This window comes from Cupressus sempervirens, chromosome 10, assembly GCF_028749045.1.
Source record: "Cupressus sempervirens isolate cs-2001-9-10 chromosome 10, ASM2874904v1, whole genome shotgun sequence".
NCBI lineage: Eukaryota > Viridiplantae > Streptophyta > Pinopsida > Cupressales > Cupressaceae > Cupressus > Cupressus sempervirens.
Genome location: NC_143127.1, coordinates 47,129,927 through 47,202,015, shown reverse-complemented (window position 1 = coordinate 47,202,015; position 72,089 = coordinate 47,129,927).

Sequence of the window (72,089 nt, the reverse complement as noted above, 5' to 3'; positions counted from 1 at the left end):
CTAAACTAACTATCAGCCTTGCAGACAAACATATAGGGTGTTAATGTGTTTGAAGTGACTGATCAAAAAATTTGTAAAACATACACTCGTTGGTGCAAGTATCACATTTTGAGAATCAAAAACTTCTTTCAGGTTGTTGCTATCTATTGCTTGATTTTTTACTTGTTGAATGAATGTTTTCCAAACTTGGTCAATCCTAGCTTAGGGCATACTTAGCATAGTCACTGCCTGTTCTAGAAGTTGAACGAGTTGAACCAAAACAACCAAAATCTCTCTAAGACAAGTAGATTTAGGAATTTATGTTAGAACAACCCAAACCCAAATAGAAGTTTCACAAAGCCAAACTCAAGCCATCTTAGGCATACCAAGAAATTGCAGCTAAGGAAAAGGAAGTAACACCAAGCCCTCGAATTGCCAAACTCCACAAAGCAGAAGACAAAGTTGTTGACGAAGCCCTTCAAGATGCTTGGTTAGATCGCACTATCAAATTTAGCATTCATCCAGGAGTTAACCCTGCTTATGCCTTACCAACTAGGCATGATTTCTATGATTAGGCCCCCTTGTTCCTCCACATCTTCTTGTATAAGCTCCACTTTAGAGTCATCCTTGTAGGTAAGCCAGCCACCCTTAGTCATCCCCTTAAGAATTTTAGCTCACCCATTTCATTTAGATATTTTCCTTAGAACCAAACCAATCCCCTCAAACCTAGCTAGCATCCCAAAAGCCTAAACTTCACATCCAAGCCTTCAAAATTGTTGTCACCTTGCCAAAGTCTGCCAATCCTACCATCTTGCAAATCCACCAATCTCACCAAGGTTATCCCTTTGATAGAGCTCTTTCTAGGATAATCTAGCTTTGTCACGTGTTATCCCTCATCACCTTGAGCTAAAGGTTGGGATCCACAAGTGGTCAATCTCGTGTTTTTCCTAAAGGATCATCAATCTATCCTTAAGTTGACACAATCACCACAAAGCTTGCACATAGGAAAGCAAACCCTTCATGATTTGGCAACATATCTTTGAAGCGAGAATCTCAAACCCAATCCTCCTTAGGTTTTTCATATAACTTTTCCTCAACCTAGGAAATCATTTTCATAGAAAAGCCTTCCCCCTTGTCGTCCATCAACATTGTTGCATCTCATCCCTAGGAACATTTTCATGCCACCCGTCACTCACTTAGCCAAGAAGAAGAAAGAAACAATGGAACCCTATCATTTGGATCAAATAGCATCGTTCACCTTGAGCACTCAACCATCCTTCAGCCTAGAGAACACTATACCATAACCTACTAACATTGAAGATTTCATGAACCAACTAGGAAATGCAATATTGGTGAACACCATTATAGACAAGAACAAAGAAACAATCATGGCTAACTTTCAAAGGGACAATATAGGAGCCTTTGACTTTGGAAGACCTCATCCCTTATTAGATCCATCTCACCCATTGTTCTGACAACTACCACTCCTGATAGGCTCTTATGATTAAGATTATCCTCAATATGTGCCAAAAGAAGAGCCTCAACCCACCCCATATGATCCAACAGACCCAAACATACCATCCTCCACCCAAGTTGAAATATCCATTCCACAAGCCAATCTAGCTACCACCACTCCACCATTGGTCCATACCACTCCATCCCGAACCCCCTTCACCCAAAACACCTCATCATTCACTCCCTTCAGTATTGCTACTGTTGCTCTCCAACCTATCCTTCCAAATCCACCCATCTCCCAAATTAGTGCTAGCATCTTTGACCAACCTTAGCAATATACAATTGGGATTCCACCCATGGGGCCAAGAAATCAACCTTTCATCCCCCCTAGGTTGTTTACCTCAACTCAGAGCACAATTCCATCATTTCCACTAGGTCCTTGGAGCTCAGTGCCATTAACCAAAAATCCACAAGCTACTGCCCTCACTCCATAAAGCTATCAAATCCCATGAGCTACTACTAATGTTTTTCCAAGCTCTTAGGTGACCCAAGCTACTACCACCACTCTACCAAGCTTTCAAATCTAGCCACCAAGCTATCAAACCCCATCAGTTCCATTCCCAAGCTTTCAATTCCCACCACCTCCACCACCAACTAATCCATTACCTCCTATTACTAACTATTTTTCTATGCCACTTCTAGGAGGAAATCCACCACCACCAACTACCAATTACTTTCCCTCCTTTGCCATGATACCCTCCCAAATGGGGGCACAACCCACATATATTGGTCAAACTCCTCAAATCCCAAGTCAAGTTCCACAAGTTCCTCGATCCTTTCTCCAAGCTTCACAACCATCTTATACCTTACCTCCCCAAAGAAATCCATTTATCCCATACCCATCCTACATCCCTCAATCCCTATCCCAAATCCTATATCAGTAGCAAGCCTCACAACACATGCAACAATATGTGCCTCCTCCACCTCAGCAACCCATCATCCACCATTTAGTTGCCCAAACGATGTGCAATCCCTACCAGCCCATACCTCAAAGCCATCCATGTTCCATTGCCCCATCCAACACATACCTACCTTAGGGCACTCTTACATTGGGTGCACCCTAGCCATCACCCATTAATTTAGAATGGGAAGCCATGAAGATAGCTTTGAAGAACATCCAGGAGGGAAATGATCCAAAAACCTTCAAGTTTGAAAATGTGTGTCCTTACCCATTTGACAGAGCCATTACCATGACACCATTTCCCGAACACTTTGAGATACCCAAGTTTGACAAATTCAGAGGAAAAGGAGACCCTGTCAAACATATCAAAGAATTTTAGATACATTGCAAAGAAGTGGCATATGGCGACGTCTTCCTCTTGTGTCTCTTTTCCAAAAGCTTGGCCGAACCAGCTCTTGAATGGTTTTATAGAATCCCATATGGCACAATTAAAATTTTTGCTAAATTGTTTGAGGCATTTGTAGCCCAATATGCCCATCTTGTTGAAATAGAGCTCTCAATAGTTGATCTTGTCCACACTAAGCAAAAAGGTGTAGAAAGCCTTCCCGAATATCTGCAAAGATGGAAAACCCTTACCATCCACATATCTTGCACCTTACCAAAATTCTATTTGGTGAAAATGTTTATTGATAATGCCCATCCCAGCTTGGCTCACCACATGACCATGAATTGTTTGTAGACCTACAAAGATATCAAAGAAAAAGGAATGATCCTTGAGCAAGGACTCATTAAAGATGGTGTGGTCAAGATTTACAAGGAAGCCAACCAAAATCAATCACATTCCAATGACAAGTCTAGGTATTGGAACAAAAACAAGCATGTTGCAATAGACGACATCACTGACTCCAGACATGTGAATATTGTTGGTCCTTCCCAAAATTAGTCCAACCCACCTTATCAACCAAACGGTCAACAAACTATCAACTACCAACACCAGAATCACCAAGGCTATCAAGGCTACAATCCAAGACCCAACTTTCAAGGGTCTAGCAATCAAGCTAATGCCATCAATGTAGTTGTAGGACCAAAGCCCAAGTTCCAACCTGCACCTAGAAATTATACACCCTTTGGTGAGCCATTGGATGTCATTTTTGAGAAATTGACTAAGGAAAACCTCATCAAGTTTCCTCCTACCTAGTAAATTGACCCAGGCCAATCCAAAGTTGCATGGTACAAAGATAATGAGTACTGCAAATTTCATAGGGTAAAAGGTCACACCACCCTCAGATGCATGAAACTGAAATATTATGTGTAGGACCTCATTGATACGAAAGAAATCAATGTTGGTGCCCTAACCTCTCCTAATCCTTGAAAATAATAAAATACCTTGCAACACAACTAAATGACAATCTCTACATAGAAGAAAGAATTGAAGACATTTGCCAAAATAGAAGTTGAAATGAAGAAGATGCAACAATCAAAGAACTACTTGAGAAGAATCTCACTCTATGTGATGAAATCAGAAAACTAAAAAGAGAGCAAAAAATTTAGTCAATAAGAATGTACAAAAACTTAGAGAAAAATTACATTATAGAAGAAGAGAAAAGATTGATAATTGAAAGAATAGTATAGAAGGAAAATGAAATTCAACACCTATTCCTTCAGCAAAAAGATTTGGTGAATCAACTTAATTGTTCCAATCAAGAACTTATCAACTTGAGGACAAATAATGAAAGGTTCTAGAATGGTCTTAGTATGGAAAAACAAACCAATGAGAGGATAAAAAAATCTCAAGAAAACATGAATTAATTGGACAAGAAAACTTAATTTAGACATAAAGGAAAAGCTGAATTAGGATACACAAAGGAAGGTGAATCATCTTAGCAAGGAGCTCAAAAGAATAAAAGACCTACTTGTAATCATTGTAGAAAGACAAGGCATTCATCAAAAAAGTGTTGGAGAAATGGTAAATAAAAATTTAATTGGAAAGTGTTATATTGTAACAAGCATGTACATAGAGCTAGTGGATGTCTAGAGAAAGACAAGTTTGAAGGAAAGTGTTTCAATTGCAACAAACAAGAGCACAAATCTTTACAATATAAGACCAAGAAATGGAACCCAATAGAACAAATTGTCAAAGCTATATTTGGTTGGGATTACAAAACATGGTGCAGATGTCACTATTGTGGTGAGTATGGGAACATTGGAGAAAATTGCATAAAACATCACATGAGGAAGAAAGACCCTACAAAGAGATGTTTTTTATGCACAAAAATTGGACATCTTTCTAAGAACTATATAAACTAAGTTAAAGTTGAAGATGAAATGAAAGAAAAGGCTAAAAACATAAGAAGTCAAATGAGGTAGCCATAGATAAGGAAATCTCTTGAGAATGCAAGTCAAAGTCCTTAAAATGTTGACACCAAAGTCAATGATTTGGGTGACTCAACCATTTCAAACTAGTTATCAATGGAGATTATTGGAACTACGATTCAAAAGAATACATTTATTAGTTCCAATCATCAAACAAGAAGATCCAAATAAACATTTTAGATGCATTGTGACAATCGAGTTAAGATGATAGTTGAAGCAATGTCTTAGACCTTACCAAGCTAGGTCAGGTTGCAAGACCTTATCGAGTTAGGTCAAGTTGCAAGACCATACCAAGCTTGGATGAAAATGATGAATTCTAAGTTCCAACCAAGGGTTGATGGCATTTATTGAGTTCAAAGACTTAACTAAGCTTGAGCTTACCAAGTCAAAGGTGTGTTCCAAGTGTTGAAGACTTAGCCGAGTTGGATAGGATGTCACTGAGCTAACTATTATACAATAATGCATTAATGGTGACTTAAAGGTTGAATTTGGTTAAAAAGAAGAAATCAAAGGTTATTGTTTCACTACAAATTGCAGAGCAAAGAGTGAAGAACATCTTTGAGCCCTTGAGTGATTCATAGTAGATTTATCAAAGTTTATCCTTGCATCATTGAGAGAAATGACATTGTCCTCTAGTAGCAAAGTGAAGAAAGGTTAAAAATGTTGGGCTGAGGTGTTGAACGAGAAGCCCTAGCATTCAAATTATATCCAGCGATTGCAGAAGAACTTCACCTAGTTGGAGCACAATATCAAATTCCTCCAAAGGTACTCCTAATTAATGACATCTGGTCATTTTATCATTGTTTAATTCATGACTTAGGAACCCTAGAGTAAAATTAGTGTAATGTCTATCCCTAGTTGACTTTTTAGATTTTTTTGCTAGATTCTTTTAGGTCTATTCTATGATTATGTTTTATGATTATTGATACTTGGTTATTGAATTTGATTAAATGTTATTTCATGTGTTTAGGATTACTTCGATGATGATATATGTATGTTCATTTAGTGATTTCTATTATCTCATAATGATTAGTTAGAAGAATTATTTATATGTGGTTTCTATGGATACTTACCACATACTTGCATATGTATGGTGTACATGTATGTTTTACTTTATGCATAATGTTTACAATGTGGTTGAGGGAGGGAGTTGTAGTCACCTTCTAGTCAAGATCTACATGATGCACCACTTCTTGTCATTTCCTATTTAGTTTAGAATATATGAGTATGTACATGCATGGATTTTATGCAGATTGTAGGTATTGGGTATTGACTTCCCTAAATTGCCAGGATGAGCATACCCTATCACAGTATCTCAATGGTACAAGTGGGGAGATAATTCTTCAGTCCAAATTCTAACCTAAGCCAATTTTCCTAGAAAGTAGAACAAGTATCTGAGTTGTTTACCCATCTAAATTTGTCAAGTGATGTGAATTCATGATTTTGACCTAGGAGTTTGATTATGTTCTTTGTCTTTAGTTGAGTTGTCATTTATAGTCTTGTGGGCTTGTTGTGATTTCTATTATTATTAAATCAAATTAAAAGATTATTTAATGAAAATTTTATAAAGAAAATTGAATATTTAATTATATTTAATTAATTAAGAAATTAATTAAATAAAAGAATTAAATTTAAAAAAATATTTAAAGTTCTAATTTTGGCGTAACTATATTTATTGAATTTAATAATTATTATTTAGGAGTTTCATTTTAATAATAAACTCTAAATAATATTGTTAGCTAAATTAATAAATATATTATTAAAAGTGTCTCGTGATTTAATTAAAGAAAGAAAGAAATTGATTTAATAAGATTATTTTAATTAAATTGCAAAAGTTGATGCAAGAAAATTAAAACATAATAAAATAATAAAGGAAAAGGGGTTTCGTGTGATTGCACAATGGAAGCCCTAATTTGGGGAAAAACTCTTTTTTAGGGAATTTAGGGTTCATTTTTTGATTACCGAGATTTAGAGGAGCGAATTTCTTAGAAGAGGGTTTTTAATAGAAGATGAATTATTTTGCAAATTCTGTGCATTCGTCTTTTAGAATCAGATCCAGGGAGGACCTTGTGGATTTTGTGTAGTATTTATTTGATTCTTTGATTTCTCTGTCTTCTTTGTGTCTATTGTGTTGCTATTTTTTAGAATTCCTCAAGGTTGAAACCCTTGTTTTCATATTTATAGTTTTTCATTTTGAAAATGATTCTAGACAAAATTGAAATTAGAGGCCCTTGACTATTAATTTGATATTTGTATTTGAAATTGTTAAAATTAGGATGAGGATTTGGAAAAGATTATTAGAAGTTAAATTGACAGATTTGATAACTCATGTTTGTTCTCATATCAAATCCATTACGGAAATGATCAAAAACATATATATTATAGTGGAATTCGCAAAGTTATTGAGAGGGCATCATATTTGGTTATTTTAATATTAAAAAATAAATAAAAAGGAAAAGAAAATATGATTATGGGAATCCATGTTGTTGTCCTGCGATTTTGTATGGACAAGGGGGGTTGTTTGGTTTTAATTTTTTTACCAATAAATATTAAAAATAAATAAATTTGAAAGAGGAGATCAGGAAAGTTAGCTCCCCATCTCCTCCCTTTCTATAAGGCCACGACCACTAGCTAAGAAGGCAACAAAGGTTGCCTAAGTAGCTAGTGTTGTCATTGACAACAAGCTGACAGGCTATAAATTGCACAAGTAAGTTTGATTGTTTTTAGTTTTTAATTAAATTTTGTTATGAATTTTAATTTATGTTATTTAAAAATATTAAATTTAAATAATTAAATATTAAATGTTATTTAATATTAAACCTATTATTATTATTAATTATTATTTTATTATTAGATTAATAATTATGTTATTGATAACTTAATATAAGTTATTTTATTAATAAATAAATAATTATTATCTTTAATAAATTAATTATTAATGATTTAACTTTAATACTATTTAATTAATTTTTTTAATTAATTTATTATTAAAATGTATTTGTATAGTATATTGTGAATTGTGATTTGGGAAAAATTGGTAAATTCAGGTGTTGGTTGATAGTTCATTGTCACATTTGAATTGACTTTTAATAAGATTTTTGAATCTATTATTCTTGTGAATTAGAAAACATTAGAAAATCAACACTAGGGAAATTTTATGATTCAAAATATTTGGTTATTATAATACTTTGAGAAGATGAAAATGTCAACCCTAATTGTAATAAAAAAACTCTATAAACTATAATACTTGGAAACAAGAACTGAAACCTTGTTTGTATACTAAGCTCTTATGTTTGAAGAAAACTTAGCAAAATATGAAAACAAATGTTTAAAAGAATTTGATGAAATGTGTGTGGTTGTACATTTTGGGTTTTATGTTTAAACAACTTTTTATGATTTGTTGATTATTTAGGCTCATGTGGACTCGAGAACTTTAGCAAATCACTAATACCTAAAAACAAAAATAAAAACTTGAAACCATAATGAAAATTGAACTTTTGTGTTCTCAAAACCTAATGAATTATGAAAGTTACATTGTCTTATACTTTATATGATGTGTGGTTTGCTATTGGGGGTTTCGTGTTGACTTAGTACTTTGACTAGTCGGGATGTTCACTAGAGGCTTGGGGGTTTTATTCTATGATGATGTTATGGATTATTTTGGTTACTATCTTTTATACTCAACCATGGTGATGTGTCATGTGTGTTCTATGATGAGTTTGATCAGATGTTTTGTGCTTTCCAGTTTCTTGTGTAGAACTGAGGTGAATAATATGAGTTTTCTGGTATAACCTTTGAGTCTTTGATTAGTTATCTTTGAATTTCTTTTCAGTTGCTTGTATAGGACTAATTTGATTATTTTGTTTTGTTTTTGGTGATGTCATAGGTTGGTATATGTGTAATTTATATTGAACTAATCCTATTACGATGATTATATTGGTGAAATTTATGATTTTGATCAGTGATATTTCAATACTTTCTAGTTTCTTGTTTAAGAACTGGTGTATGGTTTATGGTTGTATGAGACCTTCTACTTTTTCAGAGCTTAGGGTAGGTTATCTATATGTCATATTGGGAAGTGTCTTGCAATGGAGGCTGGAGCCCTAAGTGACTACTTGGGTAACCCATTGTAAGTTGTTTTAATAAGTGATAACATTTCATTAAATGAGTTTAAAATAAATTAATAAGGTACGATGCCACATAAAGTCACTAGGGTGTTGGAGTCTTGTGAGATTGCCAAGGTAACCTTAGAGTTGACTTGTTAGTATGCCTTGTCTGTACGAAAGGATACTGATGCCACATAGAGACACTAGGGAGTTACACATATGGAGATTAAATTTGGTATACATGTAATTATACAAAAAATTTATAGTTCTAGAAAATTGAACAACATTCCATTTGAAGTTGTTGACCTAGCATTTAAAGTGGTTAAGAACATTTTATCATTTGACCTTGCCGAGGTGCAGTTGAACCAACTAAGAAGAAACACAGACAAAATTTGGGCATCAAATACTAATCCTTGTAAGTTTGGATTACTCCTCACCTATCTATTCTTTTATGTTCAAAAATTATTTCCTTCCAAGGGCAGTGTGGTTTGGAATAAGGATATACTTGTAGTATATCAGATTAATGAATTCATAGCTGAAATATGAGAACAAATTGAGAGCATCATGGATGCATATTTTTAAACATTCAAGGCAAGAATGTAGAGAAGATTTGGGATACCCAAATATCTAGTTGATGACTATGAACAAGATATATGCTTTCTTGTGGATTTGCAATAAGGTGTATATACATGTAGTTAGGCCAAGGGTAGCTTGGGTGAAACCACTTGGATATGAGGTGAATATTGATGAAACGGGAGAAATATTTGGAGCTCTTGTCAATGAGCCAGTGGACCCTAAGGTAGCATACTTTGCTACCTATGAAGAAGCTAAGGCTAGTATTTATTTGGAAATCAAGCTTCCTCAATCATTGAAGAGAGGAAGAAAGAAAGTGGAGAAGATTCAAAAAGAAAGCAAGAAATCTAGCTCACCTCTTCTGGTGATAGAAGGAAAGGGAGATGATGTAGAAGAAGAAGAAGGAGAAGAGGAACCTATAGAAGAAGAAGAACCAGAAGAAGAGGAGCTTCCCAAGAAGAAAGGGAAGGTTACAATCACAAGGCATACAAGATACTCTCGTGCAATGTTCACAAGAAGACCTACCAAATCTAGAAAGAAGCTCAAATTATAGGATGAAGAGAAAGAAGATGAAGGAGAGCAGTAAGTTACCTTCAAAAGGTCTGCCCCTACCTAGGAAGAAAAATTGAAAAGACTCTCAGAAGGAGGAGTATGACTTACTTTAAGTCTCTTAAGTATGAAACTAGAACTAAGGAAGAATAGAAGAAGCCTTAGTGGATAAAATGGCTAAGTGGAAGTATTCTCTGAGTGAGTTAACTGCTCAAGTTCTAGATGTCATACTAAATGCCATTGTACACCAATGGGAAAATACAATAAATATGGCTAGAGGTATCAGGGAACAAACCTTGAGATAACTTATGCCAAATCTTTCTAAAAGGGAAGTGAAGGAGTCATTTAAGAAGAATGAACAAAAGCTGACCCCTAAGCTCAATGCATTCCTAATTCTATCAAAATATATTGAATTACTTGTGAAATCAAACATAACTGCATTGAAAAACATATATGGATTACATAAGCCTACTGAGGAGGTTGTGAAAATTGATGATGAAAAGGATGATGAAATTGTTGAAATAGACAATGTAGGAGAATATGATGAAGAGGATGAAGAAGATCAAGCAACAAGTGGTTATCTTCCTTAAATATAGAGCATTCAAGATTCATATCCTTAGAAGATAGTAGAAAAGGTAATGGTCTCCCTCCCTAACTCTTTGAGCAAAGCCTTAGTGTCATCTAGCTTAGAGAAGGCTACTACTAAGTCAATTGAGGTAAACATTGTTCCATCAAGCACCCACTTGACTGTTGGAGCAATTCTACTAAGTTCAATGATGAGTGTTGTTTCCACCATCTCATCTACCAAGAAGAAGTCTCCATTCTTCTTAGCATCAAGCCAGACAAAGTCTCAATAAGAAATAGTAAGTTCTCCTACTATTACTGCCATTTCTCCATTGAGTAATATTATTTCTATACCTAGTGTTTTAGAAATAAGTGCAATGATAGTTGAGGCTAATACTCAACCAAGCACAAAAGATTTAAGAAAGGGAAAGGAAATTATTCCTTCTGCTATTAAGAAAGAAAAGAGTAAAGAGTAAAGAGGTAGAAGACTCAAATAAAGAAATTAATCTAGAGGAAGAAAAAAATTATACTAGATTGAGATCTTTCCAATCTTACTCGTAATCAAATGGACACCCTTGGAGGGCTATGGAAGAAAAGGGGAAAACAAAAAAAGCTCAAGGAAGAAAAGAAGAAGAAAATAAAGTGCTTGAAGACATTAAGGGTATATTTATTGATGCACTAAATATAGAGGTTGAGGAAAATAAACATATTTTGGATCAATTTGTTGACCTAGTTCACAAGTTTAATGAATAATTGAGTGGACAAGAATTTTTTTTGTAGAGGGTAAAAAGGAAATTTGACAATAAGGTTTTGGAAAAGTGGCACAAAATATTGCCATTGATAAAGTGGAGTTGTCCACTATTCTTATAAATTTTGAAAATTCTATAAATAATGTTGTTTCTTTATTTGTAAAGTTAAGTGACACATCCAACTTCACCAAGGAAATAAAGGAAACACTGCCTAAGATAGATATTGACTTGAAGGTAAGTGCACAATAGTTGTCACTTGATCCTAGCACTAGCTCTGCACATTGTGCGAAGATCAGATATTTGATAGACTTGTAGGTAGAGTTGTTAAGGGAAGAAGCTAGGATAAGGGCTACACTAGAAGAGATATAGAATATGATAATTCCCATGATGGATGTAATGCAAAAATATATTGTGCATGAAAAAATATTAATCCATGATAATAACTTTTCAATTGATGATCACATGATGGAACTATCAACTAAGGTGCAGATAGCTTTGCATAGTTCCAAAGTTTTGCTAGAGAGTTGGCAAAAAACCATGTCCATAATTTTTAAGGTACATAATGATTTCCTTTCACATTTTGGTGTTAACTTGTAAATATTTATTTTTGGTCAAAATCAAGGGGTAAATTTATATCGTAAGAAATAAGATCAAGGGGGAAATAAGATATATATATGTGTGTGTGTGTGTGTGTGTGTGTGTGTATGTATGTATGTATGTATGTATGTATATATATATGTATGTATGTATATATATATACATATACATATATATATACATACATACATATATACACGTGTGCACACGCACGCGCGCGCGCACGCACGCACACACACACACACACACACACACACACACACACACACACACACACACACACACTCACACTCACACTCAAACTCACACTCACTCACATACAAGGAGGAAATATATCTATATGTACAATAAACCTACAAAAACTATTTTGAAAAATAAAAAATAGATTCATTGTTTATCAAGTAGTGACACAACAGTCAAAACTGAGTTGTAGACACAAGCATATGGATAGGGGGAGTTTTGACTTATATTTTCAATATTCAGTATTTTGGTATGATAAGTATTTTTGTCACTAATGCCAAAGGTGGAGATTTTTGAGCTTATGGTCAAATAATTTGTCAATTAGTGACTAAGCACTTAATTAGTGTCATGCCCAAAATTTGGGGTAAAAACACACTAACATTTCTTTTTTAAAGTTAATTAATATACTGAGTTAATGCATGCTACACTAATTAGGTTATGGAAAGATGACATAGGATTAAAGTGAGTTTCAAATACATATCATTAAGATGTAGAGTTCACATCTACACATATTGTACAAGTTCAAACCCCTAAGTCCTCACACTATGAGAACACTTAGTTCTGGTTGAATGAGTTGATTGATTATCATTTAGGTTCAATTTACAAAGGTATGGCTTTTAAGTAAAATTACATTTTAGGATTCCTAAGTTCTTAAGTTGACTATGATGCTATCCCTTTTATTACTATACTAGATCAACCCTTAGGAAAATCAAATTATGCATTTAAAGGTTAATATATCATAATATACTAATACTTAATTCTGGATATAATCATAACTCATTTAGAGCTAATTAAAATATTAAAAAATTTATCATTAAACTATTTATGACAACCAGTTTATCTCCTAACAAAACTCAAACCACCCTTCCAAGCTACCTAGGCAACTTCAAATCCATTATACCTTTAAATCCTGATATAACCATTCAAACAAATTAAATCATTTCTATTCATCTTTTAATTTATTTACAACCTTCACATCATTTTAAAACATAACCTAATTCCCTAAACAAGTTATCTAGTAAAGCTTAATATATAACACTATCAAAACATTAGCATCTCCTGATTTCAAATTTATAACATAAATCTCACATCTTTAATTCTTTCTATTTATTAAAGTTTGTTCAAATATCTTTGGAATGTCTAACCTCAAGACATAAAAAATGATTCATTACTAAACAAACTCAAAACCATAATCTTATTGACATACATATTTAAAACCAAAACACTACTAGAAAATATAATTTAAAATAAAAGCTAATAACACTTAAATCTGCCAACCTATTCCAAAAATAAATGTATCTAACATTAATAATATAGTTTGAATAAATAAAAAATAACATTACATTTTAAAATAATGGGCTTATTTAACATTAAATAACATCAATGTAATGTACTCTATTAAAAAGAATACTAAGCTAAATTATAACTAACTAATCATAAAAATACCAACATACATCAACTTTTAACAATAGTCAACAATCCTAATTTTACCTTACTAACTTTAACATTTACTAGCAAATCCTAACTCAACATTTAATAATAACTAAACTATACTAACAAAAATTTACAAAAATCTATTTTTAAAAAAAACACTAACTACCTTTATGACTAAATTTATCTTTCATCTTAACATAATTTCAAAATTACTAATAAAATATTAATTACAAACATAAACATTTAAAATATTCTAATCATAAACTAAATTCCATTACTTTATCCAAATCACATTGTAATCCCATTTTACTTTATCTAAATCTACCCTATACTGCTCTAACCCTATGCTTGGCCACTTGCCAAGTGGCCCACACATCTCCCTATACTTCAATGGGTGTTTCCCAAGTGATTCTAATGCTGCCCAAGGTCTTCCTACACATTTTCAAAGGCTACAAGTCCTTTTTCAAGCATGGTATGTTCACATGTCAAGGCATTAAGGAGTAAGGGGGAAAAGTGAGAAATGAACCTAAAATTTAACTTAAAGTTTCTATACACATAATTATTTTAAAAAATCTCAAATCCCTCCATTTCTAAGTCAATGAACATGCCATTAGCAAGAAGGTACACTTGGTTGGAGGGTGAGAGGAAAAAGGGATTTTTATTTTTATTTTATTTCTGGGATGTGACTAGGTTACTGGGGAAAAGTTATGCTGTAAAGTTTAGTGGTTGAGTTTAAAGGTGAGAGTAAGTATATTATTTTCATTTTCATATTTTCCTTATTGCTATTATGATTTGAAAAGATCTTTATATCATAATTGAATATAACAACTACTATCATGTTTTCTTTTTTAATTAAATCCTTTCCCCATGTATTTTTTAGCATTCTGTTGATGCTTATTTGAGATTTTTATTTTTATTTCTAAGAGAAGATTTACAAATTAAATTTTCATATCAAGGGGGATATTTATATCTTTATTTCTAGTTGGATTATAATGTAGAGTTTAATATTTTGTTGATACAATAAATTAGGATTATTTCCCCTTTCAATTAATTATGAGAATACAAGATGAAATTCCATTCATGTAATTTTAATTTTCTCAACATAATTCAAAATTAAATTGAATAATATTATATATGTGATCATTTCATCTAATTAACATTAATCAAATGAATACAACTTTGAACTATAAGTATGCCACAAGAAAGGTAAAACATTAGTGCATCCATTTTCTGATAAACATATGCGTATAAACTGAATTACAAGAAATATCATATGCAAGGATAATACTCAATTTTTTTTCAATCATATGATTCAAGGACTCCCTCAGGAAAGCACCAAGGAAGAAAATTTGAGATAATAATCATTTCAACAATAAGTTTACTAATAACGTTTTTACAACAGGATCATTATCTCGAGGAGAAATCTCCCAACACATTTGAATTGGAATAACAACTCTACATTTTGTTTCTTGGCTCCATAATAGGGTATCCACTACAAAATCTGCAACACATCAAGATAATCATAGAGGGAATGAAATTGATTGGGAGACAAAAAGATTTAACACGAGGACAAAATCAACCCATTTACTCCCATCCTAAGTTTGCACAATAGGTTCATCATTGAATCAGACTAGGGAGAAGGCAGATTTTTTCAAATAGGAGACATTGGTCAAAACACCATAACAAATGCCCTTTTGAGGCTAATATCATAATAAATTTTGTTCTTTAATAGATGCCCTCTCAAGGTTGATATCACAAGAACTTTCATTCTTTCACTTCTCAATTTCCAAAAATACAAACATGGTTTATACTAATGAGTACGGGCTCATAACACCCTACTCTCTCCCTCTCCTTTTCATGAGGAGAGACTATGCATTGCCAGAGTCCAACTGAAGCCCTCCTCCCATACATGGCCACTTTTGCCCTATCCAAGGGTGAGTAATTCCAACACAACCCTTACAATTCCCTCAAAATTCAAATGTAAAACACGAAGGAAAATATTTAAATAAAATCCATTACAATCCCATCCCAAACATGTTCATCAAACACATGAACACACATATGCAAAAACCTATTTACAAAATAAAAAACAACTTCAACAAAATGAGCTTGAAGGATTCCTACCTTCACAATAAGGTTATGGCAATTGAAATTTGAGAAGAGTTATCATTCCTTCTCCTTCAATCTTGAATTTTCTCCCTAAAACTAGAGGTTAGGTGAATAATCTTCCACCCTCAAATCTGCTACTAAATAGGCTCCTAACTCAACCACCTACAAAAAGAAATAACTCCCCACTTAACCAAGGGTTTCTAGAGTCTTCTAACTCAACCCTGTCATTAAGGAAAACTTCATGGTGGAGTATAACTTCTCAAACTCATGGTGAAAATCCAATTTTTGCAATAAAGGGAAAATGATCGCACAGAATGGACACAACAAGAAAGGGAAAATTTTATTCACTGTGTAAATATGCTAATACATTCAGTACAGAGAAAATAGACTTCAAAACATGCCCTAAGGGCTTACAATATCATAAATCTCAGGATAAATTCTTCTCCCAGTACCTTCTCTCAAACTCCACTCTGAATTGCCTTTTATAATGCCAAAAATGTTCTTAAATAGACCTTGGAGGGCTAAGGATTAGGAATATATTCTAGAAAGTGCTAGTATGCATCCACCAACCAAATAGAAGGCTCTAGAAGTCGCATTAGAAGTTAGCACAAAATTAGAAGAATTCAAAAATGGTAACCGAACTTTTGGGAGGCATAACTTTTGAACTGTAGCTCCGATTGACGAATTGTTTACATTTTCAGAAAGCTCTTGAAGTGCTCTATAGCCATATGGACAAGTTTTTGGCCTTTTTTGAGGTCATTTAATGCCCCTAACCTAAATTTGAAGCATTCTTAAGATGTCTCTAGAAATTGAAAAACTGTGATAACTTTCAAACCGTGGGGCCTTTTGACCCAATTTTTTTTTTGGAATGCTCTAAATTACAATTACATTCATCTGGCCAATTTACACCTTCTTGTTCACCAAAATGATGGCTCAATTACATAATCTTATTTTTTTGACATTTACACATATCCCAAGGTGTTCAAATACTCTATCCTAGAACACTGATAGTGGAACTATGAGAGTTGGAACCTTTATTTGACCCAAATGGGTATCCAAAAATGAAAACACATGAAATAGAAACTAAGTCTAAGTACATTTTTTTGGTTGACACAGGATTTCCCTTATACCTCTGGATGCTTCTGCATCAGAAAATTAGATATTTGGGTAGTCAAAAAAGTCTATGAAAGGGGCTAGACGGGTGGAAAATGCCCCCAACCCATACAACTACCCCCTGGGTAATTATTTTTCATAATTTTTTGCCTCTAGGACTATTTAGGGACCTATTAAATTGCTCAAAATATTTGGACTTCCTAACAATCCTAAGAATGCAAACTTATCACTAAACCCTAATTAGAGTAATTAATCTTGATTACCCATTAATTAGTATTAAGTTACTAACCTAGTCCAACTCAAATTTTTGGGTTACTTAGCTAACCCTAACTGTCATGTTGATATGAATATATGGATCATGAGTGTCTAGTGACACTATCAAGACACTATTACAAAACTTAAGCACTTTATGATTATAGAATGATGCATACATTCAATTTATGATACAAATAAAATACAAAACAATGGGGTCTACATCTTTCATTAGACTCAACCCTAGTTTCCAAAAATTGTACATAGGGTCCAGTTCCAATTCTCTATTAAATTTCTTAGCTAATAATCTTGCACACTTAGTTCACACATTAGTAGTTCAAGAAAAATCACATGCATATATTTAAAACTCATCTGGATAGTCACATAAATCAAAACATAATTTTTTCATATAATTAACTCTTTAGTTCATTTTTGCTCATATATTTAACCATTAGTAATTACATAATCATTATAACATAACTTATTCATTAATTCATATTAGAATACTAGAATAATGATCATTAGGCATGCATATACCTAAACATCATCAACATTGCCAATAACGAATACTGAACTATTTGAATGCGTATAAACTAATCATCAAGGTACCATAATCAACATCAGCATCATTAGGTGAAACATCTCATATCATTGTTAATGCAAATTAACATTTAAATAGTTGAGATAATGTAGTAATTATCGAATGACCTAGTATTTAAAACATGGATACATATCAACTGATCTTAATTTTTATTAGGACATTTACAACATAAAAGATTACTTCAAATTGATTTCAATCTCCTATAATGGATTTAATATAGAAATTTATATTCAATAGGTACATATGAGGAGGGACCTTACAATTAGATTTATGGATTACATTGCTACTGAGATTTACTCTTACTATCAAGCCCCACATACAAATAGCAAAGTATATCAAGATTTGCAGTTATTGCTCATCCCCACACATAGATAGAAGTCTATACTAAGCTTTATAAAGTCTACCAAGCTCCATGAGCATATAATAAAGTCTACCAAGCTTCACAGAGTCTACCAAGGTCATCAATGTTAACAAAGTAGAATGAAGGTAGTGTTGATCAAGCTGCAATGTCAACCAAGCCCTTCAGTGTCTACCATGTTCGCCAATGTTTGCTGAGTCACCAAGTGCCAACTAAGTTCAAACTACTCCTGAATGATCAATGCAAACCATGTACCAGTGTCAATTGAGTGCCAAATATTTTTGAGTTAATAGTGTTACCAAGTGTGAGAACATCACCCAAGTGTTCTTCAGGACCCAAGTTTCAGTAATGGGCCAACTTGGTGAATTATGATGAATTTTGTATTGTAGCCAACTCTAAAAGGTAATGATTTGGATTGGTATATATGTAAATCAACTTTTCATATCCAAATTAGAATGTGTAACAAGTAAGAAGTAGTATGAGTATGAATTAGAAGACAAAGGATACAAGTCGTATAAGGAAAAGATGAGTCTTATCTATCACATCAAGGTGACCAGTTTACATCAAAGGATTCTCATTCAATAAACCTAGTTGCACATCAGAGATTAGCCATTGATTCATCCTAATAGGTGCATCAGTCAAAATCCTTTAACAAGGTGGACTTAATAGTCTTTTCTAAAATCTCCCAATCAAGTGCATACTTAATTGTATTGTATAAATCCTTTCACAAGGTGGACCTAACCATCCTTATTTCTCCTAACATGGTGGATCACTAGAAGTGATCAATTTTAAGTTTTAACAAGATAAATTTATAACATCGTAATAAAGCTTGTGGGTTTAATCCCCACCCTAGTTTCACTTTCTATTTGGAAGGTTTCTAGGTTACCATATTGTGTTTAGTGTTCTAAATATTTTATTACTTTCAGTATTTTATGCATGCAATTAGATCAAAATATTTTATTAGGGATTAATTGTTGAATTGAAGTATAAGTTATATTGGTTCATGATTCCCCACCCCCTCTTAGTCACCTGGTCTATACTACATTTCCAACAGTCATCATGTCGCATAATCACTTTTGTCAAAAATGTTTCACTTTCCTTTACTAACTTTGCAGCTACTATAGATCTAAGTCTCAATTTGGATGAGAAAAGTGCTCATTCTTTAGACTATTCAATGTAATGGACCCACCAAGACATGAGTTGAAGGCTCTCTTTGTTGCTTTTTTAAATACCATGTAGTTTGAAATCGCAACAATGTGATGATCATTGATCTTGTTTCTAATAAATCATTAAACATTTTGCATAGATTTCATCTCCTTTGGGATCCACTGTGACATGTGGTGATTCCTCACATTCTTGCATTTCTTAAAACTTGAATACTTCCAATTTGTGAGAATGCAACAAGCATTGATCTTCGTAGGATCCAAGGGCTCAGATTAAAACTAAGGATTATTGCATTCCTTTGGTCCCATTAGATAGGTGTCAAAATTTTGCATTTTTTCATAAAATAAGTAGACAACAACTTCATAAAATGACAAAGTGAGATCCATAGATATGAGGTAGATTAATGGTTGTTAGGAATATCTCTTCTCTTGAATTAATCAAACACATTTAAATAGAACATGAACTAAGCATGGGTAAAGTAAATCTAGGACTTAAAAGAATAAACCCCATTCTTTGAAAAAAAACCTAGCAAGTAAATAACCCTACCAAAGATTTTAAATAATAAAAGGTTTTTTCAAATATTCACGTTTGCATTTAGGGTTTATTTTAAACTTCCCACTTTAGACAAAGGATACGACCATTAAAAATTAAAAAATATTACAAAACCACTTTGAAATAATGGGGCATAAGAACGAGCTAAACGAAAGATTTCTACTTACTTTAGGAGTGATGTTCCTTTCTTTAGATCCTTGTAGATGCTTTCAACAATTGGATATGAATGTGTGATCTTCATGTCTAGTGACTTTAGCTTCTTATTCTCCTACTAATAATGAAGGGAATTTGGTGCACTTTAGCATGAGTGAGAAATGTCATACAAATTTGATCATAATGGTTGATACCCTATTGATGGTATTTTTTAAATTTTTAGCGTGTCCAATTAAGTTTTGATTTGGTGCTTTATCTTCACTTATCTTATGTTATTTGTTAAACATTTTTCCCTTCCTTTTCTCCAAATAACACCCACAAAGATATGACTTCTTAAACCCTAGATGTTCTACTATAGAGTTCACCCCATTGTACTCTTGTAACAATTTTCAAATGCTCTCATTTAGTTGAGAGCCTAATTTTATGATCAACAATATTTTCTAGCATGCTCGATGTGATTGAATTAAATGCAATTATAGACGTCAATGCATGCTTTGTATTTTCTATCTTGAATGAAGAAACCAAGTGCATACAAATATTGTTTAGTGTGGAGCCTAATTAGTCCCCAAATGAGAGATTATTAGCTTTTTGTGACTGATTAGATAAGTATTGTACACTTCCCATGTTTCTTGTCAAGGTTTTGACATGTTGTAATTATTCTAGCCCTAATTTCCTAAGTGACAATAACTAGTATAAAATGGCTTTGGATTAGGGATTTCATAATGCGTGATGAGATAATAGCTTCTTGCAATGGTATTGAGTTGTAGGGGATTACATATTTTAATCATGTTGTAATACTAGATAATAAGAATATTGGACTCGTTGTTGTTGAATGTAGCCTGGGGATTAGGTGAACCAAGTTAAATTTATGTGTCTTGTGTTCTATTCTATGTGCTTTATTATTTTCTAATATACAATATATTTATGTGTAATTAGTATATTTCTATCTCTTCCAATCCTAACAATAACAAGCATCAATTAGAGTCCAATTAAATATGGACTCAAGTTACTATCTTTTACTAATGGGTTGCCCATCAACCTTATCATGGGAATTTTCTTCCCATTTGACAAGAGATGTTGTTTGATCTCTAAAAAACATTGTGGATTATTGAGATAGAAAAGAAACATAGTATCTTTTGGAATTTTTTAGGTATATTAGATGCCTTTGTCGAGGTATTGTATTTTCTAAAACATTATTTAATGGAGAACTAGTTTTCATTCGTAGAAGTTTTGGATGTTTCATATCTAATAAGAGATGAACTTGATTGTAATTTTTTTTAGAGTTTTCTTTATAATAATTGATGTCATATATGATTACATTATTCAAGGGAAGATAGATGGTTCAACACTTAGTGTAGAAGAATGAACAAATAGAACACACTTTAGAGTTGATTCAAGTGAGAGAATTTTAAAAAGAAAGTTTTCTTCCCCTATTACATCTAGATATTGATGATCTAAATTATCTCTTTTTTGAGCTCCCTTATTTTACTAAAGATGATGAGGTACCCATTCTACATATCTCAAAGATTGCAAAAACTTTTCCAAAAGAGGTGTCAGTGTGAGAAGGTTATGTGTAAGATCATGGTGGGTCAAAAATTGGTGATGTAAGAAAAACAAGCCTAAAAATGCCCAAAAGCATTTTGGAAATCATGTTGAATTCCAAACCCACCCCCCCCCCACCACACACACACACAATCCTATTACCAAAGCAAAAAGAAAACATTACCTATGAAAATCAGATACATGATATATTAGATACCCAATATATTGGGTATCTAAGATATGAGGTATCTAATATATCGGGTACTTGATCATTTACCACTCATACTTAGTGAGAAGAATTCCATGAAAATTGGAGGGTTTGGACTCAAACTTAATAAGAGGTTGATATTCTCTCCTCCTTGATCCATATGATTAAAATTTAATTGGTCAACTTTGTGCATTTTTTGTTATTATAGAATGAGACAAATGAACAAAATTTATCTTTTAAACTCTTTTTAATTACAAATTATTGCACACATATTTAATATTATGACATTATAGGATATATTATATATGAAAGTATATTTTATTATATTAAATAGCATAGTATTATATTATATTATAATGTATTGTATAGTATATAGTATAAATTTAATATACTATATACAATTATTGTTGAAAACAAATTGATACAAGTATGAGAATGTGTTTCAATCATTATTTTGTCACTAATGTCAAACCTGCTACTTGTTAGTAAGATAACTACTTAGATGATTTGAGTACTATCATTTATTTGATTGATGATGAGGTTTTGATCAAATTAGATAACAATAGCACCTAGAGGAAAGGTTGAGTTATGGTATGAAAAAGGAGTACAAAGATCAATTAAGATAGTGATGTTACAATGCCTTGATTATCTACTTAAGGTTGTAAAGGATGGATACACTGACAAAATCTGGAAGAACAAGTAAGAAGAATTGAGTCTACCAAGCTTGACGAGTGATCAGTATGCGCCAAGAAAAGTTAGCACAAGACAAGTAGAAAATTAGTTGGAGCTGAGCAAAGTCAAATTGTAGTGTATGTCGAGTGATACAGTGTAACCCAAGTAGATTTTAGTTGATGCCAAGCACCAATAAATTTGGTGTTTTTTGAGTGATCTAGTTGATGATGAGTGGAAGAATAGTATGGAAGCTGAGTGAAAACATATTGATGTTGAGTGCCAGTATTCATATTAAATTATGGATTTGACAAATCTAAGCTAACTATTTTATTTTTTTGAATTTTGTGAAGCATGAGGAAGATAACTATGATGAGTTGGTAGTATAAAATTCATGCTAAACCATTTTTAGGTGAATTCAAAGAGGATTGAAAGAGAAGTTTCTAAAAGGGAATAAAATAAAAAGGTGGGTAGATTCATTGAATCCTACCTAATCCTACCTAACGCTAAAATAGACGATAGAGAATGAACAAAAAAAAAGCTCATTTTTTAATTTATAAAGATGACTAGTCAAAAGAAAAGGTTATCATGTGTGACAACCTAAGAAAGACAAGGATTCTAAGGTATTGCTTCATCAGTGACCAAATAGAAGAGACTACTATTGGCAAAAAAATAAAGAAGGCTTAAGGGTCTGGATGCTTGAAGGGTGAACAAGCTATCAGAGCTAAAGTGTGTGAAAGCCAAGCAGAATGGAGGACTGAAATAGAGATCTATAATCTACAAAGTGAGTTGTAAGTTGTTATTAGATCAAACCTTACTATTACTTTCTAATCATTGTACTAGTCTAGGGTAAATCCTTTGAATTAAGGTTGATCTAACAATCATTTGTAAATCTTTTAACTGGGTGACATTCCAAGTAAATGATCTAAAGTCCTCTAAAAAGGCTCACTCTTAACTGGGTGGTTGAAATCCTCTAACCAGATCACATTTAATACTATGTATTGTAACCTTTAATAGGGTTGGTCTTTCATAGGACATTACTTTAGAAAAGTGAGAATGAGTAGCATGTTACTGGTTGTTAGAGTAAATAATTAATTATTAATTATTTATTCTATTTACTTAAGCTTACTTAGGTTAATGCATTTATTTAATATTCTGTATTTAATGCATGTAGTGGTTAGTTGTTGACAACACAGGAGTTTGTTCCCTTCTAGCATGTTCCACCTTTTTGTGGATACGTGTTGAGTTGTCATCCTTATCTTCTACCACCTTCCAGCTTCTTCTACAAGCTTCCATGAGCTCTTTATAAGTGGGCTCCCTCATTGTATTATCATCACATATTGTATATTGTAAATACATTTTCTCTTGTGTTTGCATATGTGGTCTCTCATGTCCGTTTAGGGTTTTACCCTTGCTCCATGCTCTTCCTCTTCTTGGCTTCTCTTTGATAGGTTCTCGCATGTAGGTGATCTTGGGCATCTTCAAAGTTGGCTTTCCTCAACTCCAACATGGTATCAGAGCCTTCCTACTGCTGCAGCAAATCTGCTTCTGACACATGGATAGTGTACTCACCCTTGCCACATCATCTGATCCACCACGTGGTGTCCATGTGGCACTCCCACCTAGCAGCCACGTGGCCCTCCTTTTTTGTGTGACGGCTGATGTGGCCATCAAATTTTCATCCTTGCATCATCCATCCTTGCATGCACCTCTCCAAGTTTTATTTTGGACCTACTTGTGGTTTATTGGCCATAACTTTTGCATACGGAGATATTTTTCTGATCTGAAAGAAGTGCCAGAAAGCTAGTTTCAAGACAAAGAATTTGGTGTAGGTATTTTTAGGTTTTGATGTGTTCTTATTGTTCATTTGTTTAGTTTAAGTCCAAAGTCTTATTTTTGACTTTGGCATGCATATCTTTTGCATCCCATGTCAGTTTTTTAAAAATTTTATATTTTTGGAAAGCTGGTTCTGTCCCCTTTTCAAAAATGTAGTCCCTTTTATTATTTTTGGGCCCATGCTCTTTCTATCATAGTTTTGGCATTTTTTCTATATGGTGGATATTTTGAGTGTTTTAGACCCAAGGATCATTTTCCTGGCATGGGTTCTCTTGTTTTTAGCTATACTTAGTTTTGGTTCAGCTTGTTTTTAGTCTTGATCATTGTAGCTATCATTTTGAAGCACTTTTATGTATCGCACTAAGATAAAGTGCCACTTTTGCATTCTGAGGATCATGAATTTTTTTTGAGTTAGTTGTACATGCACTATTTTTTATAAAGCACTATGGGGGGGATTGTTGTTTGCTATTTTAGGCATTCTCCCTTTCTCAAGTGAGTGTCCCTTCCACGACATTAGCCCCATGCAAAGTCAGTTTGATCGTGTCTTTATAGGTGTCTGTACCTCTTTTCCTCTCTCCTTGTTCTTGGTTCATCTACAGGAGACTTTGGCCCACCTTCTTAGTTGCCTGTCATCACACCCCGTCTGCATTAGGGGAGGTTATGTTGTTGTTCTAATGTATTTGTGGTTTGATGGTTCGATAGTGTGAACTATGTATTCAGTGGTTGATCCTATATACAAGGTGATTGTAGTGGTTGGCTACCTATGCATTTCAGTGAGATGGATCATCTACCATATAGACATGCTCAGTTCGTGCCTTTTTCTTCCATGGAGGTTCTTTAGATCAGCATTTTGACAGATTTGTGGCTTCTTCATGCTTCAGTGATGCTCTTCATGATCACTCCTTGTTCCTGTTTTAGGGGACAATTTCCCTAGTTAGAGACTTCTTCAATTCTTCACTAGGTTACCTCTTTTTGGGGGAGGGTTTTTCCCACATGGTTTTCTCTCTTTCCCCATTCACAGAGGTTGTATTTAGTTGCATTGTACTTGGGTACCTAAAATGGCCTCGTTGCATGGACCCATTCTGCATTCATCTTAGTTTTGTGAGCTTAAGACAGTTCCCTAAGTTGCACTTAACGGGGGGTGTTAGAGTAGATAATTAATTATTAATTATTTATTCTATTTACTTAAGCTTACTTAGGTTAATGCATTTATTTAATATTCTGTATTTAATACATGTAGTGGTTAGTTGTTGACAACACAGGAGTTTGTTCCCTTCTAGCATGTTCCACCTTTTTGTGGATGTGTGCTGAGTTGTCATTCTTATCTTCTACCACCTTCCAGCTTGTTCTACAAGCTTCCATGAGCTCTTTATAAGCGGGCTCCCTCATTGTATTATCATCAATATTGTATATTGTAAATACATTTTCTCTTGTGTTTGCATATGTGGTCTCTCATGTCCATTTAGGGCTTTACACTTGCTCCATGCTCTTCCTCTTGTTTGCTTCTCTTTGATTGGTTCTTGCATGCAGGTGATCTTGGGTGTCTTCGAAGTTGGCTTTCCTCAACTCCAACATTTAATACTATGTATTGTAACCTTTAATAGGGTTGGCCTTTCATAGGACATTACTTTAGAAAAGTGAGAATGAGTAGCATGTTACTGGTTGTTTTTTCCAAATTGGGTTTCTACATTAAATCATTATGTCAAATGTGTTATTGAATCTATTATGTTTCATGCTTACATTTTTGCAAAGTTGATTTGACAGTAACCTACAAGTTTAAGTGATTGTATGATCTAATGGATGCATGCACAATGAATATATTTTATGGATATGGGTTCACTAAGCTATGAAAATTTTTATCTATACATTTGGACCTCGGATAACTAATTCACCCCCCGCCCCCCCTCTCAGCTATTTTTATTAGATTATAGTATATATTGAATTATAATATATATTTAATAGTATGTGTGTATATAAATATAAAATTATAGAGTATATATTATAGTAATTATAAATTAGTAATTATATACAATATATTATGATAATTATATAGGGACATATCTCATTTGTTTGAATTTGTCAAAAGGGGTCATAATAAGGTAAACTTTTACCCCTTTTGACCCATTCTATAACAACATACATTTCTAGGGCTCCTAGGAACCCTAGGAACATATGTAATGTGATTTAATGGGTTGAAAGGGGTCATAGCATATCTTATGACCCTTTTCAACTCATTCCATGACAACATATGACCTTAGGGTTTCTAGGAGCCCTAGGAACATATTTCATTTATTGGAATGGGTTGACAACATATGACCTTAGGGGTTATAGGAGCCTTAAGAACATATTTAATTTGTTGGATAACTAATTCACACACCCCCCCCTCCCCCTCTCTCAGCTATTTTTATTAGATTATAGTATATATTGAATTATAATACATATTTAATAGTATGTGTATATATATAAATATAAAATTATATTAGTATATATTATAGTAATTATAAATTAGTAATTATATATGATATATTATGATAATTATATAGGGACATATCTCATTTGTTTGAATTTATCAAAAGGGGTCATAATAAGGTAAAATTTTACCCCTTTTGACCCATTCTATAACAACACACATTTCTAGGGCTCCTAGGAACCCTAAGAACATATGTAGTGTGATTTAATGGGTTGAAAGGGGTCATAGGATATCTTATGACCCTTTTCAACCCATTCCATGACACCATATGACTATAGGGGTTCTAAGAACCCTAAAAACATATTTCATTTGTTGGAATGGGTTGAAAGGGGTCATTGGGTATCTTGTGACCCCTTTCGACCTATTTGATGACAAAATTTGTCTTTAAGGGGTCCTAGGATACTTAGGGACATATCTCATTTGTTTGAATGGATTGAAAAGTGGTATAAGATATCCTATGACCCCTTTCAACCCATTTGATAAAAAAATATGTCTCTAGGGATCCTAGGACCCTTACAGACATATCTCATTTGTTTGAATCGTTGAATAGGGTCATAGGGTACCTATGCTCCCTTTTGACCCCTTTCGACCTATTTCATGATAAAATATGTCCCTAGGAGTCTTAGGACCCCTAGTAACATATCTCATTTGTTTGAATGGGTTGAAAGGGTTCACAAGTGATGCATGAGCATGATAGGTGTAAGAGCAATCTTGCATCAACCAAATTTTTTTATTTCAGTCTTTTCTATTTTAATAAGGACTACTAGATAGGGTGGTTACTATCTATGGTAACTTTATATTTTTATTAAGTTTTTCATACAAGCTCAAAATGTTCTCATTCTTTACATGAAGGTTTATTTTAGAGTTATAAGCCTACCATAAAAATCTCATTGCTATAGCTTATGTATCAGAGAAGTTATTGTGAATTTTTAGTGCAAAATTTTGTAGAAATATCTTTAGGCTCATTGTTGGAGGCCTTAGAGTGCCTGATTGAGATCTAAAAACTTGATGAAGGGGTGCCTCCATCATTTTAACCTGTAGATCAAGAGATGGCATTTCCAAAAAGTGGTTATAATAGCCAATTGGAGTAATTGTTCAAGAGTTATGGCCTTCCAAAGTTGGGCTACTTGAAATATCTAAAATAATTATCAAAGATGTATTTGGCTAAATCTATATGTATTGTTAGGGTTGATCAGCCCTAGGTATTAAGTTTCAATGTGTAGAACCTTCCCTAGTAGCATAAAATTGCCTATTTAAGAAAGGCCCAAACATTGTTCAGAACAGCTCTGAGTGTATTTCACAGCATATTCTTGTAGATTACTATAATGAAGGAACCCATGTGGGTTAGCATATTGTACTTTTGACTTCTATAATTCCACATTTGTGGTGCAAATAAGAAGTCCATATTTTATTGTTGCATTTGTTGTTGTTTCTTTGTTTATTTTATGTGTTTATGGTATTAAGGGGAGCACCCTTCATCAAGTGGTATCAGAGCTAGAGTTCTTGAATGTGTGGACAGATCACTAAATGTGAGGCACTTTGCACTAGGAACATGGTTTGGGCTGAGCCTATAGACAAATCATTGATTGTGAGGTAGTTTTTACTAGGGTTTTAGTGGAAGCACAAAAATACCTACATAAAGAGAGCATGGTAGACAAGCTATAGGTGTTACACCTAAGGGTTTTAGAGCCTTCCATGACAAATACAAGAATTGGAAGAACAAATGTGTAGAGGAATAAATCTATCTGTAAGAGATGAAAGTGAGGATGAGGAAGAAGAAGAAGAAAATGCCAAACTAAAGGAAATTTTGAACCTAAAGGAAGAGAGGCTTTTTAGTGCCATCTCCATGATTGGAAAAAGACCTAAGTTTGAAGTTCCTACATTTTCAAGAAATCTTAACTTAGAGGAGCTGATCAATTAGATCGATGAACAAGAGGGGTACTTTGAGTATGAAGATATTGATGATCCTAATATGATCAAGTTTGCAAAGGTGAAATTGAAGGGACATGGAAGGATTTGGTGGCAATAGGTTTAGTTGGAGTGAAATAGAAATAGAAAGGAAAAAATCACTAGATGGGATCAAATGATAGCTGAACTAAAGTGACAATTCATCTCTATGGATTATGAGCTTGATTTGTTAAAGAAGATGCAAGGGTTGAAGCAAGAAGAAAAATCTGTTCAAGAGTATACCAAAGAGTTCTATCGAGTACTCATTAGAACCGACCATGTAGAAGTTAATAAGGAGAAAGTGGCCCATTATCTTAATGGGTTAAGGCCAAGTATTCATGACAAGTTGGGTCTAGTTTGAATGAAAATATTGAAGAGGCATACCAATTTTCCCTAAGAGTTGAGGAAAAATTGAGCAAAATGTTTGACAACAAATATAGTGGAAGTGGTTGCGGTAGAAGACTTGGAAGACTATCTTATGGAGACCATAATGATGATCAAAAGAACAAGGATGAGGATATAACTAGCAATCAAAACTAGAGGGGAAACAATTCCAATCATTTTCATGATCAAAACAATAGAGATTAGAGAGGAAGAGGTGGAGGACAAGGATCTAGAAAAGGAGGTTTCTATGGGAAATGTTTTCATTACAGAGAAGAAGGTCATGGAGAATTTGAATGTTCCTAGTTCCAAGGAGTGATAGATCAAAGAACAAAAGGCCAGGCTAGATTTGCACATATTGATGAAAATGTGAGATCATCACATTTTGATTATACTGAAAGAGGAGAAGTCCTAGTTAACAAAAGAGTCATGCTAAGTGGTGGGAATGAACCTAATCAAAGAAGGGGCTTTTTTCACACAAGGTAAAAATGTGAAGATAATTTTTGTGATGTAATCGTTGATGGTGGAATTATTGAAAATCTGATGTCAAAATTGATGGTCACAAAGCTGAAGCTAAAGAGACAAAAACACCCATGTCCATACTGTATTGCTTAGGTGTAAGATGACCACAAGGTCATGGTCAATGAGTAGTGGTTAGTGGAGTTCAAGATTGGAAGCTACTAGGATGAGGTACTATGTGATATCATATGTATGAACATATTTCATATGTTATTGGGTAGGCCATGGCAGTTTGATAGGCATGTTGTACATGATGGGCGAGTAAATACCTACACTCTGACCAAGGATGGAGTGAATCATAAGTTGAAGTCATTGAAGGAGAAAGAAGAAAAGGTATGTAGTGCTACTAGAATATGTTTTTTTGATAGAAAAGAGTTCCTCAAAGGTATAAAGTGTGAGCATATGTGTTTTTCTATAATTCCAAAATATAGTAAAGAAGAAGTAGATGAGGTACCTGCAGAAGTTGTAGATATGTTGGGAGAGTTTTTTGATATTGTATCAGATAATGTTCCTAATGGATTGCCCCCAATGAGGAAGATTAGTCACCAAATGGATTTGGTTCTATGAGCCAATTTTCTAAACAAGGCAACACATAGAATGAAACCAATAGAAAGTGAAGAGTTGAATAACCAAGTTCATGAATTGTTGTAGAAAGGGTTGATTTGAGAGAGTTTGAGTCCATGTGTTGTACCAACCATATTAGTAGGAAAAAAGAATGGAGAATGGAGGATGTGCACAGATTATTGCACTATTAACAAGATCACAATCAAGTACAAATTTCCATTGCCAAGGATGGATGATATTATGGACTATTTGAGTGGGGTTGAGTATTTCACAAAGATCTAAAGAGTGGATACCATTAGATTCATATTTTATAAGGTGATGAGTGGAAGACTACTTTAAAGACAAGAGAAATATTGTATGAGTGGTTAGCCTTGCCTTTTGGGCTAATTAATGCACCAAGCACTTTCATGTGGCTCATGAATGAGGTATTGAAGGATTTTTTGGGTAAGTTTTTCATTTTATACCTAGATGATATTTTGATCTTTAGTAAGACTTTGGAGGAGCATTTGATCCATATTCGCAAGGTGTTTGATAAGTTGAGGGAAGAAAAGTTTCTAATAAACCTAAAGAAGTGTAGTTTTGTATAGAAGGAGTTGTTATACCTTGGATTTGTAGTCTCAATAGAAGATCTAAAAATGGACCTCGAGAAAGTGAAGGCTATCCTTCAATGGCCTACTCCAAGGAGTACAATAGAGGTAAGATCTTTTCATAGACTAGCTAGTTTTTACAGAAAGTTCATAGAGAGGTTTTAGCAGTATTTGTGGATCCTTGATTGAAACAATGAGAAGGGATATGAAAGAATTTAAGTGGACTATAGGAGCCGATAAGATTTTAAATCTACTGAAATAGAAAGTAATTGATCAACTTGTTTTAGCACTTCCTAATTTTAACAAGGTGTTTCAAGTAGACCATAATGCTAGAGGTACTACAATATGAGCTATTTTGAGAAAATTTGGTAGACCTATTGGTTATTTTAGTGAGAAGTTGAATGATGAAAAAATAAAATATTCTATTTATGATCAAAAATTTTATGCTATAGTTCAAGCATTGAAGAAGTGGAAACATTATCTTTTTCCTAAGGAGTTTGTTTTGTATATTGATCATCAAGTTTTGTAATATTTGAATAGTCAAGAAAAATTGAACCAAAGGCATTTAAAGTGGGTTAATTTTTTGCAGAATTATACATTTGTTTTGAAACATAGTAGTGGGAAGTCTAACAAAGTTGAAGATGCTCTTAGTAGAAGATAACTTTTGCTAAAAAAAATGTAGATAGAGGTGGTTGGGTTTAAGGAACTTAGTACTTTGTATCCTGATGATCCTGATTTTGGTAAAGCATGGAAGGCTTGTATAGAACTTGTTACATTTCAAATGACAAATTGATTGGATTTTATGATCTAGGATAGTATGTTGTTCAAAGGAAGCCAATTGTGCATTCCAAGAAGTTTGATGCAAGAGAATATGAAGAAGGAGAAGCATAGTGGAGCATTGGCTAGACATTTTGGTAGAGATAAAACCATAACTTTGGTTACTGAGAATCATTATAGGCCATAGTTGTAGTAGGATGTGAAGAAGTTTGTACAGAGTTGCAAAGTACATCAGCTGGAGAAAGGATTCAAGTAGAATATAGGGTTGTATCTATAGACACCTAAAAACCTTTAGAAAATAAAGTATTTTTATTTTTTGAAAAATTCCTGATGACATCATCATTTATTAATTAATTAATTTATTTATTTTTATGCCATTAAATCCTTTTATCTTAATTGAAAATATTTAATTAAGGAATCCCTCCCAAAAATGTTTAAACATTATTTCCTTATTTATTAATTATTTAATTAATAAATTGACCAAAATAACCCAAAATAAATAAAAAATTTATTTTTTTCCCAAAACTTGGCCAATTTCCTTAAGACCACTAACCTCTTCCAAAATCTCCTAATCCTTCTTTAATTTTGATTAAAGGCTAATCCCATCATTTCCTACCCCTAATCCCAACTCAAAATATTTAATTAAGATTAAATATTAATCCTCATGTTTATTAAAAAAGTTTTAATAAATATCTCCTCAACCCAAACCCTTGAAATAAATAAAACTTTATTTATTTCCTAAAAATCTAATTTATCCTCATCCTAAGAAGTTCTAGACTCTTCTAGAAAGTCTTCATCCTCATCCTAAGAAATTCTAGACTATTCTAGAAAGTCTTTATCCTCATCCAAAGTCTAGACTCTTCTAGAAGATGTCTTTAAACCTAATCCTAATCCCCTCCTAACCTTGTCACATTACCTAAACATGGGTTAAGACTTACTAACCCAAGCTAAAGTTAACAAATATCTCCTCCTTCACCCACCCTCATTAAATGCCATCCACTTGCCTATCCCTAAGCTAATCCTAAACCATCCTAATCCATCCTCTAATCATTTGCACAATCCTAAGCAAGCTTAAAACCCTCCTAATCAAGCTCAAGTTGAAATTGCTCTCATCTCCCTCAAAATATCTTAACCATAAAACTTTATGAAGCCCACTAGGCCATAAATGACTCTTCCAAGCCCTTTTATTGCTCTTACAAGCCATTATGATGGTCTTTATGAATATTTTATCCCTTGAGCCTCCTTTGTTGACTAATCCTTCCCCTTTCCTCCGTCCTCTCACCATGTGACATGTGTCACTCCTTTATTGGCTATAAGGAAGCACAATCCATGTGCTCTTCTCTCATGCAATCTGAGCCCTGCATGAGTTTTTTCCCATCCTTGCATCTTAGCCCTCAATCCCTCAAGCCTCTTGCTTATAAATTGGATCCTTACCCTTTGCAAAATAACACAATCCATGAAGTAAAGTCATAATGCCATTTTAAGAAGCCATTTTACATCAAAACCATACACTCACACCTAAATTCTAACTCCATTTGAAGCCATTTTTGAAGCATAAGCTTGAGCATACATCCTATCTATTTAGACAAAGCCACTCAACAAGAGAGCTTCTCATTGAGAGAGTCCATTAATGGCTCATATTCTCAATTGAGAGCTCATCTTAGTCTATCTTGAAGTTTATGAATTTTGTTTAGTTTGTAGAAGCTTTATTTAAATTTTGTTTCTATTAGCATACTAACATTGCTCATATACAATATCAACCATTACCTATTGGTGTTTAAAAACACTGGAGGGTTTTCAATTATCCCCATGAGAATATGACATATCTAGGGGCAGCTAACTCCCATTCTCAACATATCATTTCAGACACAGGGCCAACTATAAGGCTTGACCCTTCTTCTACTTTAGGCTCTGCTAAACCTAAGTGGGTAGACCTTAGATTCAAATGATATCGTACCAATGCAAAAACATATCCCTAAATCTATTAAGTAGATGAAACCCCTTATATATCCTAATTACTCATGAAATGACACAGATCTACAGTAGCTAAATGCAAATCTATGACATTCACAAGTTGAGTGAGGGTTAATTCCTTTTAGCCCACTATAAAACATGAAATACTAAAATAATTTTGATTAAAAATGATTTGTTCAAATAACCTTCATATCAACTTGCATCTGATTTAGTGATCAATGCCTTATCCATTGAGACATAGAATCATTACCAGCAGGATGACCTAACTAGATTGCATTATAATCAAGTTTGTCAACTAAAATCCCCAAATCCCATATTCATTCAATATCTCCTTCATGCACCCAGAAACCCTACCAGAATGATGAAGCATTTACTTGATTGCTTTAGTCAAAAGCAACAAAGATCTGACATACAACTCATCCAGGCTTTCTTAAATCAAATGAACATTATCCATTTGATCCTCAAGTTAATAACACATGAAGAATTAGGAGACAAAATTAGAGAACACAGATAAATCATGTAAATCCCCTTTCGTATTTATCCTTGGAAAGACCAAATACACAAACTGGTAACACAAAATGTAACTCAAGATACTTCACATAATCTAGCATCAATTCTATTAGATTGTGGTGACTGATCAGGAAAGTATTGTACATACTTCATAAATAGTGGGGTGCGGGGCATCACCCCAAAATTTTTTTTTGGGCAGTAGCTAACATGGTAGCCGACATATTATGGCCGACATATGGCCGACATGTTATAACCCTAAAGCGGTTTAATACTTGTATAAAAGGGCTTAGGGTTGGGTATTTTTCATAATGTGGTGATACAAAATTGGTTCTTGCGGCGGTATTGAGCTGTAAGGGATTACGGATTGTAATCAGGTTGTAATCACTGGATTGTAATAAGATCAGACTTGTTGTTTGGTGAACGTAGCCCAGGGATTGGGTGAACCACATTAAATCTTGGTGCCTTGTGTTCATTTTTTTGTGTTCTATTATTTTCTGTTATTGGTTATATTTGCATGTAGTTTTTATTTCTATCTGTGGTTTATCCTAACAAATTTCTCATATCTTAGAATGACAATACATGACATGAAATGAAACTCTACACATAAATAGGTGTCTAGCCTTCATTGCTAGAGCTCAACTCAATAGACAGGAAGTAAAACCATCAACAACCCTGGTTTCAATAGTAGAATTGGAACCTTGTTGGTATTACCCAGAGAAAACTACCAACCCCTCAAATGAAAGAAAGAAAGAATGATATAGGAAAAAGAGAATTCTCAGATCTGATCTTAGAGTGACATGTGTCCACTTAGAATTCCATCTCCTGCAACTGAAAAACCTCTCTCCTCTTTCCACACGTTGATCTAATTTTTTTTTCATCATTTCTTGTAACAAACATGAAAATATCCCCTGTTCAATGATGAAAACTCTTTTTGCATCCAAAATATTTGATTTGCCTTATGAAAATTTGGTGAAAATTTGAGTTTTTACTGACTTGGAAATGCTTAAATTCGCCTCAAACTACATTTTTACTGCCTTTTAACCATATCCACATCATTACCCTACTAAAAATCACAACTAAACTCTGATACCTAAATTTGGTTGCAAGATAGGAACCTGAGGAGAGTCCTCTTGTAGCTTGAACTAATGGCATTCTATGCAAAAGTTGACCTCAGAATCAAAAAGTTCATCTTATCACAATTTTGGTGATATATAACATCACATATTTCGCCTCTTAGAAACCCATTAAATCTCAATTTGAAAAATGTCCCCCTCTGCTAAAAACTCAGGTCTACACTTTTTCAAATTTAAATTTTCAAAAATTTAAAGAATTCTAAAGTCTGTCCTTAAAAAATAAATGCCTTTTTGAAATTTAAAAACTTTGACGTGCATTCATTTTCAAAGAATAATTAAAAAATTATCTTTCAACACATCTGGATTCTCCTTTGCACTTGGACCTCAGGTCAAACTAGGTTGATCGAGCATGCCATGTGGCACTTTCTAATTTTTCCTAGAACTTGCACTGCCATGTCATCACCTAAGCGATACCCACTTGACACATGGCACACACCTGCAATCCTGCTTTATTTAACTTCCTTGCAACTACAAGAAGTGGGCATGCACCAACCATTGGATCTTGACATGTGGCAACATCTAGTGAATCTATTTGAACTTGCATGTCTCTGCCACATCACTGTCAACTAGGACCCTCTAGCCACTTGTCGCAATCCTGTTATCTAGCATTTTTTAACTCGCATGCATCTTGGTTTTATGGGTATGCCCCTACCATCTGATCTTCCACGTGGCACGATCTCATTGCCCGAGTTCCATGTCATTGTTTTTTTCTTATTCATTTAAAATTTAATGTCTGATGTCCTCGAACTTGGCAATGAGCAGGGACCCTGCACATGGGCGAGCAGCTTACAAAAGCCCTTTTTCTTAAGACAACACTCAAGGTATGTGCAATAGTATTTAAAGATATAAAAGTCTCCTAACCCACTCAATGTGGGATTAAAACTCTAACAATATTCCTCTTTTATAAGTTGACTACTCCTGTTGCTTGATGCACAGACCTCTTTATGCTTTCATGCATTTGGCATGGATGGCTTACTCAATTCACGAGTGTTTTCCTTCATAGCATGGGTTTTCTTTGAAGACACCTCCCTTCCTTCTTAGCATGGAGTGTCCTTCATGCTGCTTGGTCTAATGTGCTCCCTTAACATTCTGTGTAGGCTCTTTGTTCATGCATGTGGATCTTCTCTTTATGACCTTCCCTCCAACACTTATGTGGATGCCTGCTTCAATGTCGTGGGTGGTCTTTTTATCAATGTTGAAGTTCTTTTTAATGTTGACTGTGGCTTGGAACTGGTTTTTCTCCTTTCATGTGTTGACTACTACTTCATATTTCCTCAAGCCGTGAGTGTTCACTGGGCCGCTTTTCCTCTTTTTGCATGAGCTCTGTGCTTGGACTGGTGCCTTCAATTGGATTCCTCTTGCATGGATGTGAGCCTCTTGTACTGAAGATTTACTTTACTACTATGGTCTTCTTGCAAAATGTGGATTACCCCTATTCATGCATGGATGTTCTTACTGATGCTATGGCTTCATCCTTCATTATGAGTGCTTGAACTCTTTTTGCGCTAGCTTTCTCTTTATTTTTTGTGTGGGTGCTCCTTTTAAATGGCATGCTTTTATCTATTCTTTTTACATGTTGCTTACCTCTTTTAACGCCACTTCCTATCTTGGACATAGATAGCTTTCCAAGTACTATCTCTACTGCAATGGCTTCCTTCAAAACTCCTCTCAATGCCTTGACTCTGACCATTGCTTTTGGCATGATTCTTCCCACCCTTTTATGTGCTTTGTTCTCTCTTTTTATAGCATGGTTCAGGAGGACTGAGATGGCACTGCCCATTCGACACTAGACTCCATGCATACCCTGATTCTTATGCCCACCAATTTGCGTGATATCTTTGATGCATCTACACACACCAAAGTCCATAATTATTACATGATAAGATATGCTCACTCCAAAGTCTGATCATCTTAACTCTTAGAAAACCAAAGCAACAATATTGTACACATGGAAACTTGCCATGTACATGTAAGGGGTTTTAAATTTGTCTTTTCCTTTTTGATCATTTCAAACCCCAATCTTCCCAAATGCCAATTTTTATTTCAACGACGACTCAAAAATAGAGGGGCAAATGCAAAATTTGTCTAATCTCCACCTATTACACATTAGTCTACTCACAATCATGAAAAAGACATCACTCCCAACATCCCATTTTTAAGCAGTGGCCTTCATTAAGAGTAAGTCACCCTTGCAATGCAATAATGTTTATGGCCCCTAATTGTATGAAAAGCCATATCTTGATCATAAGAGTCAGGTAATGTGGTGGCCTGGCTAATTTTTTTTTCATTTTTAGGTGACTGAATTTTCAAATTGATTCAATAAGAACATTTCATTGATTAAGCTTGAATTTAACCCTTACTACATCACTGAAAAGTCAACTAAACTCATTTTACCATTTATTTGCAAATTGTCAACTTGGTGTCAAGAGGTCCTTTGACTAGCCTTAAAAACTGATCCAAACCTCTGATTAGGCTTTGAAAATTGGGACACTAACTCTTAGATCGGCACTCTTGCACCTCATCAAATTTCTTCTCATGATGAATTCAAGGTTAAAAGGTATTCACTATTAAAGTTTCCCTCTCAAAATTACCTACAAGAAAACATATCAGGAAATAATAAACTAGGTTTGGATTTGGCCTTGAAAACTAGGCAAATGGACACTTGGGCAAACAAAACTCAGGGCATTGGTTCTCTGTCATGAGGATGGTATGAATCTACTATTTAGGCTCATGATGAATAACAGGACACAAATGGCGAGCAGTCAAAGTGAGCTACTCAAAATTGTAGACTTGAGACAATGACAGAAAAGTGATTTTTGCAAATGGAATTGACCTGGAAAAGTGTGCATATGGATTTGTCATGACTTGGAAACTAACACACTTGGAGTATTTTCAGAGGACAACATAGTGGTACCATCCATTTGATCTAGGAAATCATGGATCTCAAGTTACAACATCTCGAATAGGGGTCCTGACAAATCTGCAAATGCTGAGAATAGTAAAAAGATAGAAATTATGTTTGGAATCACATTTGAAGACTGATCAAACAGATTCGTCATAAGCTGAAACTTGAAACATAACAAATCTATGATGTCTAAAATGCAACACAAAATGAATTTCAACATTTTGGTCAACTGGGTCAAAGTTATAGCATGTCAAATAGGGCCTCCTAGAATTCAAAATTAATTTCCAAAGCATGAAAATAGTAACTGACAAACTTTGAGGGATTCAAAACCTAGTCAAACAGACTCAAAATGACTCAAAATTTGAAACATACGCTCTCAGGTATGGAAAATAAACACTCCCAAAGCAATGTGTCCTAAAACATTTTTGGGTGCAAGTTATTTGATGACAAACATAGCCTCCTGTCATTGTTTGACATTTAGGGTAAAATGCAAATTTGAAATTTTCTCAAAATAGGACTTTGCAGAATGGTTTGAAATGATAGTTTAACTTCATAGAACACTTAGATGCACTGAATGCAAGGTGTTATAAGCATTAAAAACCTTAGGGGTCTCAAAGGTACAATAAGGTACAATCTCATTCAAAAGCATTTATAGGGCTCAATTTCTTAAATGGTGCTCAAAATTTGGGCTACAATTTTGAGTGGCAACAATGGCTCTGTCTAGGAATGCATGCCCCTCATAGGCATGGCAAGATTTTAGATCTCTGGGAGAAGTAGACCACTCATTAAAACTTCAAAAACTCTTTAGAATAGCTTTATTGCAAATAGGAAGCAACTATAACTACTATGTACATATGATGACCTCGGGCCACCAAACTTCAGCAAAGTTGTTTACCTCTATCATATACCTAATTTTCATTCCTTTCCTCATGAGGTAAACTAAAATTGCTTCTACCAATTTCACCAATCAGATTAACATCATGAAACGAATCACTTGGCACAATGAAATCAACACCTTCACTTTCATAATGCATGTAAAAACTTAGCATAACTTTAACCTCTTGCTCACTATGAAAAAGAACATTAGCATGCTCATGAATGTAAACATCAAACTGAAATTGATCTTTACTGACTAATTCATGCATGTTGTCTACCAAAAACACAAAGTATTCATATTTAGATTCATGGAAAGAGTTATATATATCATGAATTTTCAACTCACCTTAACTTTGCATTTCCTCAAGTATTGCTGGCTGAATCTCAAATGAGTAGTCAAATTCATATTCACACATAACATCATCATCAAAATTTGACATTTTTTCACCACCACCTGATGTATCTTCATAATTGAAATTTTGATTTTCTTTTACCTCATTTGAATCATCACAGAACTTACCATGAAGTGTCAGTTTCTCTTCAAATTCAACTCCATCAAACACTTCATCTTCAGACTCACAAAATGAAGCATCATTAGAAGATTCAATATCAAAAATGGAAGTACAATAATTTGATTTACTACAGTAGTATGATAGTGTATCACCATTTGTATGTAACCTAGCTAAATCTAAAAGCTCCATGTTCTCATCAAACAATGGGTTAATGATTCCATGTAGTGATCCTTTTTGAACATTAGGACAAAACATGGGTTGCTCATCCTCACAAGCATCATCATATACTTTAAATTCACTACCAACTTTATTCTCATGGAAACTTTCAGTGTATGAAGAAGAGTCAGAATTATATGAAGAATCCCTTTCTATTTCTTCTACCAAACATATAGTGTCCATAATAACACCCTTTTCATTATCTTGTTTAGGATAACCATTACAGATTGACCCTGATTCATTTCTAAACATCTCACTATATGCTGAATCTTTACTGTCTAATGTAAGAACACTTGAGAATTCTTCACTGAAATCTTCATATTCAAACTCATTAGCATCAACTGACTTCACCATCTCTTTATCTTCATACTTTGCAGACAAATCACTTTCAAATTTTTCATTGGCTAACTAATTTGTATAACATAAAAAATGAGATGAACTTTCTTTTTCAAATTCAGAAAAATAATTCATACCTCTACTTTCATAAGAGTAGCAACTTTTGTCATTGCTTTCTTCCTCCCAATCTGCATTTGACTCACATGGAGACAAACACATACTAGCACTTTCCTCTTCTTGACTTGAGCGAACTCTCTTGTCATTATCATCACATGAGGCTTCTTTATAATAAAATGGATCAGCAACTTCATTATCAAGTGAAAGATGACTTTCAACTTCCTCATACTCACACTGAGATGTATATCTTTCCAATTCAGATTTAATAACACTTTCAACATGATGTAATCTATGAATAAGATAAATCATTTCTTTCATATCTGATTGATCCATATTACCATCTACTGCTGAAGCATTAGAAATATATGCACTCTATTCTTCTAACTATGATTGAGATGAATGTGACTCACACTCTTCCTATTGTGTTTTCTCTCCATAGTATGTCAGATAAGCAACACCAAACTCATGATCATAGACATAACTCTCAGCCTCCTCACTTGCACAAAACTAAGATCTAAGTGTAGCAACCTCATTAGCAACATCATTATGTACATAATCACCATGAGAGGAACTTACTATTGTAACCAAACTTTGATTCATAAAACCAACGCAATGCTCAACTCTATCCAAGTTTGAGATACTACTCACTATTGTAGCATCATGAACATGTGTGCTTCTATTTGCAATAAACTCATTCTTCTCTACGCACACATTTTGATTTGAAATTTCAATCTAATTATTCATTAGAGCAGGGGTATTGATAAGCTTATTCAAAACTGAAGAATCAACACCATGTTCAAATTTTCTTTCATGACCATTATACCGGCAATCATTCATAGAAAAATGACCTCTAATCAATCCATACTTTATATTATTCTTAATATCTCTAGTGGTCATAAAAGCCTGATATAATGTCTGTGGTTCTTTATCCTTTAGTAGATAATTCATTTTCTTGTCAAATGCATCAAAGTACACTACAAAACACATTTGATCATCAGGTCTATAATTCTTAGGGATTTCATTCAAAACTTTTTCAAACCTAATGTTAAATTGAGGGACAAGTTCATCAGTCTAAATATGAAACTTCAAGAACTTATCATAAGAATTAGATATTCTTACCCATTCTCCAAATTGCTCCATTAATGTGGAATGCAACTCACCCCAAAATGAAATAGAACATGCTGGTAAAAAAAAAAACCAATCTCTAGCATCGTCTTCTAAGGTTTGAATGAATAACTTCATGTGAATGTCTTCATGAGCAATCTCATAGTCACCCATCAAATCACTAAAAAATTCAACATGATGACTGACTGAAACAAGATGGTCTCATCTAAACCTGGGCAATTTATTTCAGACATCATTAGGAATGACATTCAGGAAACCATGAATACCATCAAAGCATAATGGCATATACCACTTGGTAGCAATAGGTCTCAAAACTTTGCTAACACACTACATACTTGATGAAATGATATTTGACATCTCTCACAAACTTAACTCATTCACCATTAATACTTAGATTCATAACTTGCAGCATATCTGAAAATACTTTCTACCAATTTCAACTCCAAACACACTTCAAAAACTTAAATACAACTGACTAAAACTTGATCTAATGAAGTGTATAAAACCTTAAAACTATTCTCCTTTTCTTAGTGCTGAAACTTCACTTGATGGAGAACACATATGTAAAACTTACTTTCTTTCATGACAAGAAAAACATCATGAAAATGAAATACCTCAAGTGTTGCTGCATGAAACCACTGATCTACTGATTGGCTTGGTGTTGATCTTAATTCCTCACACCACTGATCATATCCTTTGTAGAGTTGCCATCTCCTAGAAGAGAAAAATGAAATCATAATAGTAATTCACATTTATCATTAAAAATTCTTATGATAGCAAATCAAAAACACTCTAAAACTTATTGGTTAGAAATTCTTATACTCTCCTTTTCTATTTAAAATTTGACACAACTTTCAGATATGCTTGATTCAAGTGAAAACTCTTGAAAGAAATTTTATGTAACAGATCTACACTAGTTCAGAGATCCTTTTAGAGAGAGTCATCACTCACAATTGTGAGAAATATTTAACATAAATCATACATGACAGATCTGAATTGCAATTTCACTTTGTAGAATTTTGCAAAACTTTTAAAAACTTAAAAGAGAGAAACCATTGTTAAACAATTCTGACTCTAAAATTACAACACTTTGAAAACAAGATCCGGCTAAACTAATTGAAAATGACACTCAAGAACAACAAAATCTGCATTCAACCTCAAAGCTACTTCTACAAATCGATAAAACTTCACGAGGGTGCATGATTTGGAGTAAGAAAACTGGAAAGAAAATAGGAGAGCTTACTACCAAAACTTTTCAATGCACTTCTCTTGCTGTATTGAATCTCTTATTTTCAAATTCTCAAGGTTTTTCTTAAATTTGATTCAATACAGTCCCCAGCAAAGTTGCCATTTTGTTGGTGTTTGAAAATGCTAAAGGGTTTTCAATTATCCCCATGAGAATATGACATATCTAGGAGCAGCTAACTCCCATTCTCAACATATCATTTTAGACATAGTGCCAACTATAAGGCTTGACCCTTCTTCTACTTTAGGCTCTGCTAAACCTAGGCGGGTAGACCTCAGATTCAAATGATATCATACCAGTGCAAAAACATATTCCTAAATCTATTAAGCATATGAAACCCCTTATATCTCCCAATTACCCATGAAATGAAATAGATCTATAGTAGCTAAATGCAAATCTATGACATTCACAAGTTGAGTGAGGGTTAATTCCTTCCAACCCACTATAAAACATGAAATACTAAAATGATTTTGATTAATAACAATTTGTGCAAATAACCTTCATATCAACTCCATATGATTTAGTGATCAATGCCTTATCCATTGGGACATAGAGTCATTAACAGTAGGATGACCTAACTACATTGCATTACAATCAAGTTTGTCAACTGAAATCCCCAAATCCCATACTTATGCAATATCACCTTCATGCACCCAGAAACCTACCAAAATGATGAAGCATTTACTTGACTGGTTGAGTCAAAAGCAACAAAGATTTGACATACAACTCATCCAAGTTGCCTTAAATCAAATGAACATTATCCATTTGATCCCAAAGTTAATAACACATGAAGAATCAGGAGACAGAATTAGAGAACACGGATAAATCATGTAAATACCCTTTTGTATTTATCCTTGGAAAGACCAAATACACAAACTGGTAACACAAAATGTAACTCAAGATACTTCACATAATCTAGCATCAATTTCCCATATCTCATAATGACAATACATGACATGAAATGAAAATTTGCATAAAAACAAGTGTCTAGCCTTCACTGCTAGAGCTCAGCTCAATAGATAGGAAGCAAAACCATCAACAACCCTAGTTTCAACAGTAGAACTAGAACCCTACTAGTATTACCCAGAGCAAACTATGAACCCCTCAAATGAAAGAAAGAAAGAATGATATAGGAAAAAGAGAATTCTTGGATCTGATCTCAGAGTGACATGTGTCCACTTAGAATTCCATCTCCTACAACTAAAAAACCTCTCTTCTCTTTGCACACATTGATCTGATTTTATTTTCATAATTTCTTGTAACAAACTTGAAAATATCCTCTATTCAATGATGAAAACTCTTTTTGCATCCAAAATATCTAATTTTCCTTATGAAAATTTGAGTTTTTACTAACTTGGAAGTGGTTAAATTTGCCTCAAACTACATTTTTATTGCCTTTTAACCATATCCACATCATTACCCTGCTAAAAATCACAATTGAACTCTTATGCTTGAATTCAGTTGCAAGATAGAAACCTGAGACAAATCCTCCTATAGCTTGAACTAGTGGCATTGTGTGCAAATACTAACCTTAGATTCAAAAAGTTTGTCTTATCATGATTCTGGCGATATATAACATCACATATTTTGCCTCTCAAAAACCCATTAAATCTCAATTTGAAAAATGTCCCCCTTTGCTAAAAACTCAGGTCTGCACTTTTTAAAATTTAAATTTTCAAAAATTTAAAGAATTCTAAGGTCTTTCCTTAAAAAATAAATGAATTTTTGAAATTAAAAAACTTTGACATGCATTCATTTTCAAAGAATAATTAAAAAATTATCTTTCAAGACATCTAGATTATCCTTTGCACTTGGACCTTGGGTCAAACTAGGTTGATCGAGCATGCCACGTGGCACTTTTTGATTTTTTTTGGGAACTTGCACTGCAATGTCATCACCTAAATAGGACCCACTTGACACATGGTGCACGCCCTCAATCCCACTTTATTTAACTTCCTTGCATCTCTAGGAAGCAGGCATGCGCCAGCCATTGGATCTTGACACGTGGTGGCATCTATTTGAACCTTTTGTCTTTGCCATGTCATTGCCAGCTAGGAACCTCTTGCCACTTGTCACAATTGCACTATCTCACATTTTTTAACTCACGCGCATCTTGGTTTTGTGAGTATGCCCCTTGCATCTAATTCGCCACATAGTAGGATCTCGTTGCCTGAGTTCCATGTCATTATTTTTTTGCTTATTCATTTAAAATTTAATTTTTGATGTCCTCCAACTTGGCCACGAGTGGTGCCCCCACGCATGGGCGAGAAGCTTACAAAAGCCCTTTTTCTTAAGACAACACTCAAGGTATGTTTAATAGTATTTAAAGATATAAAAGTCTCCTAACCCACTCGATGTGGGATTAAAACTATGGCAGTATTCCTCTTTTATAGGTTGACTGCCCCTGTTGCTTAATGCACAAACCTCTTTATGCTTTCGTGCATTTTGCATGGATGGCTTACTCAATTCATGAGTTTTTTCCTTCATAGCATGGGTTATTTCTTTGAAGACACCTCTCTTCCTTCTTAGCATGGAGTGTCCTTCATGTTGCTTGGTCTAATGTGCTCCTTTAACATTCTACGTAGGCTCTCTGTTGATGCACGTTGATCTTCTTTTTATGACCTTCCCTCCAACACTTATGTGGATGCTTTTTTCAATTCCGTGGGTGGTCTTTTTATCAATGCTCAAGTTCTTTTTAATGCTAACTATGGCTTGGAACTAGTTTTTCTCCTTTCATGTGTTGACTACTACTTCATAATTCCTCAAGCCGTGAGTGTTCACTGGGCTACTTTTCCTCTTTTTGCATGAGCTCTGTGCTTGGACTAGCACCTTCAATTGGATTCCTCTTGCATGGATATGAGCCTCTTGTACTGAAGATTTCCTCTACTGTTGTGGTCTTCTTGTAAAATGTGGTTTGCCCTTGTTCATGCATGGATGTTCTTGCTAATGTTATGGCTTCATCCTTCATTATGAGTGCCTAAAATCTTTTTTCGGTAACTTTATCTTCTTCTTTTTTGTGTGCACACTCCTTTTAAATGGCATGCTTTTATTTGTTCTTTTTACATGTTCCTTACCTCTTTTAATGTCACTTCCTGTCTTGGACATAGACAGCTTTCCAAGTACTGTCTCTATTGCAATGACTTCCTTTAAAACTCCTCTCAATGCTTGGACTTTGACCATTGCTTTTGGCATGATTCTACCCACCCTTTTATGTGCTTTGTTGTCTCTTTTTATAGCATGGTTCAGGAAGACTGAGATGGCACTGCCCATTCGGTACTAGACTCCATGCATACCCTAATTCTTATGCTCACTAATTTGCTTGATATCTTTGATGTAGCTACACACACCAAAGTCCATAATTTTTACATGATAAGATATGCTCACTCTAAAGTCTGATCATCTTATCTCTCAAAAAACCAAAGCAACAATATTGTACACATGGAAACTTTCCATGTACATGTAAGGGGTTTTAACTTTGTCTTTTCTTTTTTGATCATTTCAAACCCCAATCTTCCCAAATTCCAATTTTTATTTCAACAATGACTCAAAAATAGAGGGGCAAATGCAAAATTTGTCTACTCTCCACCTATTACACATTAGTCTACTCACAATCATGAAAAAGACATCACTCCTAACATCCCATTTTTTAAGAAGTGGCTTTCATTAAGAGTAAGTCACCCTTGCAATGCAACAATGCTTATGGCCTCTAATTTTATGAAAAGTCATATCTTGATCATAAGAGTTGGGTCACATCGTGGCATGGCTAAATTTTTTTTTGTTTTCAGGTGACTAACTTTGCAAATTTATTCAATAAGCATCTTTCATTGATTAAGCTTGAATTTAACCCTTACTACATCACTAAAAATTCAAAGGAACTCATTTTACCATTTATCATCAAATTATCAACTTGGCATCAGGAGGTCCTTTGACTGGCCTTAAAAACTAATCCAAACCTCTGACTGGGCTCTGAAAGTTGGCACACTGATTCTTAGATCTACACTCTTGCACCCTATCAAATTTCATCTCATGAAAAATTTGAGGTTAAAATATATTCATTGTCAAAGTTTCCCTCTTAGAATTACCTACAAGAAAACATATCAGGAAGTCATAAAATAGGTTTGGATTTGGCCTTGAAAATTGTGCAAATGGACACTTGGGCAAATGAAACTTGGGGCATTGGTTCTTTGTCATGAGGATAGTATGAATATGCAATTTAGGCTCATGAAGAATAACAGGACGCAAATGGCGAGTGGTCAAAGTGAGCTACTCAAAATTGTAGATAGGAGACAATGATAGAAAAGTGATTTTTGCAAATGGAATTGACCTGGAAAAGTGTGCATACGAATTCGACATGACTTGCAAACTGACACACTTGGAGTATTTTTAGAGGAAAACATAGTGGTACCATCCATTTGATCTAGGAAATCACAGATCTCAAGTTATAACATCTCGAATAGGGGTCCTGACAAATCTACAAATGCTGACAATAGTAAAAAGATAGAAATAGCATTTGGAATTGCATTTGAAGACTGATCAAATGGATTTTTCATAAGCTAAAACTTGAAACATAACAAGTCTTTGACATCTAAAACGCAACACAAAAGGAATTTCAACCTTTTCGTCAACTCGGTCAAAGTTATAGCATGTCAAATAGGGCCTCCCAAAATTTAGAATTAATTGCAAAAGCATGAAAACAGTAACTGACCAACTTTGAGGGATTCAAAACCTAGCCAAACAGACTTGAAATGACTTGAAATCTGAAATATAGGCTCTCAGGTATAGAAACTAAACACTCCCAAAGAGGTGAGTCCCATAACATTTTTGGGTTCTAGTTATTCGATGACAAACAAAACCTCATGTCATTGTTTGACATTTAGGGTAAAATGCAAATTTGAAATTTGCCCAAAACAGGACTTCGCAGAATGGTTCGAAACAATAGTTTAACTTCATAGAACATTTAGATGCACTGAATGTAGGGTGTTAGAAGCATTAAACACCTTAGGGGTCTCAAAGGTATAATCGGGTATAATCTCATTCAAAAGCATTTATAGGGCTCAATTTCTTCAACAGTGCTCAAAATTTGGGCTACAATTTTGATAGCCAACATTACCTATGCTAAAGAAATTGTGGGAGGATGTTAGCATGGATTTTGTTCTTGGATTACTGAGGATGCATCATGGGCATGATTCTATTTTTGTGGTGGTTGACAGGTTCTCAAAGATGACACATTTTATTCCTTGCAAGAAGACTAGTGATGTTGTTCATGTGGCAAAGTTGGTTTTTCAGAGAAGTGGTGAGACTACATGGTCTACTAAAGAGTATAGTTTCAAATCAAGATGCCAAATTTTGTGGGTATTTCTAGCATACAATATGGAATAAGTTTAAGATAGATTTAAATTTTAGTTCATCACATCATCCACAAATCAATGGATAGACTAAAGTTGTCAATTGTAGTTTGGAAAACTTGCTGAGATGCTTGGTTGGAGATAAGCCAAAAGGATGGGATATGATTTTACCATAGTCATAATTTGCATATAATAATTTTTTCAATAAGAGTATTCATAAATCACCATTCTAGATTGTAGAATGCTTCTAAATTGAGGCAGTTAGATAAATGAGAGAAAAGTAGTGTTGAAGTAGAATAATTTGCTAAACATTTGAAAAAATCCATGACGATGTGAGGAAGCACATCGTAAAGATGAAAACATAGTACAAGGCTAAGGCTAATGAGAAAATGAATTATAAGGTATTTTAGATTTTATATGAAGTCATGGTTCATTTGAGAAAGGAGCATTTTCTAGTGGATACATATAATAAGCTAAAGATGAAGAAGTTTGAACCATGCAAGATAGTGAATAGATATGATTCTAGAAATGATTATGAAGTGGAGCTGCCTGCTGAATTAAATATTTAACCAATATTTAACATTTCAAATTTGATAGAGTATTATGAAGGAGGTGATGGGGATGAAGTTGTAGAATCATAGTGGAGTATTATAGCAGATAGTTCAACTACAAAGGGGATTGAGGAGATACTAGACAGTCATATTGGAAAATGTACAAGGAACAAAACTTACAAAGAATACCTGGTCAGTTGGAAAGGGAAGCTTGTAGATGATTCATCATGGCTAGAAAGGGAGAAGGTTAACCATCTTAATTTTCCTTTGAATACCTAAGGCATGATGGATTCACTTCTTAAATTACTTGGGTGTTTGATGTAGGAGCATCCTAGGTGTAAGATCAATTTTGCATCACCCAATTTTTTTAAAATTTTAGTCTTTTCTATTTTAATAAGGATTAGTAGACAAGGTGGTTACTATTTATGGAAACTTGCTATTTTTAGTAAGTATTGTGATGTGGAGCCTAATCAGACTCAGAGGTTTATTCAACGTGGTTTTCTCCCCACATAATTTCTATGGGGGTTTGGGGGCAATGCCTCTAAGATGGGGACAAACTATTTTTCTTATTGGACAATTTATTCTAGCCCTAATTTTGTAAGTGGTAAAAAGCTTGTATAAAAAGGATTAGGGTTAGGGATTTCATAATGTAATGGTGATATTGTAGCTTCTTGTGGCAGTATTGAGCTATAAGGGATTGCAAATTATAATCACTAGATAATAATAATATTGGACTTGTTGTTGGTGGACATAACCCAAGGATTGGGTGAACCATGTTAAATCTTGGTGTCTTGTGTTCTCTTCTATGCAATCTATTATTTTCTAATATTGGTTATATTTGCATGTAACTATTATTTCTATCTAAGGTTAATCATAATAGTATGTTTTCCATACAAACTTGTAATGTTCTCATTCTTTACATGAAGGTTCATTTTAGAGTTATAAGCCTACCATAAAAATCCCATTGCTCCATCTTATGTATCAATAAATTTATTACAAATTTTTGGTGGAAAAAATTGTAGAAAAATATTTAGACTCACCATTGGAGGCATTATAGTGTCTAAATGAGGCCCAAAAACTCAATGGAATGGCACTTGCACCATTCCAAGTTTGTAGATCAAGAGCTGGCATTTCCAAAAAGTGGTTATATTAGCCAATCAGAGCAATGGTTCAAGAGTTATGGCATTCCATAGTTGAGCTACAAAAAATATCTAAAATAATTGTCAAAGATGCATTGTTAGGGTATTTCAACCCTAGGTATTAAGTCTCAATGTCTAGAACCTTCCCAGGTGACATAAAATTACCTATTTAAGAAAGGTTTGAACATTGTATAGAACAACTCTAGGTATAGTTCATAGCATAGTCTTGTAGATTGTTGTAATGAAGGCACCTATGTGGGTTAGCATATTGTACTTGCGAATTCTATAATTCCATATTTGTGATGCAAATAAGATGTCCATGTTTTGTTCTTGCATTTTTTGTTCTTTCTTTGTTTTTGTTATGTGTTTATGGATTAAGGGGAGCACCCTTCATCAATAGGGTACCCTATGACCCATTTAGTACTATTCAATGATGACATATGTCCCTAAAGGTGCTAGGACTCCTAGAGACATCTTATTTGTTCAAATGGGTTGAAAAGGATCATAGGATATCTCTTTCATCTCATTTCATGAAAATATACATCCCTAAGGGTCCTAAGACCCCTAGGGGCATATCTCATTTGTTTGAGTGGGTCAAAAGTGGTCATAGGATACCCAATTACCCCTTTTGAAGGACCCCAATGGACATATCTCATTCATTCAAATGAGTCAAAAGGGGTCATAAGGTATCATATGATCCCTTTTGACCCATTTTATGACAACATGCATCTCATTCATTCAAATGGGTTGAAAGGGGTCATAGGGTATCCTATGACCCTTTTCTACCCATTATATCTCAAAATAGTACACTTGGGTCCTAGGACCCCTAGGGGCATATTATATTCATTTGAATGGGTTGAAATGGGTCATAGGGTATCCTATGATGCCTTTCAGCCTATTCCATGAGAAAATACCTCCCTAGGGGTCCCAGTACCCCTAGGGACATATCTCATTTATTTAAATGGGTCAAAAGGGGTCATAGTGTATCTTATGACCCATTTTGACCCATTCCATGCAAAATTATTTCACTAGGCGTTCTAGGGCCATGTGGAACATACATTATCAATTAATGGGTCAATGGGGATCACAAGGTACCCAATGACCCCTTCAACCCATTTGAACATTTGACATATGTCCCTAGGGGACCTAAGACCATTAGGAACAAATGGTTTCATCGAATGGGTTGATAGGGGTCATAGGTTAACATTTGAGATATTTCCCTAGGGGACCTAAGACCATTAGGAACAAATTTTTTCATTGAATGGGTTGATAGGGGTCATAGGGTAACATATGACCCCTTTCAACCCATTCAAACATATGATACATATCCCTAGGGGTCCTAGGAAATCTAGGAACATATGTTTTCATCAAATGGATAAAATAGGGTTGTATACTATCCTGTGACCCCTTTTGAATTATTCCAACATATAAGATATGTCTCTATGGTTCCTTGGACCCCTAGGAATACATTTTTTCATTGAATGGGTTGAAAGATGTCATATGGTACCCTATGAACCCTTTCAATCTATTTGAACATATTTGATATATCCCTATGGGTTGTAGGACCTATAAGAACATATGTTGTGGTCATAGGGTGCCTACGACCACTTCATACTAAGTCAATCATATTATATATGTCCCTAGGGGTCTTAGGACCCTTAAGAACACATTTTATCATCAAATAGGTCAAATTGGGTCATATATTACTCTATGCCCCTTTAAACCCATTTGAACATATGAGATATGATCCTAGAACCCCTAGGAACATATGTTATCATTGAATGGGTTGAAAGGGGTCATAAAGTACCCTATGATCCATTTCAACCCATTTGAACATATGAGATATGTCCCTAGGGGTCACATTACCATTAAGATCACATGTTATCATCGAGTGGGTTAAATGGTATCATATAATACCCTATGAATCCTTTCTATCAATCTGAAAAAGTGAGAGGGGGTGTTGGTTCCTAAAATTATTGGCTAGATTCCTATGAGTCTTGCACACTCAATGTTAGGAAATTTGACACAATCTGTCCAATGGTTGGGTTTGATCCTTTGAGAATGAAACTCATGCTCTTTAGCCCTTGCAATACCTAGGAAGGTACACCTTTACAACAACTATTCACAATGACTAAATGTAGGATTTCTGGATGATGCTCTTGAGATGACAATTATTTCTCAAGAAGAAATCATAAGTATGAAATTAAATTATTTTGGAATGATTGGAAATATGAATGAGTGGATAAATGACATACAAATGAATTAGGCAAAGAAATGCACAAATTGTAATTATATTGACTTGAATGAACCAAACATCACTAATCCTTAATACAATTGGAAAAATGGAGTCAATATTGAAAGAAATTATCATCAAAATATTATGGAGATGGGTGCATACACCATCAAATACCAACAAGAGAGCTTAAAACATGGACCCTAGTCTAAATGAGTTTGATCCCAACTTAAGGAGACCAATTTAGACAAACATCATATAGCTTGTAATATTTGATAATCAAGAGTGTACATGAAGTTCAATATATCAAACATTAGTTATAGATTCAAGAGGAAAATATAGTATGCAAGTATTGAAAAATTAATTTCCCAAAATTGAGAAAAAAGGTAGTATCTTTTATTGATTCAAAAATAAGAAGTACAATTGAACTATGTTTAGTTGCATTACCTAGTCAAATACAAAATCGTCTAGCTAGTATCTCATAATCTTTAAAATGTTTTATTTTCTATATATCCATATCTACTATGAATGATCTTAGTATCCTTGACAAAAAATAAAATGATGCATACAAGCTTTGGATTGTCGCAACACTTCCTAACTAAAACCTAAAATACAACTGAACACACATATTTATAATGCAAAGCTTAACAAAATAATTAATTTCGAAGCTTGATGTTGTTATTGCCACTTTATGAGATTTCATGTTCTTTTATTTGGGATGTTTCTTAATAATCAAATTCCACTTTCTCCATATATTTCCATGAATTATTTTCACCCATGTCTGCATAATAGTCATGATACACAAATAATTAATTAGTTTATTATTTTAATCTAAGATAGATATAATATTACCTATAGTGTTTAGAGCTTTGCAAATATCAACCTATACCCTTGTACAAAATAAGTTGCAATAGGGTTTAAGTAAAAACATTAATCTTTTAAGGAAATATCAATTCCCAAGAAACATATAATAATACTTTTGGAGAATAAAACTCCAAATAACATATTTCTTGAGATGTATTTTCAATAAAGCATGTTTGAAGATATAGATATAATGCTCTTATAAAGATAAGATAATACCTTTCAAATTATACATGAGATCAATATAAGACTTGCTTTATGAGAAATTAAAAATTCACATTTTCCCCTAATACTTTGAATGAAATTCAAATTGAAAGTATTTTCCAAAATTTAGGGTAATATAATTAGTTGCAGAATATCATTTCAAATAATGTTAGGAAAAAATATAGTAACACTAAATTCATTTTTTATTATATCAAAATATATTTTTTATGAAATCCTTTCTTTTAAATGGTAATTTAAAACATTTATTCCCTAAAACATCAATATCTTTTTAGAAAATAGTAGCGAATTTGATTTGAAAGTACTTTACTTAACATTCATGAAATGTATTAATGATTAATATATGCTTCTATATTTAAATAATTACATTAATACATTTTCAACAAAATATTTACCTCTATATCAAAATTAAAAATAATATTTTCCTTATCATTATTTCGGGAGGGGAGAGTTCTTGAAGATCTAAAATAAAAGCTCTTATACTATACTGATAATCAAAGTAATAAAAAATAGAGCATTAACCAAAGATTGAAATAAAACTCTATTTTATTGATTGTCTTTAGCTCATTTTGAGGATGAAAGAAGCATCAAAGAAGCATCTGAGGATCAAAGAAGCAGCAAGTGTAGATATTGTGAAAAGTATGGACACTATGAATTTGAATGTAGAAAGAAAAAATATGTTTTGAATGAGTCAAGAGCCAATTATACTAAAGAATCTCTTGAAGATGCAAGACACTCCACATTCTTTACATGTAATTTGGAAAAAAAAACTTAGAAGGACATATGGTTTCTTGATAGTAGGTGCTCAAATCATATGTCAAGTAAATCTGAACTCTTTGTCAAATTAGATGAATCTATGAGAAGTCAAGTAAATTTTGGTGATGATAAAGAGATTGATGTTATGGGAAAATGTACCCTTGTAGTGAAAAATAAGAAAGGAGAAATTATTTATATTCATGACACCTTGCATGTGCCCAAGTTACAACATAATCTTTTGAGTATTGGGTAGCTTGTAGTAAAAAATAATAAGGTTGTTTTTTAGGATAACTAGTGCAAAGTTTTTGATAAATCAACTAACAACCATCTTCTAGAAAAGAATTGTAGGATAGAGAATAGATTTTTTCCTCTCACCTTGGTTTCTACCAAAATGCATTCACAAATGGTTTGTGGTTATGGCATCAAAGGTATGGTCTTTTGCATTTTTTAGGGCTTAAGTTTTCTTCATAAAAAGGACATGGTGAGATGACTTCCTATCATTCAAGAAAATGAAGAAGCTTGTTCAAGGTGTTCTCCTTGTAAGCAACATTGAGAAATTTTTCCCGTGAACAAGTCATAGAGGTAAAATATCGTCTAGACCTTATGCATTCTGACATTTGTTGTTCTATGCAAGAGGAATCCTTGGGTAATAATACCTATTTTTTTGACCTTTATTGATGATTTATCATGCCACACATGGGTTTATTTTCTTAAGCATAGAACTTAAATTTTTCAAGAATTTTATAGCTATGGAAGAAAATCAAAGTGGGTATTCCATTAAAATTCTCAGAATAGATAGAGGGGGAGAATTCATCTCCAAAGAGTTTGCTGATTTTCATGACATGCATGGTATTCAAAGATAGCTTACAACAACCTTTACCCCCCCAATAGAATGATATCCAAAGTCTAAGAAGCTTCCAAATCCTTTTTGGAGAGTTGCAATGGAAATCATAGTTTATATTTTGAATCGAACCCCAACAAAAGTGCTTTAGAATATCACTCCAAAGGAAGCCTGGAGTGGAAACAAGCCCTCAGTAGCTCACTTTTGTGTATTTGGTTGGCTAGCTTATGTTGATATTCCTATTCAAAAGAGAAAAAATTTAAGGAAGGGTAGACTATAATATCCTCATTTTAAGATAGAATTTTAATAATAATTAGATAATACAATGCTATTAAATAAATAATAAAGTTATATTAAAACTAATACTAAAATATAAAATAAGGAAACAATAATTATTTAATCTATATTATTAATAAAATAATATTTAGTATACTATTTTAAATAATTAAAAATACTAATAAAATTTTAATGAGTGAAGAAAGAAATTAAATTAAATACAAGAGGCAATATTGTAGAAAGTATGTTAACTTTCTAAATAGAATTCAATAATAAATAAAATAAACACAAATAAGTAAGTAAATAAATAATATAACATAGAATAATATAAATTAGCTAAATGTAATGAAAAGTCAAGAGATTTTTAACAAATAGAAACGACTCCTTAAAATTAAGATATAAAAGGGAGGAGAGTAAAGAAAAAAGAAAGAGAAGAGGAGAGCAGTTGAAAAAGGGAAAATGGAAGAGGAAAGTAATATGAAGAAAATAAAGAAGTGACTATCTAAAAAGGTATCAATGATTTTGAAAGGATGCAAACCTTTTGAAAGGGTCATAATTATGAACAGTTGTGACTCTTCAAAAATATTTTGATTATAAAGTATTGAGACTTTTCCAAAGCATTTTAGTTATGAAGTGTTGTGACTTTTTGAAAGGGTTATAACTATGAAGTGTTGTGACTTTTTAATGGATTTATATTATGAAAGGTTGCGACTTTTGGAAAAGAAGAAATGAAAAAGTATTATTTTTCCTTTCCTTATAATTAGAAAATGAAGATTTTTGGAAAGTAAATATAGAGTTGAGATAATATTGAAGGAATAATTCATTGAAGGGTTGACTAAGGATAGAGCCACATAGACCAAGAAAAGAAGAAGGTAAGAAAGGTATGTTTATAAATTATACTTATTTAATTATGTTTATGACTTTATTTATATTTATGAATATAACTTAATTTATTATTTAGTACATATATTTCTTACAAAATGATTAAGAACCCATAGTGCTAGTATAAGGACTTTGCTTGTCTATATAAATGGCTAGATGAGAATGAGATAATGGCCAGAGCTATGACAAGAATAATATATCTATAATTGTTAGTATTTAAACCTAACATTTATTTTTAAGGTATTAGTATTTCAAATCAACCCTAATAGTGGGGATATTATAGATTCTGATTGGGTTGGTTCAATGGATGATCAAAACTCAACTTATGGTTATGTTTTCTGACTTGGGTCTAGAGTTGTTTCATGGAGTAGCAAGAATTAGGCAACTATGACTCTCTCTTCAGTAGAAGTAGAGTATATTGGAGCAATAATAGCTAGTTGTCAAGTGATATGGATTCAAAGGAGTTTGGAAGATTTGCATTTGCTTCAAGAACATCATACAACTATATTTTTTTATAACAATAGTGCCATTGCAATGACCAAGAATCTAGTAACTAGTAAATTTTGACCCATGTTGGTTGAAAGTACAACCAAGTAGTACATCACAATTTTTCTCATCAAAATTTTGACCAACCTTCCAGTTGGTCAAAATTTTGACCAAATCTTGGTGGAAAATTTCTAAGAATTGGTCAAAATTTTGACCAATTCTAGCCCATCCCACGACTAGGATGCCATGATCATCACCAAAGGATTGGTCAAAATTTTGACCAATTCTTAAAAGTTTTTTCCATCGAGAATTAGTCAAAATTTTGACCAATTTTGGCCCATCCCATGACCAGGATGCCATGGTCATGACCAAATGATTGGTCAAAATTTTGACCAATTCTCGGTGGAAAATTTTTTTAAGAATTGGTCAAAATTTTGACCAATTTTGGCCCATCCCATGACTAGGATGTCATGATCATGACCAAAGGATTGCTTGAAATTTTGTCCAAATCTTGGTGGAAAACCTTGAAGATTTGGTTAAAATTTTGACCAAACTGATTTGTTTAAAAAAAAATACAGTGGGTTACAGTGATATTGATTACCATCAATATGTTATGTAGCTACTATAGAAATTTTCTACATGTGTGAATCCCCCAACGAATACCTACTCATGGACTCTCTCTTAGATCATCTTTGTCAATCACTCAACTGGTGCAATATCAAAAGAGGCTTGGCGATGGTTGCCATTCTATAGCACGTCTTTTCAACAATTTTGAAGTTGATCTAATGGTGAGCCCTTTTCTAGCATTAGGTGGTTGCTTGGTGCTCTAGCAATTTGTTATGAACCTATCATTGCTAATGGGAGATTTGGTAATAAAAGCTCCTAGAAAACCTCCAATAGAATCAGTGCTAGTGTTCAAGAAAGACACATTTTCCAGGTTTCAAATATTGGCATTAGCATCCTTTCTATTGGAGGGCCATGAAGTATCATTCCAATGTGTTGTTGTGGTTGCTTGGAAAATGATCTGAAGGGTGAGCCACTGTCTAGCAATTGGGTTGGGGTAAAAGTGTAGATTTGTGTCACTATTTAGGATACCAAAACATGTTTTGGTCAAATCTCATTTCTCTATGAAAACTCATTTAAAAAAAAAAAAAAACTAAAAATACCCCTTTATAGATCTTAGATTCAATATCATCATTATATAAATTTCTCAATGTTTTGATTAGTTATAATATGTTATAATTTTAAAATATTATAAGTCAATACTTCAACATTTCAGAAGATGCTACCTCAAAAAAGGAAAAAAATTGTAAATCATATCAAAAAATATCCTGGGGATGGCCATACTGCTGCCACACTCGTGAGATAGAAAATCCCTCTATAACTAATGTCATCCTGCCTATCAGAGGTCAAGAACTAAACATCCATGGTAGTTCTCTGGGGGCATCATCCCAGTCCTCTGTCTCTCTCCAAGGTCACCATACAATAGACACCAAGTCATCAAGATGCATCTACCAGTGCTCAGTCTTACCCAGGTGGGCTTTGATAATATGCCCTTGATATATGCATATGTACGGCTCCATGGGCTCTCTAGCATCCTCAAAATTTGGCCAAAATATAGGAAGATGCTCCCAGGCCCAGATCTGTAATACATAAACTCCAGCTACCATGGTCTTCTTCTTGTGGAAGATGACCTCGTGCATCTCATGGAAAAGGTGGGCCAACATGCATTTACCCCACCCAAAGATCTCAGTGCCTCCAACATCCTACAAAGCATAGCACCCCATTCGCACTCCAACCCATGTTTTCCTTTGTCAAGACATAAGAAGCAGCTCAGAAAAATACCCAACATGGATGCCAGCCTATGTGTCGGTCCATAGGTATGCATCAGCTCATCCTAGCTAATGGCTTTGCCCCTCGATAACTCTCTCTTGAACACAAAAAATAATATCTCTATCCCTACTCAAGGCACTATGTCATGGATGACTTAGGCACCGTGAAAAGGAATCCTTAGAATCCTCCAGATGTCCTCCAGAGGGATGGTCATCTCACCCATCGACAAGTGGAAGGTGTTCATCTCTGAATGGAAACACTCCACCAAAGCTCTGAGTAAGTCATGATTCACCATCACAGCTGGAATCTGGCATAAAGAGGACAAACCCAATCGAGCAATGTGAACTAGATCTGCATCACCAAGACTCTGCAATAACTCTCCATATGGAGGATAGTGTGATTTGAATGAAATATCACCAAAGACCTCCTGCATGCACAAACAACAAACAACAAACGAAACGATCAGTATCAAGTCAAAACGATGCACCAAAACCAATTAAAAAGAAAATTTTGAGTACAAAAATCAAATTTTTAAACAAAACTGTCTAGAAATTTTGCGCAAGATTTCTGAAATCTCACGTTGAGCTCTCCAGTTTCATGCGAAATCATTCTTTCTATGCGCGAAAAATCTTGTCATCGTGCGAAAAAAGAGATGCTCGTGAAAAAAAAGATGTGTTTGCACGAGAAAAGAGATTCTCGCATGAGAAACAAATCGCCTCACATGAAGAATCTAAATCTTTGCACTAAACCTATTGCGTCTCGTGCGAAGATCCTCCAACAGTGTGTGAAGAAACAATGCACTCTGTTTCTTCACGTGAAGAAAGAAGATCTTCGCATCAGAAGAGATAGGCCTCGCACAATGACCAAATTGACAATCCTAAAACATGCTAAAACACGCAATAAATGACCTCAAAATGTGTGAAAACAAAAGTAAAAAGAAGGGACTTGCTGACTCATCGGTGGGCCATAGTCTGCTAGGTGGCTGTGACGTCTAGAACGCTCGAATCGATGATGTCTCACACTGACTACCATGTCTCTCTCAAAGCTCAAATCAATAAAAGACAAAAAGAACAAATGAATTGAAAATGACCCTTCGAGCCCTTATATAGCTGTTGACCCAAATTTTTCAAAGTGCTCAAATTTGAGCGAAAATCACACCCCTGGCTAATTGGACCATTTTGGACCCATTTTCAGGATCAAATTCTAAATTTGACACACCTAAGAGCCTCAAAATTGTGTTTTAAAATTTTAGGGACTGATGTGATTGAACGCTTGTGTAGCCCAAATCTTTCTGATGCTTTGTGATTCTTGGAATCCTTTCAACTTTACATTCTCCATGTTTTCAAAATTCATTTTGAAAATAGTCAACCCAAGTCAACTATGGCTAAATCTAATCAAATTTTGGTCAAACTTGGTCTTTGCGACTTTGCAATCATTTCAAATGAACCCTGAATGTTCTTTCAATCATTCTGATCTCTTCTATATTCTGCTAAATCTTAGATTTTTTTCCTATATCTCATGATATACTGCTTCAAATCATATTTTTTGTGTGTCATCTTTCGATTTCACTCCCGAGGGGGCAAGATGATTAAACATCATTAAATACCTATTGCTTGGGGCATCTGGTTCCCATCTTATGTCCTTATCACTTGGGGCATCTCATCACTCGGGGCATCTTGTTCCCTTCTATTTGGCATCTTTGCTACCTATCTTATCTTTTCATCAATTGATCAACCTTAGAACAACTCTTCTTAGAGTTTGATGGACAAGTATTGGGATAGTCTAAACCCTGACTCCTGAGGATCAAGTCTCATTCTGGGGATGATTCTATGACTCATGATTGGACCTTGTTATCTTTTATCGATCTTAGGTATCTAGGTGTTCAATCTGGATCCTTGAAGGTTAAGCTTCATTCTGGAGATAGTCTTCTAAATGCTTTCGATCTTAGGTATCTAGGTGTTCTATCTGGATCCTTGAAGGTTAAGCTCCGTTCTGGAGATAGTCTTCTAAATGCTTTCAATTTTAGGTATCTAGGTGTTCTATTTGGATCCTTGAAGATTGAACTCCATTCTGGAGATAATCTTCTAAATGCTTATCAATTTCAGGTATCTAGACATTTTGTCTGGATCCTTAAAGTTTATGCTTCATTCTGGAGATAGTCTTTTAAATACTATCGATCTTAGGTATCTAAGTGCTCTACTTGGATTCCTTGGGATTAAGCTCTATTCTAGAGATAATCCTTAAAAGCTTATCAATTGGTCTCTGTGTAATCAACTTCAAAACCAATCTCATGTTCACATCATGCTTTCTGATTATCTTTGAATTGAATGTCCTGCTCGCACATTCATTCAAAGAGGGGCAAAATGTAATACCCCAAAATTGGCTCATTGCCATCTCAACCAATTTTGGTCTTATTTTGATCAATCCTAAAGTCCTATTCCATTAGGCAAATTCTGCTTTGGCTACTCGCTACTTGACTTAATTATCAGATGCAAAAAACCCTAATCTGCATTCATCATGCTTATTATTTAATTCTTATAATATTTACTCATATCAGTCACATTAAACCTATTGATTAATATTTAATTTAATTACTAAGTATTTATACTTTAATTAAATTAAATTATATCCTAAGGCGAATGTACTATGAAATTAAATTTATTTAATTTAATAAATGCACCTATTTTAATTAATTAAATGAAATTATTTAATTAAATGGAGAACTTACTTCTAATTAATTAAACAAAATTATTTAATTAAATGGGAAGCCATTCCTAATTAATTAAATAAAGTTATTTAATTAAATAAGAAAAGTGTCTCTAATTAATCAAGTAGAATTATTTAATTAAATAGAAAAGTTAATTATGAGAGCATAGGTCATTTTATTAAATTAAATATCTCACCAAAATCTCTCTTCAATTCAAAAAAGGAAAATTTCAAGTTCACTATTGATAAAAAAGGATTTAAATTAGTTAACTCCTTATTCTACTCAAATTAAATCAGTTAACTCCCTTTAATTTAGGAATCTTCCTTTATGACTAAACTTCACCTTTAATTCTGACCGTTGATTGAAATCGATCTCAACCGTTGATGGATTCCAGGAAAGTCTATTTAAGAGACCCTCATCTCTTCATTTTGAAGGAGGTTGAATGAGAATTTGCATCAAATTGCTGCTAGATTGTACATTCATTTGAGCTCCTTATTTTCATAAGATTTCCATTGTTAGTTTAATTCTCATATAGATTTAATATGCATACATTTTAGCATAGCTTTCTTTTACATGTTATTAGATTAGAATGCATTTCTGATTCTAGATTAATCTGCATAATCATATAGATTAATTTTATTTCTTAAATCCTTTGTTCTTAGAGGGTCTGGTTGCTTAACACCTCAAATCTGAGGATATCTAACAAGTAATTCCCTTTAGATAGAAGGCAACAGGTCACCTTGATGGCTGATTTTTGGATGAACAATCCAATGTTCACCCCAGGATGAATCTGCAAATAAAGACTATGTTGAAGTGTGTGTGTTAGCAGAGGCCGCATATTCACGCATACATTTCTGGCGCCCACCGTGGAGCAGAGAAAATCAATTTTTTTGGCCTCCTTTTACATTTTTAAAATCATTTAATTTGTTCTCTATCTGTACTATTCCATATAGATTCAAGAATCTTCGTATGAAATTGTTCATTTTCGCGCAAGGATCCAAAATCTTCGCAAGAAGATTCTTTATGTATCGTATGAGAAATTGTCCGAGCATGAAAAATTTCACGCGACACTTTTTTCTTTGCGTGGGCTGAATATAATTTTGTGCGGGTTGTTGGAGCTCAAAATTGCCTTCCCGATTTTGAGCACCATTGAAAAATCAAGCCCTTAAATGCTTTTAAAATGCATATGTGCTTGGTTGTACCTGGCTGTCCATTTCAAACCCCTAAGGTGTTTAATGCTTCTAACACCTTTCATTCAACATTCCTAAAGGTTTCATGAAGATCAATTGTCATCTCGAGTCATTTGGCAAAGTTCTGTTTCAAACATTTGTCAAAATTACAATTTTCACCGAAGTGTCAAACAGTGACAGGAGGTTATGTTTGCATCAAAATATCTCGCACCTAGAAATGTTTTGTGATTCAATGCTTTGGGAGTATCTAATATCCATACCTGAGAACCTATGTTTCAGATTTTGAGTCATTTTGAGTCCATTTGAATAGGTTTTGAATCCCTCAAAGTTGGTCAGTTACTATTTTTCATGCTTTTGCACTTTGCACCTAATTCTAAAAAGCCCTGTTTGAAGTGCAATAACTTTTGACCAGTTGATCCAAATAAGAAAATTCCTTTTGCGTTGTATTGAAGATGTCAAAGACTTGTTATTTTCCAAGTTTCATCTGATGAAAAATCTGTTTGGTCAGTTTTTCAAGCGTGATTCCAAATGTAATTTATAAGTTTTAACTGGTGTCAGTAATTGCAGATTGATTGTAACCCCTGTTCGGGATGTCATATCTCCTGATCTATGATAGGTGTGATCAAATGGTTGGTTTCCCTATGTTCTATACTAAAAATACTACAAGTGTGCTAGTTTTTAGAACTTGATGAATCTGTCTTCACACTTTACCAGGGTCATTCCATTCACAAAAAATGATATTTTACTGATGTCCTTTGTCCTGCAAATCTAGGTAGCCTACTTTGAACATCCGCCATTTGCACCCAATTATTCGTCATGAGCCAAAATTGTAGTCATACTCACCTCATGACAAAGAACCAATGCCCCAATTTTCATCCTTCCAAGTGTCAGTTTGCCCAGTTTTCGGAGCCAAATTTGAACCCAATTTGTTTTTTTCTGATGTGTTTGCTTGCAGGTATTTCTGAGAAGGCAACTTTGACAGTCAATATCTTTTTACTGGGAATTCTTCATGAGATGAGATTTGGCAAGATGCAAGTATGCAGAACAGAGATTCAATGTGCCAATTTTCAGAGCATGGTTAGTTGTTTGGGTTAGTTTTTAAGCCCAGTCCAAACACCTCCTAGCACGAAGTTGATAGTTTGCAGTCAGGTGTAAAAGTGAATTATAAATTTGTTTCTGTGGTACAAATTGACTTCATTCAATAACCTGAGTGTAATGGATCAATTTGAAGAATCAGTTGTTTGAAAATGAAATTTTTTAGCCAGACCCACTTTGGGGCCTGACTAATTCTACCAAGATTAATGGTTTTTGAGGTGAAGGGAGGATTTTCTTAAAAGGAAAAAGTTATGCACAATTACAAGAAGAGAAAGGTGCATATAATAAAAGAAGTAGTATTAAACATTCATGCTCTGAATATCATGAAATTATGAGGGTGTAGACTCCGGCATTTGTTTTAAACAAAGGCAAACTATTACAAAGATCAGTCCATCATGGTTCTCTTTGATCAATGTGCTCTTATCCAGCTTTCTTAAAAAAAAAAACTGAGGGAGTCAATTCCAGACAGGTATTAATAGAGAAAATTCAGAATTCTATCCGACTCTAGATTATCAAGACTTCCCAATCATATTTGAGGGAGGTTTTTTCAATATGCGAGAAGCTACAACTTTTTCCCAAAGAAGGACATGGTGCTCATATTGAGAAGCCTGTTATATGCTGTTATAATCTTAAGTTTGTCGACCATGAAGAAGATGCCTCCATTTTGTAATGAAACGATAACAACAGGAGAGGACACCATGAGAAGCTGTCGCAATAGATAGAATCGACCTCCATCTACAATAACCCATACATAAAATGTAGAAGGATGGCATTAGATAAGAGGCAGAGGACGTCTAAGGAGGCAGGGAGGTCTAAAAGCTCAAATTTGACAGTTTGAAGGTATGGAATGATCCTTGCAAGGAGCCAACAAAAACCCTTGGCCACAACTTGCAGGGAAGACATTGTTTATAATAGTATGAGGCATGAAAAAAGAATAATCAACGTTTAAAAAAAAAGGACCCAGAGCCGCCAGCAAGAAAAAAGAGACTTCACGCCAAACTTGGAGCCACAGTCGACGCACTGGATAGAGAAACACCCTTCGTTTTGTAACAGAGGATCACACCAAGAACATGCATTAAGGTTTTGCCTCTTGTTTTGAAGAAAGAGGGCTCATGCTATTTCCAAAAGAAAGAGACAATACATTCCAAGGAAGTGTCAATGAATCTACAGAGGGCAACACTAAGAGGAGAAACCATTGCAAAAGGGTAGATCACGCAATGAAGGAGACTGCAGGTGAAGTTGTAAACATAGAACAAAGGAAAATGCCTTCAAAAGACACCAGGTAAAAATGCAAACTAAAGTTTTTTCAAACCATTTAATCCCACATGCGGCTCACGTTGGAAATCTATAGTTTTTAAATACAATACAACTCAACCTTTAATGTGAATTGAAATAAGTGGCTTTTGGAAGCCAAGTTCACAAAGGTGGGGCCCATGGTCGGCAGGCCAGTTATAAATGCATTCAGAGCATAAATTTAAACAAACATGCGATCAAAATTGATGACATCAGCACTACTTGAGGCGTCGAAAAACCAAAAATCTGGCTAGTTGCTATGTCGCTTGCCGAAAAATCTCGAAAAGTCTAGCTAGCGAGATAGCGAGGTCGCCGAAAAAATATAAAAATCTAGTGAGTTTCAAAGTGTTACGTGCGTTCAATAGCAATGCTGTCAGTGAATTGGATGTTGACAAGTGGCAGCAACAGAGTGATTGGGTAGTGATGTGGCGGGCAAATGGCAGGAGCGCACTAGATTGCGCCACGTGGATAATTTGGTGGTCATCGCTAACTCGCCATACGAAAGTTGCACAAAAGTTAATGTAGCGAGGTAGTGACAATGATGTGGTGTGAGTGACTGGGAAATGACTATGCATATAAGGAGCAAGTCAAAAAGTGACACGTGGTACTCGGTCAACTAAAGGTTGACCCCAGATTCAAAGGGTTAGGAAAATTTGCAGAGTTTAAAAATAATAATATTTTACTATTATTTTTGTTAAAGATGCACGTCAGGTTTCTAAATTTCAAAAGGATTAATTCTAAAGTTTTCACTTTAGAATTTTATTTTTCATAAAATTTTAAATTTATTGTTGCAGACCCTGAGTGTTCTAATAGAGGCCTAATTTTCAAACGGCCATATCTGGGGCAATTTTTAACCAAATTGTGCACTCCAGTATACCGTTGGAACCAGAAAAATCTGAATTTTCCGAATATGAAGTTCATTTTTGCACAAACAACCACTGGTACATGCTACAGGTCATTTTTATGAAATCTGAGGTATTGACAGTGGAATAAGCAGAACTCATCACTGATTTTCAATTTTGGTTATGAGGTAGATGTAAAGGCCTTTTGAACCCTGAGTGTGGTAAAAATAAGCTAGAAAGGATCATATTGCAATTTGAAAGGCCCTTTGTAACTGATTTGTTACTTTTACCCGGTGAATTCATTTTAACATCAAAGTCAGTTTTTTTTTTTTTTTATCATTACATTTTGAGATTTTTATGCCTCTGAGGACCAAGGTGAAAGGATTGGATTTGCCAGTCAAGGAGAGAGGAAAGAAAGATGTTTTTTCTTCTCGAGAGTGAATTTCAAGTGGACAGCTACCAGTTGTATAACAGATCAAAGAATTCATCTCCCTCCTATATCTTGCTTTCTTTCCATCATTTGAAGGGTTCCAGTTTTTGCACTGAGAGACCATTCTTCAGCATTTCTTCTTGTATTGAACAACATTTTGAGTTTTATACAAATAGTTAATGTCTATTAGGTGATTTATGAAGTATTCTGTACATCTTTCATGTATTTGATTTCAAGGAAAGAAAACAAAGAGCAGAAATGGTTTCAAATTCAGTCTAAATCTTGTCTCTTGTTTGTGGATCTATAATCTTTTCTAGTTTATGATTAAAGACCATAGATTAGGTTGCATCTCATTTAGTGATGTATGTGATTGAAATACCTTGCTTATGGAACCAAGAGCCATATAACTGCTTGGTGTTTATCATAGGGTTTACTGATTTCATGATGGGATATTCTGAGTATGAGATTCATTTTGATGCAAATGTCAATTCACAAAGTGAAGGATAGATCAGGAATCTTGATGTAGAGATATGTTTGAGATTTCTAGGAGATGTATGGCTATAATTCTTTTAATTTCCCAATAGATAAGGCACTGATCACAAATAGGATCATGAAATTTTGCTGCTCATACCTGGTTCTTGTTGTCATCAATCTATTAAATCATTTTCATTTTATGTTGAAAGGTATTCAAATTATAACCCACACTTAGCTTTCCAATTTTATTAGTCATGTCCTTAGCTATTTCATGCTTGTGATCTCCTAGTTAAGCATAGAAGAATTAGGGGTTTCATCTACTTTTATAGATCATGAATATGGTTATTGCACTGGTCACATAGTTAGATCTAAAGAGGTTCACCCGCCTAGGTTTTGTAGAGCCTGAAGAAGAAGAAGTGTCATGCCTTACAGTTGGCCTGGTGTTTGAATGGGCATGTTGAAAATGGGAGTTAGCTGCCCCTAGATGCATTTTTTTCTCATCAAGGTAATTTTAAATGGGTAACATTTTCAAACACCAACAAAATGGTGACTCTACTGGGGAAGCTGTGAAGTAATTCACTATTAAAAGGACAAGAATCTCTGGTGTATAATTTGAAAATTTTAGTCCTATTCTCAATTGCGTTTGGCCCATCCGAGTCACCAACAAAATGGAGACTCTGCTGGGAACTGTATTGAATCAGATTTAAGACAAACCTTTAAAATTTGAAAAGAAGAGATTCAATACAACAGGAGAAGTGCATTACAAAGTTTCAGCAGTAAGTTCTCTGATGTTTTTTCCAGTTTTCTTCCTCCAAATCATGCACCCCGATAAGTTTTATCCATTTACAACAATATTTTACAAGGTTGAATACAAAATGTTTTGCTAAGAGTGTTCATCTTCATTCATGTCAACCGGTTGTTGTTTTCAGAACACCGTTGTAATTCAGAGTCAGAATTGGTGAAAGATGCTTTCTCTCTTCTAAATGTTTTTAAAAGTTTTGCAAAGTTTTCAAGTTGAATTTTCAATTCAGATCTGTAGTGTTATGAATCATGTTTAAAATCTTTCTCACAATAGTGAGTGGTGACTCTATCTAAAGGATCTCTGAATCATTGTAGATCAGTGATGTATAAATTGCTTTCAAAGAGTTTTCAGTTGAAATAAGCAGATCTAAAAGTTGTGAATTTTCAAGCAAGAAGAGAGACCTATTATAAGTTTCCGACTAGTAAGTTTCAGAGTGTTGTTTGATTTGCTGTTAAAAGTTTTTGAAATGATAAACGTGAATCACTGCTGTGATTTCATTTCTCTCCTCAAGGAGATGGCAACTCTGTAAGGTTATGATCAGTGGTGTGAGGAATTCATGTTAGCACTCGGCCAATCAGTAGATCAGTGGTTTCATACAGCAACACTTGAGGTATTTTATGCTTTCATATGATTTCTTTTCAATGAAAGTGAATTCCACATATGTGTTCTCCATCAATTGAAGTTTTAGCACTAAGAAGAGGAGAATGATTTGATAAGTTTTATACACTTCATTAGAACAAGTTTCAATTGTTGTTAAAAAAAAAAAAGTGTATTTGAGGCATTTATTTGGTAGAGGGTTGTGAAGATCTGCTACAAGTTATAAATTTTGAAAGTATTTAATGGTGAATGTTTCTTGAGTTGAAGAATGTTGAGTTTCATCTCATCTAGTATGCAGCCTGTTAGTGAAATTCCTAGATCCATCTCTACCAAGCGTTATATGCCATTAATTTTTAATGGTATCCATGGTTTCCCGAATACTGTGCCTTGTAACCTTAGACAGTATTTGCCTAAGTTTGGTGGAAACCATGAAAATTCAGCCAATCATCATGTTCAGCTATTTAGTGACTTGGTTGGTGATTTTGAAATTTCTCATGAAGATATTTAGATGAAATTGCTTGTTCAGACTTTAGAGGATGATGCTAGGGACTGGTTTTCATTTTTACCAGCATGTTCAATTTCATCCTGTGATGAATTAATGTCAGCCTTCATGATGTAGTTTGGGGAAAGAGTAAGCATCTCTGAATATTTTGATAAGTTTTTGAAAATTGAAATCAAGAATGGTGAGTTAGTTCCTGAATTTAATATCAGATTTGCAAAGATTTTGAGTGAATTTCCTGAAAGTTACAAGCTGGATGATTAGATGTGTTTAGTGGTTTATCTTAGTGCATTTGATAGGAAGATGAACTATCTATTGAGAGATAAAGAACCCAAGACTTTGCATCAAGCATTCATAATAGCTATAGAGATTGAGAATAACATAAAATATGGCTTAACCCAGAATCTCTTCTCTAGAAATGTTTGCCGACAAGATGAGGTGCAAAGAACAAATCAATGTCATATAGAATGTTTAATTTCAGATCAGCAAATAAGAACTCCTACTATTATAAATAGTTTTGTTGAAGATTCAGAAATAAAAACATGTGAACATGAAATCTCTTTGTTGCAAAGAAAAAATGATTCCATTATTGCTGAATTAAATGCACATGTTTATGGTATTACAACATTAGAACATGAAGATAGTTCACTTAATGAATTTTACATGCAAGAAATAAATTCAGTTGTTTCTCTTGCTATTGATAATATGCCTTTGGTTGGGAATGTCGTAAAATTTGAAGTTGAAGGATATTCATCTCAGTATGAGAAGGAAGAAACTAGAAGTGATATATCAAGTGATAGAGGTGAAATTGCTGACCCAAAATGCCATGGAGAGATGACACAAGATAAAGAATGTAAATCATATGTATCTCAGTCACAATCAGAAGAACTAAGCTCATATGTTGATAATATTTCAGCGGTAGAGATGCATTCTCTTGACCAACAGGATAGGAAAGAAATGAATTATCTCATTGAGAGATTGCATCATGTTGAGAACATTATTAAATTTGAAGTTGAAAGACAATCATATTAATGTGAGTATGATAAAGCTAAGAGTCGTCTTTCAAGTGATAATGAAGTTTCTGATCCAATATATTATCAAGAGGTGTCATATGAAGCTGATGATGAAAGTTATTACTCGAGTCAAGAAGAGGATAGTGCTAGTGTGTGTCTATCTTCATGTGAATCAGATGCTGATTGGGAAGAAGAGAGCAATGACGGAAGTGAGTGTTCTCTTGCTAGTAAAGGTACGAATACTATTTCTAAATTTGAAAGTGAGTGTCCATTTCAAAATTGTGTAAATCAGTTTGAGATTGAAAGTTATGAAGAAAATGTGTCTACACAATATGAAGACAAAGAGGTTATCCATAGAGATGTATTACCTAATTGTGTAGAAGAGTGTCTTGAGGATGAGTGCAGTGATGATCAGTACATGATTGATCCTGAGATTAATGCATCAGCACCTATTGGTAAGATAAATGATGATTTGCTTGCAAGACATTGTAATCACCTATATGGAGACAATGAAAGCAACTTTGATTTGTATTCTACATGCTTTGTTGACAGAGTTGATGATGACTCTTCATATGATTCTGATTTTTCTTCTTCATATGCTGAAAGTGTCCATGACAGTGATGTTAGAAATGGTTTTAAAGTTTTCACTAATCTGTTATATGGTGTGGAGTTTGATGCAGATCAGCACATCACTTGTCCTAATGTCTACAAAGGCGCTTTGCATGGAATTATCAATCCTCTTTTTGAAGAACACATGGAAGTTTCAGATTTAGCAGAGAATAAGTTTAAAGATGATACTTTGTCTTACTGTTGTAAGAGATCAGAATGTTCTTCTTTCAAGTTTGATAGTGAAAATAATGATTATGTAGCATCTGAAGAGGTAAATGACAAGGTGTTTGACAAAGTTGTTTTTGAAAATTAGTATGCACCTTGCAATGAGATTTATGATGACCTCTCTGATGTGAAGACTAATCTATTTGCTGATTGTGAAGAACCATTTGAAGATTATGGATTAGTTTCAGATTCTGATGTGGATGACATATGTGAGTATCAGTCAGATTGTTCATTTGATTATCATCCAGTTATGCTTAAGGACACACCTTTCCAAGGTATGTGTGATCCCTTTCCCCAAGTTGAATATGAAGCCTTCATATTCGAGAATGATAGCATGCATGAGTCATTTGTTAGAGAAGGTTTTCAGTTTCAGTCTAATATTTTTTAGCATGCTGACCAGTATTTTCATAATGAGCTAACGATTGAAGATGAAGTAAGTTTTTATATGCATTATGAAAGTAAGAGTGATGATTTTGTTTTGCCAAGTGATTTGTTAAATGATGATAATATGATTGGTGAAACTGATAGGAGAGGAAATTTTAGTTTACCTCATGAAAGTTTAGATGAGAATCATGTTTATGACAGAGGTAAACAATTTTGTTGAAGTTCGATGGCCCAGGGTCATCGTTTGTAAATAGTAGAAATAGTTGTTTCTTTGCTTTCAATAAGCTGTTCGAGTAGAGTTTTGAAGTTTTTGGGAATGGTCTGCTTCCTCCAGAGATTTGAATCCTTGCCATGCCCACGAGGGACATGCATCCCTAGATAGAGCCACTGTTGGCGCTCAAAATTGCCTTCTCGATTTTGAGCACCATTGAAAAATCAAGCCCTTAAATGCTTTTAAAATGCATATGTGCTTGGTTCTACCCAGCTGTCCATTTGAAACCCCTAAGGTGTTTAATGCTTCTAAAAGCTTTCATTCAGCATGCCTAAGAATTTTGTGAAGATCAATTGTCATCTCGAGTCATTTCGCGAAGTTCTGTTTCAAGCATTTGCCAAAATTGCAATTTTCATCGAAGTGTCAAACAGCGACAGGAGGCTATGTTTGCATCTAAATATCTCGCACCTAAGAACCCATGTTTCAGATTTTGAGTCGTTTCGAGTCCGTTTGAATAGGTTTTGAATCCCTCAAAGTTGGTCAGTTACCGTTTTTCATGCTTTTGCACTTTGCACCTAATTCTGGAAAGCCCTATTTGAAGTGCAATAACTTTTGACCAGTTGACCCAAATGAGAAAATTCCATTTGCGTTGTATTGAAGATGTCAGAGACTTGTTATGTTCCAAGTTTCAGCTTATGACGAATCTGTTTGGTCAGTTTTTCAAGCATGATTCCAAATGCAATTTATAAGTTTTAACTTGTGTCAATAATTGCAAATTGATTGTAACCCCTGTTTGGGACATCATATCTCCTGATCTGTGATAGGTGTGATCAAACGGTTGGTTTCCCTATGTTCTATACTGAAAATACTACAAGTGTGCCAATTTTTAGAACTTGATGAATTCGTCTTCACACTTTACTAGCGTCATTCCATTCACAAAAAAGGATATTTTACTAATGTCCTTTGTCCTGCAAACCTAGGTAGCCTACTTTGAACGTCCACCATTTGCGTCCAGTTATTTGTCATGAGCCAAAATTGCATAGTCATACTCACCTCATGACATAGAACCAATGCCCCAGTTTTTGTCCTTCCAAGTGTCAGTTTGCCCAGTTTTCGGAGCCAAATCTGAACCCAATTTGTTGTTTTCTGACGTGTTTGCTTGTAGGTATTTCTAAGAAGGCAAATTTGATAGTCAATATATTTTGACTGGGAATTTGTCATGAGATGAGATTTGGCAGGATGCAAGTATGCAGAACAAAGATTCAATGTACCAATTTTCAGAGCATGGTCAGTTGTTTGGGTCAGTTTTTAAGCCCAGTCCAAACACCTCCTAGCACGAAGTTGATAGTTTGCAGTCAGGTGTAAAAGTGAATTATAAATTTGTTTCTGTGGTACAAATTGACTTCATTCAATAACCTGAGTGCAGTGGATCGATTTGAAGAATCAGTTGATTGAAAATGAAATTTTTTAGTCGGACCCACTTTGGGGCCCGACTAATTCTGCCAAGATTGACGGTTTTTGAGGTGAATGGAGGATTTTCTTAAAAGGAAAAAGTTATGCACAATTACAAGAAGATAAAGGTGCATATAATAAAAGAAGTAGTATTAAACATTCATGCTCCGAATATCATGAAATTATGAGGGTGTAGACTCCGGCATTTGTTTTAAACAAAGGCAAACTATTACAAAGATCAGTCCATCATGGTTCTCTTTGATCAATGTGCTCTTATCCAGCTTTCTTAAAAAAAAAAACTGAGGGAGTCAATTCCAGACAGGTATTAATAGAGAAAATTCAGAATTTTCTCCAACTCCAGATTATCAAGACTTCCCAATCATATTTGAGGGAGTTTGTTTCAATATGCGAGAGGCTACAACTTGTTCCCAAAGAAGGACATGGTGCTCATATTGAGAAGCCTGTTATATGTTGTTATAATGTTAAGTTTATCAACCATGAAGAAGATG